The 72,089-nt window shown below is 46.6% G+C and overlaps 1 protein-coding gene across 2 annotated transcripts; it reads left to right on the top strand.

The window, feature by feature from the left end:
* Window positions 1-16,086: 16,086 nt before the first annotated feature.
* On the top strand, window positions 16,087-62,566 carry LOC142294285 (uncharacterized). 2 transcript variants are annotated; one of them, XM_075337869.1, is made up of 2 exons: window positions 16,087-16,181; window positions 58,433-62,566. In XM_075337869.1, exon 2 carries the CDS (start codon window positions 58,747-58,749, stop codon window positions 59,812-59,814), a length of 1,068 nt encoding a protein of 355 aa, XP_075193984.1. In that variant the 5' UTR covers window positions 16,087-16,181; window positions 58,433-58,746; the 3' UTR covers window positions 59,815-62,566. The 2 variants fall into 2 exon arrangements, with proteins under 2 accessions (XP_075193984.1, XP_075193985.1); XM_075337870.1 differs by lacking the exon at window positions 16,087-16,181 and adding an exon at window positions 16,204-16,292.
* Window positions 62,567-72,089: the final 9,523 nt, after the last annotated feature.

Below are 72,089 nucleotides of genomic sequence, written 5' to 3'. Positions count from 1 at the left end.
ATTTAAGAGGTGGGGTGCCCGGGGCACCTTTTGGAGGGAGGCCCATTTTTCAATGTGTGGCAATATGTAACACAAAATGAAACGAACGCACATTTATTTACAAAAATCATTTACGCAGAGTAATCCAGGTAAAATCATTCAATTTTTACAATCCAGGCACTTCTCTTGATTTTCGTGCTGCAAAATCACTAATGATGTCACTAAAGTCCAATTCACACAGTATATCTGACTCGATGCTCATGATAGCCAAATTTACAAGTCGTTCCTGCTTCATGGATGTCCTTAATCGGTTTTTAATTAATTTGAGTTTTGAGAAGGAACGCTTACCACTGCAGATTGTTACCATCAAAATTAGATATAGCCTTACAACTATATCAATATTTGGGAAAGTGTCCTGAACACCCTTTTCCATGATAAGCTTGTACATGAAAATTTCAGTGCTGATATCTTTTGGCTCCTCGTCTGTGAATAAAATACAAAATACAGGTCACAGTTCACAACACTTCTATGCAGAGATACGAAGCAGTGAACTTGAAGGTAGCTGAACAAACTCTCATCTGATCTAATCCGAGTGAGCGATATAGCTGAATAGGTAGCGCCTAGAACAGTCACGGCAAACCTTTCACAGGCTGAGTGCCCAAACTGTAGCCCTAAACCCAATTTTTTTTTCCAAAGTGCCAACCAATCCTATGATATAAATAATTTATTTTAACCTTGCCTTTGCAGTTTTCTCTTCTCTTCAGCAAGGGGCATCACCCTCTTGCATGCTTACCACACATTGAAGCTGAGCCTCTCCCACTGCCCTTTCCAGACACAGCAGTTGGATTGATCCTTCTGGAAAAAATTGCAGCATATTAGACATAGAGATTATAGCATGAAATGCCATCAGATTTCACCCTGTAATCCACATCTACATTTCAACAGTCTGAACATCTTGAAATCCCATAAAGACGTACGAGTTGCTACCCTCCCCTTTCATTGTATATTTATGTCCCCCTTCTTGGGCCACTTCTTGGTAAACATGACCCCCATCCTGATATATATTTCCTACATTCTGGTATATTTGTCCCCATCCTGGTAAATGTACCTCATCCTGGTAAATGTTCCCCCATCCCGGCATGTACCCCATTCCTGGTAAATGTCCTCCATCCTGGTAAATGTACCCCATTCTGGCATGTTCCCTCATGCTGGTAAATGACCCCATCCTGGTAAATGTCCTCCATCCTGGTAAATGTCCCCCATCCTGGCATGTTCCCCTATGCTGGTAAATGTACCCCATCCTAGCATGTTCTCCTATCCTGGTAAATATCCCCCTTCCTGGTAAATGTACCCCATCCTGGTAAATGTCCCCCTTGTTGGTAAATGTACCCCATCCTGGCATGTTACCCCATCCTGGTAAATGTGCCCCCATCCTGGAAAATGTACCACAATCCTTGCATGTTTTCCCCATGCTACCATGTTTCCCCCATCCTTGTATGTTTCCCCCATCCTTGCATGTTTTCCCCCATCCTGCCATGTTTTCCCCCATCCTTGCATGTTTTCCCCCATCCTTCCATGTTTCCCCCATCCTTCCATGTTTCCCCCATCCTTCCATGTTTCCCCCATCCTTCCATGTTTCCCCCATTCTTCCATGTTTTCCCCCATACTACCATGTTTCCCCCCCTACCTTGACACAGCCGCACACAGTTTAAAAAAAAAAAAAACACCAAAAAAACCCGCATCTTCCAGCACCCGCTCCACGCCGCTGGGTCGGGTCGTCAATTCCTGCACTACCACCAGTCATCATTACTCCAGCACCACTTACTGGTGCTCCCGCCGTCTCCTAGGCAACAGGCCTGCGGCCTAGGAGAGGAGGGGTGTCAGAGTGAGGAGAAATGTCTCCTCCGCTCCAACACAACTTTGAACTGCCGGCGTGATCACACTGGGAGTTCAAAGTGGCTGAATGAGGTGACAGCACGCGTGCCGACAGAAAGGACTCTGCGTGCCCTCTCTGGCAGGTGTGCCATAGGCTTGCCATCACTGGCCTAGAAGCTTCTGTTGGGATCGGAGAAGGCTGCCGCATGCCATAAGCTAAGCATTAGGTACAGGTACTAAGGAAGTCTGGCTAGCCAGGTCAGAAGATGCTGACGCAGGTGCCATGACTCTGCACCAGCCACTGAGATGTAGGACCGTAGCCATGTCCCTACACGTTCAATAGTTTCTCTTTTGTTAAACGTTCCTTATCATTAGAAACGGTTCACAGCAAAGAGAAGTGTATTTTTCATGTTTTGAGATATTTTTCCCTAAATTGGTGGGAGCCCCCCGCTTGGTGCGTGACCCAGGGCCTGGGCCCCTTGGGCTTCCCCTTAAAGCTGTACCTGGGCCTGTTGCTATACTACATGTAGGGACACCTGGATGTCATGGTCTGCGCTCTTCTGTCCGTCCGCTGCCCTGAAGTGACAAGCCTGTTGCTATATCATGTGTAGGGACACCTGGCAGTCATGGTCAGTACTCTTATCTCCGCCTGCTACCCTGGAGTGACAGGCCTATCTCTATAGCCCATGTATGGACACCTGGCCGTCAAGTCATGGTCCGCGTTCTTCTCTCCGCTCGCTGCCCCCCGAGTGACAGGCCTGTCGCTATACCACATGTAGGCACACCTAGAAGTCATGGTCAGCATTCTTTTGTCCGCCCGCTGCCCTACAGTGACAGACTTTTCCATATACAACATGTAGGGACACACCGGGCGGTCATGTAAAGCACTTATATCTCCGTCTGCTACCCTGGAGTGACAGGCCTGTCCTTATACCACATGTAGGGACACCTGGCAGTCATGGTCAGTGCTTTTCTCTCCGCCTGCCACCTTGGAGTGAAAGGCCATGCGGACCATGACTTGACGGCCAGGTGTCCATACATGGGCTATAGAGACAGGCCTGTCACTCCAGGGTAGCAGGCGGAGATAAGAGTACTGACCATGACTGCCAGGTGTCCCTACACATGATATATTGTCACTTCAGGGCAGCGGACGGACAGAAGAGCGCAGACCATGACATCCAGGTGTCCCTACATGTTGGGCCACCTGGTAATCATGGTCAGTGCTCTTTTCTCCGCCCGCCACTTTGAAATGAAAGGTCTGTTGCTATACGACATGTAGGGACACGTACCAGTCATGGTCAGTCTTTTTTACTCCGCTCGCTGCCCTAGAGGGACAGAATTGTCCTTATACCACATGTAGGGACACCTGGTAGTCATATTAGTACTCTTTTATTTGCTTGCTACCCTGGTGTGACAAGCTTGTCCCTATACAACAAGTAGGGACAGCTGGCAGTCATGGTCAGCGCTCTTTTCTCTGTCCACCGCCCTGGTGTGAAATGCTTGACCCTATACCACATGTGGGGACAACTGGCAGTCATGATCAGTGCTTTTCTGTCCCCCTGCTGCCCTGGAGTGATAGGCCTGTCCCTATACTACATGTAAAATGATTGATTGCTCTCAGTGAGAGAAACAAAATTATAATCTGTGGTTATGATACTTTTTAATGGCTAACTAAAATAAAGTAAATAATGTTACAGAGCAAGCTCTCGAGACTCCTACTACATGTAAGGACACTCGGCAGTGATGGTCAGCGCTCTTATCTCGGCCTGCCGGCCTGGTGTGACAGGATTGTGCCTATACCACATGTAAGGACACTTGGCAGTCATGGTCAGCGCTCTTCTCCCGCCACCAGTGGCATAATTAGAGTCTGATGGGCCCCAGTGCAAAGTTTGATCTGGGGCCCCCCTTCCCATTTGGGCCATTGTAGCATTTGAAATCCTGTAAACACATACGAATTGTCCCCCCCATCCCCTTAATTGTGTCATAATTACCCCCCCGTCCTGTACTAATCTCCCCCAATTCTGGGCCACTTCCTGGTAAATATGTCCCCTATCCTGATGTATGACCTGATCATGTCTATATGCTGTTATATTTGTCCCCATCATGGCTCCAGCCTCGTATATATGCCCACCTCATGGCCAATCCTTGTATATATGCCCCCATCATGGCCCCATCCTGGTATATAAAGCTTCATCAAGTCCCCATCCTGGTATATATGGCCTCATCATGTCCAATTCTGGTATTATTATTATTATTTATTGTTAATGCACCATTTATTCCATGGCACTTTACATGTGAAAGGCGTATACATAATAGAGACAAGTACAATAATCATAAACAATACAAGGCACAGACTGGTATAGGAGTAGAGAGGTCCCTACCCACCACGAGGGCTGAAAGTCTACAAGGGATGGGTAAGGATACAGTAGGTGAGGGTAGAGCTGGTTGTGCGGCGCTGTATCAGACAGAGGGTTACGGCAGGTTGTAGGCTTGTCGGAAGAGGTGGGTCTTCAGGTTCGTTTTGAAGCTTGTCAAGGTAGGCGAGAGTCTAATATGTTGTGGCAGGGCATTCCAAAGTATGGGGGGAGGCACGTGAGAAATCTTGGATACAATGGTGGAAAGAGGAGATGAGAGGGGAGTAGACAATGAGATCTTGTGAAGATCGAAGGTTAGGTACAGCTAAGTACCGTGAGACTAGGTCACAGATGTAAGGAGGAGAAAGGTTGTGGATGGCTTTGTATGTCATAGTTAGAGTTTTGAACGGGAGTCGTTGGGCAATGAGAAGCCAGTGAAGTGATTAGCAGAGAGGCGAGGTCAGGGAATAGCGGGGGGACAGGTAGATTAGTCGGGCAGCATAGTTTATAATAGATTGTAGTGGTGCGAGACTGTTAGAAGGAAGGCCACAGAGCAGGAGGTTGCAATAATCCAGACGGGAGATAATAGGGGCATGTATTAGGGTTTTTGCAGCTTCTTGGGAAAGGAGTGTACGGATCCGGGGAAATATTTTTGAGTTGGAGGTGGCAGGAGGTGGAGAGGGCTTGGATGGTGACATGATGTGGCCATATATGATGTTGGCTTGACGTCAACAGGTTTTCTTCGAGAATGGTTCTGTATTTTGGCTCCATCCATCTTCCCATCAATTTTAACCATTTTCCCTGTCCCTGCTGAAGAAAAGCAGGCCCAAACCATGATGATGTCACCACCATGTTTGACAGTGGGGATGGTGTGTTCAGGGTGATGAGCTGTGTTGCTTTTATGACAAACATATCGTTTGGCATTGTGCCCAAATAGTTTGATTTTAGATTCATCTGACCAGAGCACCTTCTTCCACATGTTTGGTGTGTCTCATATCATTGAGAAATGGCTTTCACCTTGCCACTCTTCCATAAAGGCCAGATTTGTGCAGTGTACGACTGATTGTTGTCCTATGGAAAGACTCTCCCACTTCAGTTGTAGATCTCTGCAGTTCATCTAGAGTGATCATGGGCCTCTTGGCTGCATCTCTGATCAGTCTTCTCCTTGTTTGAGATGAAAGTTTTGAGGGACCGCCGGGTCTTGGTAGATTTGCAGTGGTATGATACTCCTTTCATTTCAATATGATCACTTACACAGTTTAAAGTTTAAAGTTTTGGAAATCTTTTTGTAACCAAATCCGGCTTTAAACTTCTCTACAACAGTATCACAGACCTGCCTGTTGTGTTCATTGGTCTTCCTGATGCTCTCTGAGCTTTAAACAGAACACTGAGACTATCACAGAGCAGGTGAATTTATACGGAGACTTATTACACACTGGTGGCTTATATTTATCATCATCATCAGTCATTTAGGACAACATTGGATCATTCAGAGATCCTCAATGAACTTCTGGAGTGAGTTTGCTGCACTGAAAGTAAAGGGGACGAATAATATTGCACGCCCCACTTTTCAGTTATTTATTTTTCTAAAAAGTTTAAAATAAGCAATAAATTTCGTTCAACTTCACAATTGTGTCCCACTTGTTGTTGATTCTTCACCATAACATTAAAATATTTATCTTTATGTTTCAAGCCTGAAATGTGGGAAAAGGTTGAAAAATTCAAGAGGGCCAAATACATTCGCAAGGCACTGTACCTTACGGTTCTTTCCGGCCCAATTTGGCCTAATTCATTATCTGCACACTTAGTGATCCACACGCCGGCAATATCTAAGCAGACAATGTGATGAAAATATATAGTGTTGGAAAAGCACTCACGCGGATCAAAGAGGGGAGGGGCTTGTACTCATCCTGATCACTTAAATCAAAGCTGAGCCCAGTTGTAGGATAGCATAGGCAACAGGTGGTCATAAAGAAAAGTGAGAAGGGGGGTTCATGGAGCAGTCAGTTCACACATACCAGATGAAGAGAAACAGGGTACACAAAGAAAGGCAGGTCATGGGAAAGATGGGTAGTTGTCACACATACCTGTGAAAAGAGCAGACACGATGATTAGATGATGGAGAGTAGAGATGATAAATGAATAAGTGCATAATATAGAATTCGGCCTAATTCATTATCTGCACTCTTATAGATCCACACTTAGTGATTCACATGCCGACATGGTATATAGCCCCATCCTAGTATATAGTTCCCATCCTGGTATATAGCCCCATCCTGGTATATGTCCCAACATGTCCCCATCCTGGCATATAGTCCCATCCTGATATATGTCCCAATCATGTCTCCATCCTGGTATATAGCTTCCTTATGTCTCAGTCCTGGTATAAATAGCCACATCATGTCCCCATCTTGGTAAATAGTCCCATCCTGGTATATAGCCCCATCTACGTATATGGCCACATCATGTCCCCATCCTGATAAATAGCCCCATCCTGGTATATATGGCCACATCATGTCCCCATCCTGGTATATGGCCAGATCATGTCCCCATCCTGGTATATAGCCTCATTCTGGTAAGTATGAACCCCCACCATGCCGCCCACAGTAGAAAAATAAAACAAAAAAACGAAATTATTACACTCACCTTCCCGCTGCTTCCCCAGTGTCCTCCGGCGCTGGTATGCTGGCAACTGACCATCATGTAAGCGGCGCAGTACATGATGTCAGTATCATGCGCGCCCACTTACAGTGTTGTCAGCTGTGCCGGCATATCCTCTGCTCCTCATGCCCAGGATTATGGTCATTGGGAGCAGTGACTATTCACAGCCTTAATCGGCGGCCGGTATATCGCAGTGCAGGGACCCAGGAGGACCCTGTGCTGTGATGTATTTCATCTGGAAGTGTGCCCTAGGACACACATCCAGTTGAAACAGGTGCTGGCGTCGGCGGGCCCCTGCAACCCCAGGCCTGGTCACAGTCACAATCCCTGCCACTGCGCTTGTTACACCCCTGCCTGCCACCCTGGTGTGACAGGCCTGTCTTTATACCACATGTAGGGACACCTGGCAGTCATGGTCATCGCTTTTCTCTCCTCCTGCTGCCTTGGAGTGATAGGCTTGTTGCTGTACTACATGTATGGCCACCTGGTAATCATGGTCAGCGCTCTTTTCTCTGCCCGCCACCTTGAAGTGACAGGTCTGTTGCTATAACCACATGTAGGGACACCTGGCCATCATGGTTCACATTCTTCTCTCCGCTCACTGCCCTCAAGAGACGGGCCTGTTGCTATGCGACATGTAGGGACACGTAGCAGTCTGGTCAGCCTTTTTTCTCCATCCGCTGCCCTAAAGGGACAGAATTGTCCCTATACCACATGCACGGACACCTGGTAGTCATGTTTAGTGCTCTTTTCTTTGCCAGGTACCCTGGTGTGACAGGCTTGTCCCTATACAACAAGTAGGGACAGCTGGCAGTCATGGTCAGCACTCTTTTCTCTGTCCGTCGCCGGTGTGAAATGCTTTACCCTATACCACATGTGGGGACAACTGGCAGTCATGATCAGTGCTTTTCTGTCCACCTGCTGCCCTGGAGTGATAGGCCTGTCCCTAAACTATATGTAAAATGATTGATTGCTCTCAGTGAGAGAAACAAAATTATAATCTTGTAGTTATGATACTTTTTAATGGTTAACTAAAATAAAGTAAATGATGTTACAGAGCAAGCTTTCGAGACTCCTACTACATGTAAGGACACTTGGCAGTGATGGTCAGCGCTCTTATTTAGGCCTGCCGGCGTGGTGTGACAGGATTGTGCCTATACCACATGTAAGGACACTTGGCAGTCATGGTTAGCGCTCTTCTCCCGCCACCAGTGGCATAACTAGAGTCTGATGGGCCCCAGTGCAAAGTTTGATCTGGGGCCCCCCTTCCCATTTGGGCCATTGTAGCATTTGAAATTCTGTAATCACATACGAGTTGCCCCCCATCCCCTTAATTGTGTCATAATTACCCCCCCCCGTCCTGTACTAATCTCCCCCCATCCTGGGCCACTTCCTGGTAAATATGTCCCCCATCCTGGTGTATGACCTGATCATGTCTATATGCTATTATATATGTCCCCATCATGGCTCCAACCTTGTATATATGTCCACCTCGTGGCCAATCCTTGTACAGCCATATGAAAAAGTTTGGGCACCCCTATTAATGTTAACCTTTTTTCTTTATAACAATTTGGGTTTTTGCAACAGCTATTTCAGTTTCATATATCTAATAACTGATGGACTCAGTAATATTTCTGGATTGAAATGAGGTTTATTGTACTAACAGAAAATGTGCAATCCGCATTTAATCAAAATTTAACTGGTGCAAAAGTATGGGCACCCTTATCAATTTCTTGATTTGAACACTCCTATTTTTTACTGACTTACTAAGCACTAAATTGGTTTTGTAACCTCATTAAGCTTTGAACTTCATAGGCAGGTGTATCCAATCATGAGAAAAGGTATTTAAGGTGGCCACTTGCAAGTTGTTCTCCTATTTGAATCTCCTATGAAGAGTGGCATCATGGGCTCATCAAAATAACTCTCAAATGATCTGAAAACAAAGATTATTCAACATAGTTGTTCAGGGGAAGGATACAAAAAGTTGTCTCAGAGATTTAAACTGTCAGTTTCCACTGTGAGGAACATAGTAAGGAAATGGAAGAACACAGGTACAGTTCTTGTTAAGCCCAGAAGTGGCAGGCCAAGAAAAATATCATAAAGGCAGAGAAGAAGAATGGTGAGAACAGTCAAGGACAATCCACAGACCACCTCCAAAGACCTGCAGCTTTATCTTGCTGCAGATGGTGTCAATGTGCATCGGTCAACAATACAGCGCACGTTGCACAAGGAGAAGCTGTATGGGAGAGTGATGTGAAAGAAGCCGTTTCTGCAAGCACGCCACAAACAGAGTCGCCTGAGGTATGCAAAAGCACATTTGGACAAGCCAGTTACATTTTGGAAGAAAGTCCTGTGGACTGATGAAACAAAGATTGAGTTGTTTGGTCATACAAAAAGGTGTTATGCATGGAGGCAAAAATACACGGCATTCCAAGACAAGCACTTGCTACCCACAGTAAAATTTGGTGGAGGTTTGCTTTGGGGCTGTGTGGCCAATGCCGGCACCGGGAATCTTGTTAAAGTTGAGGGTCGCATGGATTCAACTCAGAATCAGCAGATTCTTGACAATGATGTGCAAGAATCAGTGACGAAGTTGAAGTTACGCAGGGGATGGATATTTCAGCAAGACAATGATCCAAAACACCGCTCCAAATCTACTCAGGCATTCATGCAGAGGAACAATTACAATGTTCTGGAATGGCCATCCCAGTCCCCAGACCTGAATATCATTGAACATCTGTGGGATGATTTGAAGCATGCTGTCCATGCTCGGCAACCATCAAACTTAACTGAACTGGAATTGTTTTGTAAACAGGAATGGTCAAATATACCTTCATCCAGGATCCAGAAACTCATTAAAAGCTACAGGAAGCAACTAGAGGCTGTTATTTTTGCAAAAGGAGGATCTACAAAATATTAATGTCACTTTTATGTTGAGGTGCCCATACTTTTGCACCGGTCAAATTTTGTTTAAATGCGGATTGCACATTTTCTGTTAGCTGTTGCAAAAACCCAAATTGTTATAAAGAAAAAAGGTTAACATTAATAGGGGTGCCCAAACTTTTTCATATAACTGTATATATGCCCCCATCATTATTATTATTATTTATTATTATAGCGCCATTTATTCCATGGCGCTTTACAAGTGAAAGAGGGTATACGTACAACAATCATCAACAGTACAAAACAGACTGGTATAGGAGGAGAGAGGACCCTGTCCGCGAGGGCTCACAGTCTACAAGGAATGGGTGGTGGTACAATAGGTGAGGACAGAGCTGGTTGCGCAGTGGTCTTCTGGACTGAGGGCTATTGTAGGCTTGTTGGAAGAGGTGGGTCTTGAGGTTCCTCTTGAAGCTTTCCATGGTAGGGGAGAGTCTGATGTGCTGAGGTAGAGCATTCCAGAGTATGGGGGATGCATGGGAGAAATCTTGTACGCGATTGTGGGAAGAGGAGATAAGAGAGGAGCAGAGAAGGAGATCTTGTGAGGATCTGAGGTTGCGTGCAGGTAGCATGGCCCCATTCTGGTGTATGGCCCCATCCAGGTATATATGGACCCATCATATCCCCATCCTGGTGTATATAGCTTCATCAAGTCCCCATCCTGGTATATATGGCCTCATCATGTCCAATTCTGGTATTATTATTATTATTATTTATTGTTAAAGTTGTTTATTGTTTTCATGGCATTTTACATGTGAAAGGGGTATACATGATAGAGACAAGTACAATAATCATAAACAATACAAGGCAAAGACTGGTATAGGAGGAGAGAGGTCCCTGCCCACGAAGGCTCAAAGTCTACAAGGGATGGGTAAGGATACAGTAGGTGAGGGTAGAGCTGGTTGTGCGGCGCTGTATCAGACAGAGGGTTACGGCAGGTTGTAGGCTTGTCAGAAGAGGTGGGTCTTCAGGTTCGTTTTGAAGCTTGTCAAGGTAGGCGAGAGTCTAATATGTTGTGGCAGGGCGTTCCAGAGTATGGGGGGAGGCACGCGAGAAATCTTGTACGCGATGGTGGGAAGAGGAGATGAGAGGGGAGTAGACAAGGAGATCTTGTGAGGATCGAAGGTTAGGTGCAGGTAAGTACTGTGAGACTAGGTCACATCATCATGTCTCCATCCTGGTATATAGCTTACTTACGTCTCAATCCTGGTATAAATAGCCACATCATGTCCCCATCTTGGTAAATAGCCCCATCCTGGTATATATGGCCACATCATGTCCCCATTCTGGTATATAGCACCATCCTGGTATACATGGCCAGATCATGTCCCCATCCTGGTATATAGCCTCATTCTGGTAAGTATGAACCCCCACCACGCTGCCCACAGTAGAAAAATAAAAAAACCCAAACGAAATGATTAGACTCACCTTCCCGCTGCTTCCTCGGTGTCCTCCGGCGCTGGTATGCTGGTAACTGACCAGCATGTATGCGGCGCAGTGCTTGACGTCCGTGTCTTGAACGCCCACTTACAGTGTTGTCAGCTGTCCTGGCATATTCTCTGCTCCTCATGCCCAAAATTATGGTCGTGGAGAGCAGTGAATATTCACAGCCTTAATCGGCAGCCGGTATATCGCAGTGCAGGGACCTGAGAGGACCCTGTGCTGCAATGTATTTCAACTGGAAGCGTGCCCTTGGACACACATCAAGCTGAAACAGGTGGAGTCGGCGGGCCCCCTGAACCCCTGGGCCTGGTCGCAGTCACAATCCCTGCCACTGCGGTTGTTACACCCCTGCCTGCCATCCTTATGTGACAGGCTTGTTGCTATACCACTTCTAGGGACACCTGGCCATCATGGTCAGTGTTCTTCTCTCCGTCCACTGCCCTGAAGTTATAGATCTGTTGCTATACCACTTGTAGGGACACCTGGCCATCATTGTCAGTGTTCTTCTCTCCGCCCACTGCCCTGAAGTGACAGGTCTGTTGCTATACCACATGTAGGGACACCTGGCCTTCAAGGTCAGTGTTATTCTTTCCGCCCGCTGCCCTGAAGTGATAGATCTGTTGCTATACCATATGTAGGGACACCTGGCCCTCATGGTCAGTGTTCTCCTCTCCGCCCGCTGCCCTAAAGTGATAGGTCTGTTGCTATACCACATGTAGGGACACCTGGCCATCATGGTCAGTGTTCTCCTCTCCGCTCGCTGCCCTGAAGTGACAGGCCTGTTGCTATACCACATGTAGGGACACCTGGCCATCATGGTCAGTGTTCTCCTCTCCGCTCGCTGCCCTGAAGTGACAGGCCTGTTGCTATACCACATGTAGGGACACCTGGCCATCATGGTCAGAGTTCTCCTCTCCGCTCGCTGCCCTGAAGTGGTAGGTCTGTTGCTATACCACATGTAGGGACACCTGGCCATCATGGTCAGTGTTCTCCTCTCCGCTCGCTGCCCTGAAGTGACAGGCCTGTTGCTATACCACATGTAGGGACACCTGGCCATCATGGTCAGTGTTCTCCTCTCCGCTCGCTGCCCTGAAGTGACAGGCCTGTTGCTATACCACATGTAGGGACACCTGGCCATCATGGTCAGAGTTCTCCTCTCCGCTCGCTGCCCTGAAGTGGTAGGTCTGTTGCTATACCACATGTAGGGACACCTGGCCATCATGGTCAGAGTTCTCCTCTCCGCTCGCTGCCCTGAAGTGACAGGCCTGTTGCTATACTATACCATATGTAGGGGCACCTGGCCATCATGGTCAGTGTTCTCCTCTCTGCTCGCTGCCCTGAAGTGACAGGCCTGTTGCTATACTATACCATATGTAGGGGCACCTGGCCATCATGGTCAGTGTTCTCCTCTCCGCTCGCTGCCCTGAAGTGGTAGGTCTGTTGCTATACCACATGTAGGGACACCTGGCCATCATGGTCAGTGTTCTCCTCTCTGCTCGCTGCCCTGAAGTGACAGGCCTGTTGCTATACTATACCATATGTAGGGGCACCTGGCCATCATGGTCAGTGTTCTCCTCTCCGCTCGCTGCCCTGAAGTGGTAGGTATGTTGCTATACCACATGTAAGGACACCTGGCCATCATGGTCAGAGTTCTCCTCTCCGCTCGCTGCCCTGAAGTGGTAGGTCTGTTGCTATACCACATGTAGGGACACCTGGCCATCATGGTCAGAGTTCTCCTCTCCGCTCGCTGCCCTGAAGTGGTAGGTCTGTTGCTATACCACATGTAGGGACACCTGGCCATCATGGTCAGAGTTCTCCTCTCCGCTCGCTGCCCTGAAGTGGTAGGTCTGTTGCTATACCACATGTAGGGACACCTGGCCATCATGGTCAGTGTTCTCCTCTCCGCTCGCTGCCCTGAAGTAACAGGCCTGTTGCTATACCACATGTAGGGACACCTGGCCATCATGGTCAGTGTTCTCCTCTCCGCTCGCTGCCCTGAAGTGATAGGTCTGTTGCTATACCACATGTAGGGACACCTGGCCATCATGGTCAGTGTTCTCCTCTCCGCTCGCTGCCCTGAAGTGACAGGCCTGTTGCTATACCACATGTAGGGACACCTGGCCATCATGGTCAGTGTTCTCCTCTCCGCTCGCTGCCCTGAAGTGACAGGCCTGTTGCTATACCACATGTAGGGACACCTGGCCATCATGGTCAGAGTTCTCCTCTCCGCTCGCTGCCCTGAAGTGGTAGGTCTGTTGCTATACCACATGTAGGGACACCTGGCCATCATGGTCAGTGTTCTCCTCTCCGCTCGCCGCCCTGAAGTGACAGGCCTGTTGCTATACCACATGTAGGGACACCTGGCCATCATGGTCAGAGTTCTCCTCTCCGCTCGCTGCCCTGAAGTGACAGGCCTGTTGCTATACCACATGTAGGGACACCTGGCCATCATGGTCAGAGTTCTCCTCTCCGCTCGCTGCCCTGAAGTGGTAGGTCTGTTGCTATACCACATGTAGGGACACCTGGCCATCATGGTCAGTGTTCTCCTCTCCGCTCGCTGCCCTGAAGTGGTAGGTCTGTTGCTATACCACATGTAGGGACACCTGGCCATCATGGTCAGTGTTCTCCTCTCCGCTCGCTGCCCTGAAGTGATAGGTCTGTTGCTATACCACATGTAGGGACACCTGGCCATCATGGTCAGTGTTCTCCTCTCCGCTCGCTGCCCTGAAGTGATAGGTCTGTTGCTATACCACATGTAGGGACACCTGGCCATCATGGTCAGTGTTCTCCTCTCCGCTCGCTGCCCTGAAGTGACAGGCCTGTTGCTATACCACATGTAGGGACACCTGGCCATCATGGTCAGTGTTCTCCTCTCCGCTCGCTGCCCTGAAGTGACAGGCCTGTTGCTATACCACATGTAGGGACACCTGGCCATCATGGTCAGAGTTCTCCTCTCCGCTCGCTGCCCTGAAGTGGTAGGTCTGTTGCTATACCACATGTAGGGACACCTGGCCATCATGGTCAGTGTTCTCCTCTCCGCTCGCCGCCCTGAAGTGACAGGCCTGTTGCTATACCACATGTAGGGACACCTGGCCATCATGGTCAGAGTTCTCCTCTCCGCTCGCTGCCCTGAAGTGACAGGCCTGTTGCTATACCACATGTAGGGACACCTGGCCATCATGGTCAGTGTTCTCCTCTCCGCTCGCTGCCCTGAAGTGATAGGTCTGTTGCTATACCACATGTAGGGACACCTGGCAGTCATGGTCAGTGTTCTCCTCTCCGCTCGCTGCCCTGAAGTGATAGGTCTGTTGCTATACCACATGTAGGGACACCTGGCAGTCATGGTCAGTGTTCTCCTCTCCGCTCGCTGCCCTGAAGTGATAGGTCTGTTGCTATACCACATGTAGGGACACCTGGCCGTCATGGTCAGTGTTCTCCTCTCCGCTCGCTGCCCTGAAGTGATAGGTCTGTTGCTATACCACATGTAGGGACACCTGGCAGTCATGGTCAGTGTTCTCCTCTCCGCTCGCTGCCCTGAAGTGGTAGGTCTGTTGCTATACCACATGTAGGGACACCTGGCCATCATGGTCAGTGTTCTCCTCTCCGCTCGCTGCCCTGAAGTGGTAGGTCTGTTGCTATACCACATGTAGGGACACCTGGCCATCATGGTCAGTGTTCTCCTCTCCGCTCGCTGCCCTGAAGTGATAGGTCTGTTGCTATACCACATGTAGGGACACCTGGCAGTCATGGTCAGTGTTCTCCTCTCCGCTCGCTGCCCTGAAGTGATAGGTCTGTTGCTATACCACATGTAGGGACACCTGGCAGTCATGGTCAGTGTTCTCCTCTCCGCTCGCTGCCCTGAAGTGATAGGTCTGTTGCTATACCACATGTAGGGACACCTGGCCGTCATGGTCAGTGTTCTCCTCTCCGCTCGCTGCCCTGAAGTGATAGGTCTGTTGCTATACCACATGTAGGGACACCTGGCAGTCATGGTCAGTGTTCTCCTCTCCGCTCGCTGCCCTGAAGTGATAGGTCTGTTGCTATACCACATGTAGGGACACCTGGCCGTCATGGTCAGTGTTCTCCTCTCCGCTCGCTGCCCTGAAGTGACAGGTCTGTTGCTATACCACATGTAGGGACACCTGGCCATCATGGTCAGTGTTCTCCTCTCCGCTCGCTGCCCTGAAGTGATAGGTCTGTTGCTATACCACATGTAGGGACACCTGGCAGTCATGGTCAGTGTTCTCCTCTCCGCTCGCTGCCCTGAAGTGGTAGGTCTGTTGCTATACCACATGTAGGGACACCTGGCCATCATGGTCAGAGTTCTCCTCTCCGCTCGCTGCCCTGAAGTGATAGGTCTGTTGCTATACCACATGTAGGGACACCTGGCAGTCATGGTCAGTGTTCTCCTCTCCGCTCGCTGCCCTGAAGTGATAGGTCTGTTGCTATACCACATGTAGGGACACCTGGCAGTCATGGTCTGCGCTCGTAGTCAACGATCACGTGCGATTGCAATATAACTGCATCTATTATAGTTACACATTTGCTTTGGAGGTGTACGCAGGGAAGAGTTGCCATAGAGTGGTATCCATTACCCATAGGGTACCACAGATTCATTCTTTCACAACGTGCCTCTGTGAACTAGAGCTAGAGAATGTAATATTTCACACATGAAAAACGGCAGCCTATCTCTGCCTCTGATCCGTGAGCTAGGAGTATGGAGACATAAGCACGTGACAGTCTGTATAGACTCACACACTGTGACAAATGTATGTGTTAAAAGAGAATTCTCATGACCTGCTCAGCTTCCCGTACACTTTTCTGTCACGTGACTCTTCCTCAGAGCCTGCCTGCTGGGGCGCGCCTGCCTGCGGTGGCTCCGAGTGTGCTCGTTTCTTCTGTCCAGCGCTGCCGAATCATTTGATAAGGGTCAGTCCTTTTCTGTATCACTGATGTAGGAATAGGAGGGGTTCTGAGTGGGAGATGTGCACAGAGCGCATGGCGGGCAGCGGTTCAGCTGGTGGGGACAGGCCTGTGCTGGTATGTGCTTCACTTCCTCCTTAGCCGCCATGTTACAGTATGCCTGTGCAGTAGATGTTTAACCCCGCTTGTACCCATCCTCTTGTAGGGCAGTATCTGGCTGCAATCAGTACTGTTATTAATCTTTGGTCACACAGGTTACAGGGGCCCCACAGTTGTTACAGGGAACCTGTCACCACATTTTTCCCTATTAAGGGTACTTTCACACATCCGGATTTTGGCTCTGCGGCACAATACGGCGTTCTGCAGAAAAACCGCAACCGGCTTTTGTAACGCCGATTGCGTTTTTTTTTTGCATTGACTTACATTAGTGCCGCATTGTGCCGTAGGGGCTTGCGTTCGGTCCGGTTTTTGCCGCATGCGGCAGATTTAGCCGATGCGGCGGCCGGATCGAACGTACCCTGCAACGTTTTTTGCTCCGGCAAAAAACACCGCATCGCGCCGCATCCGGCCGCTGCGGCGCATTTTTCAATGCATCCCTATGGAGGCCGGATGCGGCGCGATGCGGAAAAAACCGCATCCGGTCGCCGCATGCGGTATTTTCCACTGCGCATGCTCAGTAGCATGCCGCAACCGGAAAAAACCGGACCGGCCGCATGTAAAAACTGATGCAAAGGATGCGGTGTTTTCACCGCATCCGTTGCATAGTTTTCACAGCCGGATTGAGCCGCAGGGCTCAAACCGGATGTGTGAAAGTAGCCTTAAACTAAAAGAATGCCCTTCTGCAGCTCCTGGGCTGCATTCTATGAAGGTGTTTTCAAATCTCGCACCTGTATGTTGGATCGCGCAGGCGCAGTTAGCTCTGCCATATCGAGGGCAGAGCAGAAAACAGCTGCCCTAGCTCGCGCCGGTGAGCTAAATGCGCAAGCGCGAGATTATGGGCGGGTACGAGCATAGCGCTGGTGAGGTCGGTGCTGTGCATGACCTCACCAGCGCTATGCTCGTACCCGGCCATAATCCATAATCTCGCGCCTGTGCATTTAGGTCACCGGCACGAGCTAGGGCAGCTATGTTTTCTGCTATGCCCTCGATATAGCAGAGCGAACTGCGCCTGCGCGAGCCGACCTAACTGCACAGGCGTGAGATTTGAAAATGCGACGAGGATGACGGAGGGCGTCATCCCGTCAATCAAGAAAGGAGGACGCTGATCAGCGGCAGGAGGGAGGAAAGGAGCAGAAAATGAGCCCGCCCATCTGGCGAACCATGGTAATTAGCATACCTAATGGCCAAGTTTTATAAAGGTATTTTTAGGATCTGGAAGGGGAGTCAGGGCACAAGGTGCACCTTCATAGAATGCAGCCCAGGAGCTGCAGAAGGGGATTCTTTTAGTTTAATAGGGAAAAATGTGGTGACAGGTTCCCTTTTAAGGGGGTGGTCTTTTAACCAGTTAGGGTTCATGGAGTGTAAAGGGAACAAGTCAGGTGCAATATGCAACCAGAACCATGAGCAGTTCTGGGTGTATATTACTAATCCCTGCATCTAGTAGCATAGATAAAGAGATCTTTACAAAAAGTATTTCTAAAGATCCTTTGTTATGATAATGAGCACGGGGACTATCACAAGGGCGTTATTACCTCTGACTAGTTCACCCTCTTAGCATGTTGGCACACACACAGGGGAGTACTAACATGCTATCCATTGCCCAACGTCATTGGAGGTGATATGTGTACCTGTGTCCGTTGTCCCTGCCTCAGACGCCGGGTTTAGGATCAGTATGCATGGAGCAGAAGTCCCCGGCACTTCCAGTCATGTGCATTATACCTCTCTGAAGCCAGGACATGTACACCCGGCTTCATAGTATGCTAAGAGGATGGACTAGTCAGGGAAATAATGCCCCTTCAATGAGTCCCTTTGCCATTAGATCTTTTTTATCTATGCTACTGTACACAGGGAAGATTAGGCAGGGATTAGCAATATACACCCAGAACTGCTCGTGGTTCTTGGTGTATATTGCACCTGACAGGTTCCCTTTTAAAGGGGTTGTTCACAACCTCTAATAATTTCCCATGCTTGCTCCAATTAAATTTAAAAAGAAATCTACTACTCTCCTCCTGTGGCAGCGTGATTCCAGCAGTGTCGGCATTCTCGTTCCCGGTGCTCGCTTCAGGTTGACGTGTCACGGGAGCCCCGCATACAGTCACCACCGTCTTCACTGTCCCCACCTTCGGACGTATGAGTAACTATCGGGAAGTTAGAGCTGCAGCTGGCAGCTCCTTTCCTCTTGATTGCTTATTTGTCTGAAGGCGTGGAGAGGGCAGCCAGTGGTGATTGGGGGGTCGCATGACACAACAACCTAACAGGGCTTTGAAAGATACTGATGGAACAGCATCAGAGAATGTGTTTTTATTTTAATTGGAGCAAACCCTAAAATTAATAAGGGGGTGCCCGAGTAGTAGACAACCCCTTTAAAGAACGTCCATGAATCCAATGAAGGAAGCCAGAGTCTTCACAAAGATGGCACCAAGATACCTAGGCACCAACTCTGACGTCCTTTTAGTGAAGTTTGCTGCAATACTGATAAATGCGCAGGCACCAGGATTAAAGTCTATGACAGCAACAGAGTGAGGAAGGCCAGGCAAGCAGACAGGGGCCGGGAATAGTTTTCAAAACCTGACCCCCATATTCCCTTCCTGCACTTGTCAAAGAAATAGCAGGGCATTTCTGTAATTTTACTTGCAAATATTACTGTAATAAAACATCCAATCTCAGAACTGAAGGTATGCCTGGATTCAGCAGACTAGCACCAGTATAGCACTGGCTTTACTTTATATATGAAATCCTGCTGGTTGATTCTCTTTAAATTGGCAGTTCTCACATTTAACCAAACACATTTCCATTGTCAAATATTTGGCCTAACATAACTATAATGAAACCAAAGGCTGTAAGTGGCTCCTGGAAATAACATGAATGGCACAAAAACCAGTAGGGTGGTTTGCTAAATGTACCGTTGAAAGTAAAAATAGGCTAGGATCTGCACGTAACATTCAGTACTTCTACATTATAGTGTTCCAGTGACTGATGGGTGTGGTTGTATGAGGTTGTAATAGTAGTGGGCAGAGCCACCTTGTGTCTGCAGTCAGACAGCAAATTAAGGCTAGTTTCACACTTGCGTTGAACGGCATCCGTCACATTGCGTTGTGTAACGCATGTGACGGATGCCTTGCAAAAAGTGTGATAATAAAGGCCACGGATTCCAGTGAAATAACGCATTGCGTTAAGTTTTCTTTGGGCCGAGAGAAAGAGCGCCCGACATCCCCGCACACAGCCCGACATCCCCGCACACAGCCCGACATCCCCGCACACAGCCCGACATCCCCGCACACAGCCCGACATCCCCGCACACATCCCGACATCCCCGCACACATCCCGACATCCCCGCACACATCCCGACATCCCCGCACACAGCCCGACATCCCCGCACACAGCCCGACATCCCCGCACACAGCCCGACATCCCCGCACACAGCCCGACATCCCCGCACACAGCCCGACATCCCCGCACACAGCCCGACATCCCCGCACACATCCCATCATCACTGCACACACACACACACCGGCATTACCTTAGTGACGTCCCCGCTGACAGTGCCATTCACTTCAGTTGCTGCGTGGAGCTCACAGGAGCGGCGGTGTTATACTGCCGCTCCTGTCAGCTTCATGTAGCAGAGCTGGATGTGTTGCAGGACCTCTGGATTACGTCGGTATTTGGGGATTTTAATAAAGTGGTAAAAGAGGGGGTTTTTTTGTCTTTTATTCCAAATAAAGGATTTTTTCGGGTGTGTGTGTTTATTTTCTTTAACTTACAGGTTAATCATGGAGGGTATCTCGGGGAGATGCCTGACATGACTAATGTAGGATTTAGTGGCAGCTATGGGCTGCCATTAACTCCTTATTACCCCGATTTGCCAACGCACCAGGGCAAATCGGGAAGAGCCGGGTACAGTCCCAGAACTGTCGCATCTAATGGATGCGACTATTCTGGGCAGCTGCTGGCTGATATTGTTAGGCTGGGGGGCTCCCCATAATGTGGGGCTCCCCATCCTGAGAATACCAGCCTTCAGCCGTATGACTTTATCTGGCTGGTATTAAAATTGGGGGGGACCGCACGCCGTTTTTTTAAATTATTTATTTATTGTACTGCACGATATAAACACGCCCATCGGCGGCTGTGATTGGTTGCAGTGAGACAGCTGTCAGTCAGCGTGGGGGCGGGTCTGGCTGCAACCAATCATAGGCGCCGGTGGGCGGGGAAAGCAGGGAATACGAGATTGAATAATGGGCGGCTGGCTTTTTCAAAAGAGGAAAAGCCGCCGGAGCAGTGTGACAGCTGTGCAGCGTCGCGCCCGTGATCGGTGAGTATGAGAGAGGAGGGGAGAGAGGAGGGAGAGGGGGGACAGAGACCAGGAGTGATTTTAAACGATTTCGATCGTTCTGCTGGACATGCTGAGCATGTGCAGTAGAACGTGAAGAAATCCGTCAGCGGATTCCGCCGCTTAGCGCCTAGCGGCGGAAACCGCCACCATAGACAATCATTAGACACCGTGGCGGATTCCAACGGAATCCGTCATGGTGCGCTATTTTAACGCTCCAAAAAACGTTACATGCTGCTTTCAATCCGCTAGACGCAGCGTCAAAATAACGCCGCTGCGTCGTCCAGCAGATGCAACGCAGACACTTGCGTTACAGTGCGTCGTCCATACAACTTTATGGAGAATAGCGCTATTCTCCATAGTGACGGAATGCGCTGAATGCAAGTGTGAAACTAGCCTAAGACAAAAAAAACTGATGGCACTCCCATATACTGGGTACCTACCCTAACGCCTCTCTCTGGGCTAAAAACCTCCATGTGTATGGGCAAGCAGGAACCCGCTACTAGAGAATAAAATCACATGTGGCTAATAGGGAAGGGGTGCACAGTCAGAAAGAATGACCCCATAAGCTTCACAAAAAAATGACAGCACTCCTAACATGTAGTCTGAACAGGTGCATAGCTGAACATGACGTATGATAACAAAAAAAAGACAGTTGCACTCGGAAATGCTAAAGTATACAAACCATGAATGTAAGAATATAGACATATATTACTGCTTACGGAAATATAGGAAAAATTGAGATATTTAGCAAAAATGGCCATTTCTATTTTGCCCAATAGCCGCATCAAGGCATATCTCGTTTACTACATACCTACTCTAACGCCTCTCTCTGGGTTACAAATCTCTATGTGTATGGGCAAGCAGGAACCAGCTACTAGGGAAGAAAATCACCTGTGGCTAATGGGCGATAGGTGCGCAGTAATATATGTCTATATTCTTACATTCATGGTTTGCATACTTAAAGGGGTGGTTCACCCATTTTTTTATTTTCTGTAGGAGTTCTACTTACCTTTCTAGGCGTTTTCTCCATTGTCTTCTGTTTCCAGTTCTGGCACTGAGCGGCGCTATCCTGCACGCTCAGTGCCGGTCACATGACCCCCTGGAGCTGTGGCCGCCAGCATCCTCTGACTTCCCGGCATTTCCGGGCTCTCAAACAAGACGGGTACGTCAGAGGAGGCTGGCACCACTCAGATTGAGTGACAGGGCTGTGGGCGGTAACTACCGCACATCACAGCCCAGCATCGAGGAGAGGAGCCGGAGGACGTCAGTGTGGAGCCGGCAAAGCGTCCTGCAGATGGTGAGGCACGGGGCGCCAGTGTGCAGTACAGGGGGGGGGGGTTCTTCAGCTGAATCCCCCCCTGCACGTAAGTATGTGATCACACTGTCCACCCGCCCGCTCTGCTGCGATGTCAGGAGAGCGACCGGTGTTGGGCAGTGTGATCATCTGCTCCTCCCAGCAGCAAGACACTGACAGGCATGTCACCGCTGTGCTCTGCCATTTGTCCTGCTGCATGGGACCAACTGTCTGCACTCTGTCACCTGCACCACAAGTCACAGAGTGGAGACAGTCACAAGTCACAGAGTGGAGACAGTTGGTGACAGAGCACCTCTGCCCCCCCCGTTCTTTCCCCACTCTCTTCTCTCCCTCCCCTCTTCCCCCTCTTCTCTGCCCCCCTCTTATCCCTCTCTCCTCTCCCCTCTCTTTTCCCTCGCTCTCTTCCCCCCCCTCGCTCTCTTTTCCTCCCCCCCTCGCTCTCTTTTCCTCCCCCTCGCTCTCTTTTCCTCCCCCCCTCGCTCTCTTTTCCTCCGCCCCTCGCTCTCTTTTCCTCCGCCCCTCGCTCTCTTTTCCTCCCCCCCGCGCTCTCTTTTCCTCCCCCCCGCGCTCTCTTTTCCTCCCCCCCGCGCTCTCTTTTCCTCCCCCCCGCGCTCTCTTTTCCTCCCCCCCGCGCTCTCTTTTCCTCCCCCCCGCGCTCTCTTTTCCTCCCCCCCGCGCTCTCTTTTCCTCCCCCCGCGCTCTCTTTTCCTCCCCCCCGTGCTCTCTTTTCCTCCCCCCGCGCTCTCTTTTACTCCCCCCGCGCTCTCTTTTCCTCCCCCCGCTCTCTTTTCCTCCCCCCGCGCTCTCTTTTCCTCCCCCCGCGCTCTCTTTTCCTCCCCCCGCGCTCTCTTTTCCTCCCCCCGCGCTCTCTTTTCCTCCCCCCGCGCTCTCTTTTCCTCCCCCCGCTCTCTTTTCCTCCCCCCCCGCGCGCTCTTTTCCTCCCCCCCCGCGCGCTCTTTTCCTCCCCCCGCGCGCTCTTTTCCTCCCCCCGCGCTCTCTTTTCCTCCCCCCGCGCTCTCTTTTCCTCCCCCCGCGCTCTCTTTTCCTCCCCCCGCGCTCTCTTTTCCTCCCCCCGCGCTCTCTTTTCCTCCCCCCGCGCTCTCTTTTCCTCCCCCCCGCGCTCTCTTTTCCTCCCCCCCCGCGCTCTTTTCCTCCCCCCCGCGCTCTCTTTTCCTCCCCCCCGCACTCTCTTTTCCTCCCCCCGCGCTCTCTCTTCCTCCCCCCGCGCTCTCTTTTCCTCCCCCTTGTTCTCTTTTCCTCCCCCCACGCTCTCTCTCTTTTCCCTCGCTCTCTCCTGGCATGGTCAGTACAGAAATCTCTCCATCGTGGAGGGGTGAGAGGGAGTAATAAACATGGAGTCCCTACTGTGTCTGTGTATTTATTTCTAATAAAGTATTTTTCTCTGTGTGGTCTTTCTTTTTTTTTTTAAACCCTTTATTGGAGATTCTTAATGGCCAGGTCAAACTTGGCCTGACATTAAGAATCTCGGGCTTTATACCAGCTGGTAAAACATAGCTGGTATTAACCCCTTATTACCCAGCGTGCCACCTGCCGCCAGGGCCACTGGAAGAGTTGGATACAGCGCCAGAAGATGGCGCTTCTATGAAAGCGCCATTTTCTGGGGCGGCTGTGGACTGCAATTCGCAGCGGGGGGCCCAGAAAGTTTGGGCACCCTTCACTGCGGAATCCAATCCCCAGCTGCCTGCAATACATTGTAAATATGCAATACACTATGTAATATACAGTAGATTACATATATATGTTGTGTGTGTATATATATATATATATATATATATATATATATACAAGAAGGTGGCCCGATTCTACGCATCGGGTATTCTAGAATTTATTGTGTAGTTAATGTATGATTTTTGTTATATATATATATATATATATATATATATATATATATATATATATATATATATATATATATATATATATATATATATATATATATATATATATGTTGTTGTGTGTAGTTACCAAGTGTTTGTGTAGGGCGCTGTAAATGTTCTGGGTGTGGGGGGGGTGAGAGCGGTGTTGTTTGTGTGTTGTGTGTGTTGCGTTGTTTGTGGAGCGCTGTGTGTCTGCAGTGTGGTGCTGTGTGTTGCGCTGTGTGTGTTGCGCAGTTTATGTGGGTGTGGGGTGCGTGTGTGTGTTTTGGGGGGAGGTATGTTTTGTGCAATGTGTGTGTGTTACGCGGTATGTGCGTAAATTTGTGTGTGCCGCGGTGTTTGTGTGTTGTGTGTGTGTGTGTGTGCGGCGTTGTCTGTGTGTGGGTGTCTGTGTAGGGGGGTGTTTGGGGTTCCCAGTGTGTGTGTGGTGTGTTGTGTGTGGCGGTGTGTGTGTGTTTTGGGGGGAGGTGTGCACCCCCCATCGTGCTCCATCCCCCATGCTGCGCACCCCCCATCATGTTTCATCCCCCCATTCTGGGCACCCCCCCATCGTGCTCAATCCCCCATGCTGCGCACCCCCCATCGTGCTCCATCCCCCATGCTGTGCACCCCCCATCGTGTTTCATCCCCCCATTCTGGGCACCCCCCATCATGGTCCACACCCCATGCTTCACCCCCATCGTGCTGCATCCCCCATGCTTCACCCCCATCGTGCTGCATCCCCCATGCTTCAACCCCATCATGCTGCAGCCCCCATGCTTCACCCCCCATCGTGCTGCATCCCCCATGCTTCATCCCCCATCGTGCTTCACCCCCCATCGTGCTCCATCCCCCATGCTGCAAACCCCTCAGAGAGGAGTATAATATGATTATAATAGGAGGAGTATAATGGGAGGAGTTGTCCTGGGGGGGAGGTGTACAGGTGCCCAACGTGTGCGGGGGGCGTGGCCTAGAGGCATAGTGTGGGGGCGTGGCCTAGTGGCATAGTGTGGGGGCGTGGCCTAGCGGGATTGTGCGGGGGCGTGGCCTAGCGGCATCGTGTGAGGGGGTGTGACCTAGCGGCATCGTGTGAGGGGGCGTGACCTAGCGGCATCGTGTGAGGGGGCGTGGCCTAGCGGCACAGTGTGAGGGGCGTGGCCTAGCGTCAGTGTGAGGGGCGTGGCCTAGCGGCACAGTGTGAGGGGCGTGGCCTAGCGGCACAGTGTGAGGGGGCGTGGCCTAGCGGCACAGTGTGAGGGGGCGTGGCCTAGCGACATAGTGTGAGGGGGTGTATCCTAGTGGCACACCGTGAAGGGGGCGGGGCCTAGCTGTATAGTGCGGGGACGTGGCCTAGCGGCACCGGCTGCGGGGGCGTGGCCTAGCGGCACCGCCTGCGGGGGCGTGACCTGGCCAAACGGCCAATCCATGCAAGGGGTGGGGCCAGGCTGAGCCCAGCGGCCAATCCGTGGGGGGGGGGGGGGGGCCAGGCCGAGCCCAGCAGCCAATCCAACGGTTGTCACTGTAAGGACACAATTTTGGAGCAAGACAGGCAGACCGAATAAGGCAATTATATATATAGATATATATATATATATATATATATATATATATATATATATACACATAACATATATATGTAATCTACTGTATATTACATAGTGTATTACATATTTACAATTTATTACAGTTTTTAGTGTTCTAAAGTTGTATTCCAATAAATATATTTTATGTTCTATCTAAATATCTTGATTATTGTATCATAAAACTGATTCAATGTCTGATGCTCACATTGCACTACAATATTTTTTCACTTAAATATAAGCAATATACTAAATGTTATTATTTAGTATGTTTATGTTGAAAACTGTTTTTTGCCACTTACATAGTGTATTACATAGTGTTATATATAACACTATGTAAGTGGCAAAAACAGTTTTCAACAAAAACATAGTAAATAACATTTGTGCAGTCTATGAATTTGTTGTAAGAAATAGAATTGCTTCCATCAGATCCTCCTTCGCAGATGACCTCAAATCTGACCTGATAATTTTAAGGCTAGAGAACAACCTTTCTACAGTAACTTGGGTTGGAGAGAAAGCCGTAACCACATGGGCAACATCTCTAACAATTTCCAGGTATAAAGGAATTACCTCATGCACAGTCAGTTTTGATGAATAGTTGAATTTTTCGATTTCTTTGAGAGCAAGCGAAAAATTTTACTGAAATCTGGTCAATCTGCTGCTATAGGAGACGGAGTGAAATCTTTTTCCTTGCGGCATCACTTTGCCTGCTCCATGTCATCGAAATACTTGCCAAAGTTAAACTCCTCATCTGATGAGGATGAAGATATGGCAGCAGTAGCACTGTCAGGATCCAAGTCCTCTTGCGCCTGGCAGTCTTGTAGCCGCTCATCCTAACTGCTACCTCACTCAAAGCTTCTTTTCCTTTAGTAAGCTGTTGATCATCAAGCAGTATACGATGACTTGGGTCCACATAAACAGCTGCCAGAAGAATTTTATTTTCCAATAGCTGTGTCTCTCCGTTTCATTGAAGCAGAAATGACATCTGGGATTAAACCTCCACTTTGAGACAGGCAAAATAGCAAGTTCTTCCACTCCCTTATGAAAATGCCAGGAGTTAAATCCTCAGCTTGTAATTTTTTAGTCACGGTAAATGGGTAATTAAGCAATTCCTTCAATTCAGCCACCTGTGTCCATTGACCTTCATTTAAGGTTACTTGAGGGTTCACCATATCTATAAGAAAGGATTTTAGTTCAAGCAATCACTCAGTCATTAAATAAGTGCTGCGTCACCGAGTGGCTTGATCAACAATTGCCCCTTTCCCAGCACGTCTCTTCAAGATGGAATAAATTTTAGGGGTTCTGGCGGCAATAACCAATTTCCTCACTTTTCCAGTCAGATTTCCAGCATGTCCGCCCAGTTTCACACATCCGGGTTTTCACGGTTTGGCGGATACGGCGCATGCCAGTACAGTACGATACATTGGCAGCGCCGCAACTTCCGGGTCACATGACAGCATGTGACTGGTATTTGTCGCGCTGCCACTGTACTGTATACACTGTACTGGAGTGCGCCGCATCCGCCAAAACCAGCGAAAAGCCGGATGTGTGAAACTGGGATCCCTCTTGCAGACTATCTTATTCCCAGCTACAGCGCATGTGATGAATATGAAAGTGTTTTGAAGCAGCTTCAACTAGATCATCTAATCCTAAAGTATCATTTTGCTGTTCTTCTGTTGTAATATCTGTTTGTTCCCCAGTTACATGAACAGCACTGTGGCTCCATCTCAAACATATTGAATCCTAAATTTTCTTCTAGCTGTTGTTCATTACTCTCATTCATCAGTTTAACCCCTTCACGACCGGCCGATTTTTCGCTTTCCATTTTTTTTTCGCCATTCTTTTTCTAAGAGACGTAACTTTTTTATTTTTCAGTCAATATGGTCATGTGAGGGCTCATTTTTTGCGGAACGAGCTGTACTTTTCAATGAAACCATAGGTTTTACCATATAGTGTACTGGAAAATGGCAAAAAAAATTCCAAATGCAGAAAAATAGCAAAAAAAGTGCGATAGCACTATTGTTTTTGAGATATTTTATTCACTGTGTTCACTGTATGGTAAAACTGATGTGTGGGTGTGATGCCTCAGGTCAGTGCGAGTTTGTAGACACCAAACATGTATAGGTTTACTATTATATAAGGGGTTAAAAAAAATTCGGAAGTTTGTCTGAAAAAAGTGGCGCACGTTTTACGCCATTTTCCGTGACCCATAGCGTTCTAATTTTTCGGGATATATGACTCAGTGACGGCTTATTTTTTGCGACTCGAGCTGACGTTTTTAACGGTACAATTTTTGCGCAGATGCTACGTTTTGATCGCTTGTTATTGCATTTTGCGTAAAAGTTGTGGCGACAAAAAAAGGTCATTTTGGCGTTTGGAATTTTTTTGCCGCTACGCTGTTTACTGCTCAGATTAATTGATTTTATATTTTGATAGATCGGGCGATTCTGAGCGCGGCGATACCAAATGTGTGTATATTTTTTATTTTTTTAACCCTTTAATTTTCAATGGGGCAAAAGGGGGGTGATTCGAACTTTTATGTTTTTTTGGTTTTTTTTTTATTTTTTAAAACTTTTTTTTTTACTTTTTTTTTATTTTTTTTTATTTTACTAGTCCCCCTAGGGGGCTATTGCGATCAGCAGTCCGATCGCTCTGCTGATCACAGCTACACAGCTGTAAACGGCAGATACGTGCACTTTCTGCTTCCCTGGCCTCCGTGGAAAGCGAAAGTGAAAGTAGTTCATGTCTAGCACAGGAGTCATCACATGACCCTGTGCTACCATGACAACCATCGAAAGTCACGTGATCATGTCACGTGACTTCCGGTATCGGGCGGTAAGTAAAACTTTACCGCGATCGCGTTTATAATGGCGCTGTCACATATTGACAGCGCCATTACAGGGGTTAAACGGCACGAGCAGATAACGATTCTGCTCGTGCCTAGCAGGCACACATCTCAGCTGTGAAAATCAGCTGAGATGTGCGCCGATCGCAGCATGCTGCTGCCAGGAGACCGCGGGCAGTAACGTTATGACCGCTAGCACTTAATTTTACGGCCCGCGGTCGTTAAGGGGTTAATTGTACTTATGTTTGAAGCATTGTCCTTACAATAGCAAGAACCTGTTCTTTTTTGAGTTTGTAATCTTGCAGAACGTTTTCCACTAAGGTCTGGAGAAACTGGCTGATGTGATGAGCTTTACTTTCTTTTACTGCCAGTGTCTTGATAATTTCTTTCTTGTCACAAAAATATCGAACATTGATGGCAAAATAATTCAGTGAAATGCAGTGACTCTGGCATCCCAGCAAAGGAAATGGGCTTCAAGATAGGACATTCAGACACAGCGTTTTGTGAGGATCACAAAGAATGAGCATGTCAGTTTGTGGTGTTTTTCTAATCTGCTTTTGCTATTGAAAGCATTATTTATGAGCTCAAAAACCTTTCAGGTGATGCGGTTTTTTAAAAAGCTGATCTGCTTTTGCAGCTGACAAACGTATCCTCAAAAAATGCAGCAAATTCGCTGTGTGAATGCAGCCTTAGATCAGGAGTAGAACAGCCATTTATAGGACATTTCATAACTTTCCCAAATTCCTATGAAAAAATATTCAGCACAATCTGCATTGCACTACTGTCCCCAATTTATTATATATTTTAGGAGTCGGTGCATTTTATACCAACTCCACCAAAATGAGCTCCGACTCCACGACTCCGACTCCACAGCCCTGGCAAAAACTGCAAGGAAAAAAGAAGCATCGTACTCACAGCAATTCAAAATTCTCAATGACTTTGCTTGCATAAGGATAGACATGCAGTTTTAGGGTACGCTCACACGAGCGTATGACTTGGATGAGTGCAATGCTAGAAAATCTCGCATTACACTTTGACCAATGTTATTCGATGAGGGAGAGCAGATGGTCAGCTTTTTTCTCATCCAGACTCCGGATGACCGAAAAGTTGCAGCATGCTGTGATTGTCAGCGAAAGATGTGGGATTTACACCCATACAATTCTATGGGTGTGAGTGAAATATCGGACTGCACTCGGATGTCTTTATAGTGCAGTGCGATAATCGCATCAGCTGACAATGTAGGAGAAGAGGAGATTAATCCCTCCCTCTCCTCTGCAGCTCCTGCCCTCTCTACAGCTGTGATCTGATCACAGTGGCATGACACTCAGCTCACGCTGGCAGCACAGCAGGAGCCAAGAGTCATTAGCATATTCATTGCATCCAATGCACTCGCATCCGATGCCATACGATTGTGTGATTCCAGCCTTAGGCAATAAACTGCACCAAAAAAACACGGCAAAAACGCACTGTGCGCAAAAGGCTTAACTCAATCAAGATTGGTATAAGTAAGCAATCAAATAACAAGTAAAACCATCAGCAAGTTGAAGCTGGCATGCTACTGTCCTAATTATAACTAGCCCTTATAGTTCACTTTAGGTGCTTTTCACGATACTGACAATATGGTTAAATATCAAAATGAATTAGCGCACAAAATCCTAAGTACAGTAAATGTAGAGAAATGCCAGCAATTGGAGGAACGGACACTAGAGGGCCGTTCCTGTATTTCCTCTACATATGGAACAATTAGCAGCAATAATAGAGGAAATTATAATACATAACTTTTAATCTTTAAATCTTAAAAAAATTGTGCAGTGATGCAATCATAAAAAAATTATGCAAACCAAGAAAACAACATTCAAGTCCAAAAAGGACCAACCACGAACGAACCTATGTCAAAAACACCACTCTTATTGAAGATGGTGTATATAATTATTTATCAAAAGGTTCGAAAGATTCAATAATGTCACGTTAGTGCCATATAGTTATAACATGCATTGATCTGAATAATAGGCAAAAAAATCCCAGTCTTATGAATTTAAAGCTAGGTGCGTTCTAGTGAGAACAGAAACCTCTATTGATAACGTATTGATACAATATATAAAGTTAGTGTTTCTTCAATGAAACAAGACATATGTCCATATATATTGTCCTAATTCTGTTGACCATAATCCATGAAACAAACCAAAATCACAGTGGTGTTATTTGGAACAAAAATATGGGTATGGTCATAACGACAATATATATATGACTTAATTTTGCCTATTGATAATGCATACAAATCAATGCTGTGGTACAATGTGCAATCACATAATAAAGGGTTGGTCTCACCCATATCCTAGAAAATATAACTCCGGCACTCAATAAGAAAAAAAATGTGAAAAGTCCAGAATGCAAATATGCTTAAAGGAGTTGTCCGACATTAGCTTACCAAAAAATGTTGAGTTTATCTGTGCTGTATTGTCATATAAAACAACCCTACATTGTTATTTTTTTTTTTCTAACTTTTGTTCCTCTTGAATTATCCCTTTATTCTCTGCAGCTCCTTGTTTACATTCAGCTCCAGCAAACTGACCTCTTCTTGTGCTAAACCTCACAGTCAGAGCTGGCACCGCCCGGCCTCGGTGTCCAGCCACGCCCCCCGCCAGCCCCGCCCTCTGCACACACATTCCCTGTCAGTATTCTGCCCCAGCACCTGACCTGTTATCACTCTAGCAATGGAAAAAACAGCCCCACATCGGGCTCTGCACACACTCAAACACACACACACACACACACACACACACACACACACACACACACACACACACACACACACACACATATATATGTATACATACATACTTACATACATACATACATACATACATACATACACGCACACACATACATCGGGCTCTGCGCCCCACATCACATCAGGCTCTGCAACCCTCCCCCCACCCACACACACACACACACACGGTGTTTTTTCACGGATGGTTCCGTGTGTCATCTGTGTGCCTTCGTTTTTTGCAGTCCGCAAAAAAAAACGGAAGCAGCAAGAAAGATAAATAGATGAGTAGATATAAAGATGAACAGATAGATATAGAGACAGAGATAGAGGGATGAATGAATGAATAGAGGGATATATAGACAGATAATGGATAGATGAATAGATAGATAGATGAGGAAGACATATATAATGTCCTACCCCCCTGCATATTCTAAGCTGGCACCCTTTAGTGACTTTCATGTGGCACTAAAGGGTGCTTAGCCTTGTATTTAGCCAAAAAAATAAATACAAAAAAAAAAGACGTGGGGTCCCCCCTTTTGTAGCCAGGTAGGGTAAAGCAGACAGCTGCAGCCTGCATACCACAGCTGGCAGCTTCACCTTGGCTGATAATCCAAAACAGAGGGCACCCCACACTGTTATTTTAAATTAAATAATTTAAAACAAAAAACATGGGGTCCCCCCCAAATTGGATCACCAGCCGAGGTAAAGCGGACAGCTGTGGTCTGGTATTCTCAGACTAGGGAGGTCCACTGTTATTGGACACTCCCCAGCCTAAAAATAGCAGGCTACAGCCGCCCCAGAAGTGGCGCATCCATTAGATGTGCCAATCCTGGCGCTTTGCCCCAACTCATCCCATGCCCTGGTGTGGTGGCAAACAGGGTAATACATGGGGTTGATGCCAGATGTGTAATGTAACCTGGCATCAAGCCCTGGGGTTAGTGATGTCACGCGTCTATCAGATACCCGACATCACCAACCCAGTCAGTAATAAAAAAATAGACAATAAAAAAAGTTTTATTTGAAAAAACACTCCCCAAAACATTCCCTCTTTCACCAATTTATTGAAAAGAATAATCAAATCCGGATCTGAAGTAATCCAATAAGGGGGACATATGACTATCCATACCATAGTCAATGTCCCAGTCAATGAAGAACAGAATGTTCCCCATTGGCAGGGAGAGCAGTGCAGTGACCTGAGCTAACATCAATAGCCCAGGTCACTGCAGGGGATGCTGAGCGCTGCTGTCAGGAGGTTAGATGAGATCATTACTTGCAGTGACGATCTCCTCTTCACTCCTGTCAGCGATGTCACTGACTTCTATGCCTGCCGCGTTCTCAGCAGTATCGCCGGTGACGTCCCCTCTCGTGACGTGAGAACGCAGCGGGCATAGGCAGCAGTGACCGCGCTGACAGGAGTGAAGAGGAGATCGTCACCGCAGGTAATGATCTCATCTGCCTCCTGGCAGCAGCGCTCGTCATCTCCGCGGCTGCCAGCACTGCAGGGTGAGAATCTGCATGCGGGCAGACACACACTGCAATGAAGCCAGCTGCGGGGCTGGAGCGGGACACAGACTGCACGGGCACTCCTGCTATCCTGAGCAGATTTGCATGTCAACATGGTCCTGCCCATGTTGACATGAAATGACCGGAAGCAGCAAAATCGCGGCAGGAGCGGTCACATGACCACTCTGAGCCGGGGGAGAGGGGCTGACAGCGGAGCAGGTAAGTGGTCACTATCTACTTACCTGCCCCAATGTAGCCCAATAGGGTAATAATAAAAAAAGTCAACATAAGCCGAATAACCACTTTAACAGAATAATTTTATTGAGAAAAATTGATGCAAGGAAATGGACAGTCAGATGGTGACGTTTCGGCTATGGTAGCCTTTGTCAAACATACTGTCAGCAGGGGGCCTATTGAAATGAAACCTTGTAAATGATAGATCTTAACTGTAAATCGATCATACAGTTAGGTCCAGAAATATTTGGACAGTGACACAATTTTCGCGAGTTGGGCTCTGCATGCCACCACATTGGATTTGAAATGAAACCTCTACAACAGAATTCAAGTGCAGATTGTAACGTTTAATTTGAAGGTTTGAACAAAAATATCTGATAGAAATTGTAGGAATTGTACACATTTCTTTACTTACAAACACTCCACATTTTAGGAGGTCAAAAGTAATTGGACAAATAAACCAAACCCAAACAAAATATTTTTATTTTCAATATTTTGTTGCGAATCCTTTGGAGGCAATCACTGCCTTAAGTCTGGAACCCATGGACATCACCAAACGCTGGGTTTCCTCCTTCTTAATGCTTTGCCAGGCCTTTACAGCCGCAGCCTTCAGGTCTTGCTTGTTTGTGGGTCTTTCCGTCTTAAGTCTGGATTTGAGCAAGTGAAATGCATGCTCAATTGGGTTAAGATCTGGTGATTGACTTGGCCATTGCAGAATGTTCCACTTTTTTGCACTCATGAACTCCTGGGTAGCTTTGGCTGTATGCTTGGGGTCATTGTCCATCTGTACTATGAAGCGCCGTCTGATCAACTTTGCGGCATTTGGCTGAATCTGGGCTGAAAGTATATCCCGGTACACTTCAGAATTCATCCGGCTACTCTTGTCTGCTATGTCATCAATAAACACAAGTGACCCAGTGCCATTGAAAGCCATGCATGCCCATGCCATCACTTTGCCTCCACCATGTTTTACAGAGGATGTGGTGTGCCTTGGATCATGTGCCGTTCCCTTTCTTCTCCAAACTTTTTTCTTCCCATCATTCTGGTACAGGTTGATCTTTGTCTCATCTGTCCATAGAATACTTTTCCAGAACTGAGCTGGCTTCATGAGGTGTTTTTCAGCAAATTTAACTCTGGCCTGTCTATTTTTGGAATTGATGAATGGTTTGCATCTAGATGTGAACCCTTTGTATTTACTTTCATGGAGTCTTCTCTTTACTGTTGACTTAGAGACAGATACACCTACTTCACTGTGAGTGTTCTGGACTTCAGTTGATGTTGTGAACGGGTTCTTCTTCACCAAAGAAAGTATGCGGCGATCATCCACCACTGTTGTCATCCGTGGACGCCCAGGCCTTTTTGAGTTCCCAAGCTCACCAGTCAATTCCTTTTTTCTCAGAATGTACCCAACTGTTGATTTTGCTACTCCAAGCATGTCTGCTATCTCTCTGATGGATTTTTTCTTTTTTTTCAGCCTCAGGATGTTTTGCTTCACCTCAATTGAGAGTTCCTTAAGGCTACTTTACACACTGCGATATCGGTCCCGATATCGCTAGTGTGGGTACCCGCCCCCATCTGTTGCGCGACACGGGCAAATCGCTGCCCGTGTCGCACAACAGCCGTCACACATACATACCTGTCCGGCGACGTCGCTGTGACGGGCGAACCGCCTCCTTTCTAAGGGGGCGGTCCGTGCGGCGTCACAGCGACGTCACTGAACCGCCGCCCAATAGCAGCGGAGGGGCGGAGATGAGCGGGACGTAACATCCCGCCCACCTCCTTCCTTCCTCATAGCGGCCGGGAGGCAGGTAAGGGGAGCTTCCTCGTTCCTGCGGCGTCACACGCAGCGATGTGTGCTGCCGCAGGAACGAGGAACTACCTCGTTACTGCTGCAGGAGCGAGATTTGAGAATGGACCCCCATGTCGCCGATTAGCGATTTTGCATGTTTTTGCAACGATGCAAAATCGCTTATCGGTGTCACACGCAACGGCATCGCTAATGCGGCCGGATGTGCGTCACGAATTCCGTGACCCCAACGAGTCCGCATTAGCGATGTCGCAGCGTGTAAAGCCCGCTTTAGACCGCATGTTGTCTGGTCACAGCAACAGCTTCCAAATGCAAAACCACACACCTGTGATCAACCCCAGACCTTTTAACTACTTCATTGATTACAGGTTAACGAGGGAGGCACCTTCAGAGTTAATTGCAGCCCTTAGAGTCCCTTGTCCAATTACTTTTGGTCCCTTGAAAAAGAGGAGGCTATGCATTACAGAGCTATGATTCCTAAACCCTTTCTCCGATTTGGATGTGAAAACTCTCATATTGCAGCTGGGAGTGTGCACTTTCAGCCCATATTATATATATAATTGTATTTCTGAACATGTTTTTGTAAACAGCTAAAATAACAAAACTTGTGTCACTGTCCAAATATTTCTGGCCCTGACTGTATGTATAAGAGACCGTATATCCAAGAATCGATGCGCTCACTTTAACAAAAACTGGTCCTAAATAGATACGTGTCCTAGAATACTGTGTTTCTGCACAGCGCTTCTACGAGGGAAAGTAAGCTGTAAGGCTGCTTTCACACTACGTTTTTTTAACATCCGTCATGAACGTTTTTTTAACGCAAAAACGGAACCAGTGCAAATGCGTTTTCATTTCAATGCATTTGCAATGGACTCGCGTCAACATGCATTCACCTGCGTTTGCGTGCGTTATAGTGAAGATCCAGCGACTTGCAGTTTAACTTTTTTCAAAAACGCTACATGTAGCGTTTTTGAGTTGCGCCCAAATACTGCAAATTACTGGATCCTGACTATACTGCACGCAAACGTATGTGAACGATGGCATGCTGTTAGACAGGATCCTGCTTGTTATACTGAGCATGTCCAGAAACCAGCCTCGCGTGATCAGTCTCTCTCCACCTCCCTCTCCCGCTCCCTCTCCCTCTCCCTCCACTCTCCCTCGCCTGAGAGCGGAGGACGCTCGTAACCAAGGTAAACATCGGGTAACCGCGGTCTTAGTTACCTGATGTTTATCTTGGTTACGTGTGCAGGGAGCCCGGCTCCTAGCAGCTGCAGACGCTCGTAACCAATGTAAATATCGGGTATCAAAGCAAGTTACCCGATGTTTACCTTGGTTACGAGCCTCCACAGCTGTCAGATGTCGCTCCCAGTCTTTCACGTTCAGTTCCACTGACTCCCGATCACATAACTGCAATGCCCGCCCATAAACTTAAAGTGACAGGATCCTGCAAAATAACACATGCGTTTGCATGCGTTTTTCTTAGCAAAAACAGGATCCACTTTTGCGTTAAAAAAAACGTTCATGACGGATGTTAAAAAAACGTAGTGTGAAAGCAGTGGTGGGGAGCAAGTCTGCCAGTATGAAAGAGAGTCAAGCAAGTAGAATCCTTATGGTTTTACACAGCAACCTGAAGACTGCTGAACAGGCAAATAAGTAGTTAAAGTTGTGTCGGATGCAGACTGTACTCCTGGGCAAAAAGGTGCAAAACAGCCTGGAAAGAGCCCTGCAGTGTGCTATAAGGAACTAGGGGTACAAGCTAAATGCACTGGGTATCAAAAGCACTAAAGTCTGACACATGGAAGCACAGGAGGATCAGGACTGCCAGGCCTCCTTTCTCTTGGTCTCACCCATATGTCCAGGTCAGTTTTCGGATGGGGTCAGAGGCATGGATGGATCAGATGACTGTCCGCAGCTGGGCGTGGAGCTCTTTCCCAGGAATGGACTAACTGACTCCTCAAACCCCATTGACTCCAACCCTTACAAGGGCAGTACCAAACTGACCCTGAGTTAAATGGCCCTAATCAATCTTCACCAAAAAGCCTCCCGACGCGTTTCCTCCGTCAAGATTCATCAGGGGAGATGCTTTATTCAGGTATAGAGCTATTAATACAAGCAAGGAGACCCACTCTACATGGTCTGATTCTAGGACAAGCTGCTGCAGTGCAAGTCCAACTTTAAATAGACCATTAATCACATTATTAGCATAATTGCTCCATCCAGACAAACGTGGGGATGAGTACCGCCTATTGTATGCAAAACCGCCTATAACGTTAATCACAAAGGGTGTTTTGACTCACCTGCTATCTAAAAAATGATACTGATAATTGCTTTATGCACACATGGGGTAGCCCTGGGCGCCGCCATCTTGCCCCGCCCCCTGGAGCGCATAATCCTACCCATAATGCCGCTCAGCAGCATATGTCACAGTGCTGAATTAAGCAATTGGCGCTGGTTGCTTTGCTGCGCTATTGGCGTAAATAATGTAACTAGGTGCATTGTTTCATTGTAGGAATGCCTTCAGAGCGTGCACTGCAAGTATTAAAGCAGGTTACATGGAACATGTTTACAAACAGGTCCTCATATCAAATGAGATTAGATAAAATGTAAATTAGAGCAGGTTACATGGAATATGCTTACAAACAGGTCCTCATATAGAATAAGAATAGATGAGATGTAACTTAGCTAATATAAGGAATAAGCTCTTAAAAAGGCAGTACAGATCCCACATTTCAGAATGAGTTAACTTAAAGTGATAGTTCGCACTAAGCGGAAGTGGAATATAGAGTGTGACCATCAAAATAGAGGTGAGCTCACCTGAAGGTTTTTCAGTAAACTCACATAAGGTTTTTTGGCCAGAAAATCAACGGGTCACACAAAGTATCATCAACACCAAAAGGTGCATTACAGATGATGAAAGTTAGAAGAGAAACGAAAGTGTCATCAAAAGTATCATCAAATCAAAGAAAACAGCTATAACTCAGCTGTTCATTTAAGCCTAGATAGAGGCTAAGATTCCTAGATAGAGGCTAAGATTGCTAGATAGAGGCTACCCTGCTAACATTTTTAAAAAAGCTTATGGAGAGGTGATGAACAAGAACAGGACGGAACTCCTCAATCCGGTAAGAAGCCAAAACTCCACCAAAAACGAACCATTCAGATTCATTACCACCTTCGATAATGGAGTCCAGAAAGTAAGGGAGATTTTGCGAAAATATTGGGGGGTGCTGCATATGGATGAAGATCTCAAAAGAGGCCTCTGTGACCAACCAAATATTACATGCAGGAGAGGTCGCTCTTTAAGAGATCGGTTAGTCCATAGCCACTTTAGAGCACCATCGCATGAAACCTGGCTGAAATCTAACATCAGAGGATGCTTTAAATGTGGTAACTGCACTGCCTGCCCCTATATTACCAAAAGTAAGACTTTCCTCAGCCATGTCACGGGGAAAGAATATGACATCAGAGAATTTATAAATTGCAAAACTGAAGGTGTAATTTATAAGATGACATGTTCCTGTGACAAAGAATATATCGGCAAAACAAAAAGGGAATTGCGCCGCAGAATTGGGGACCATGTAGGAGATGTACTACATAAGAGACACCCCAATTGCCAGACACATCAACACAGTACATGGAGGTGATACCCATGCTATGCAGTTTCAGGGCATTGATGTTGTCAAGATGGAAGGAATCAAAATGGATTTTCACCCTGGATACAGCAGCACCTAAGGGCTTAAATGAACAGCTGAGTTATAGCTGTTTTCTTTGATTTGATAATACTTTTGATGACACTTTCGTTCCTCTTCTAAAGCCTGCTTTACACCTTTCAATTAAAGGGGTGGTTCACCCATTTTTTTATTTTCTGTAGGAGTTCTACTTACAATTCTAGGTATTTTCTCCATTGGCTTGTATTTCCATTTCTGGCACTGAGCGGCGCTATGCTGCACGCTCAGTGCCTGTCACATGACCCCCTGGAGCTGTGGCCGCCGGCATCCTCCGACGTTCCGGCATTTCCGGGCTCTCAAACAAGACGGGTACGTCACAGGATGCCGGCGCCACTCAGATTGAGTGACAGGGCTGTGGGCGGTGACTACCGCACGTCACAGCTCAGCATCGAGGGGAGGATCCGGAGGACGTCAGTGTGGAGCCGGTTAGAGCCCTGCAGATGGTGAGGCACGGGGCGCCAGTGTGCAGTTTCGGTGGGGGGGTCTTCAGCTGAATCCCCCCCTGCACGTAAGTATGTGATCACACTGTCCACCCGCCCGCTCTGCTGCGATGTCAAGAGAGCGGCCGGTGTCGGGCAGTGTGATCATCTGCTCCTCCCAGCAGCAAGACACTGACAGGCATGTCACCGCTGTGCTCTGCCATCTGTCCTGCTGCATGGGACCAACTGTCTGCACTCTGTCACCTGCACCACAAGTCACAGAGTGGAGACAGTTTGTGACAGAGCACCTCTGCCCCCCCTCTTCTTTCCCCACTCTCTTCTCCCCCCCTCTCTCTTCTCCCCCCTCTCTCTCTTCTCCCCCCTCTCTCTCTTCTCCCCCCCTCTCTCTCTTCTCCCCCCCTCTCTCTCTTCTGCCCCCCCTCTCTCTCTCCCCCCTCTCTCTCTTCTCCCCCCCTCTCTCTCTTCTCCCCCCCTCTCTCTCTTCTCCCCCCTCTCTCTCTTCTCCCCCCTCTCTCTCTTCTCCCCCCTCGCTCTCTTCTCCCCCCTCGCTCTCTTCTCCCCCCTCGCTCTCTTCTCCCCCTCTCTCCCTCTCTCTTCTCCCCCCCTCGCTCTCTTCTCCCCCCCCTCTCTCTCTTCTCCCCCCTCTCTCTCTTCTCCCCCCCCTTCTCTCTCTTCTCCCCCCTCTCTCTCTTCTCCCCCCCCTCTCTCTCTCTTCTCCCCCCCTCTCTCTCTCTTCTCCCCCCCCCTCTCTCTCTCTTCTCCCCCCCCCTCGCTCTCTTCTCCCTCGCTCTCTTCTCCCCCCTCTCTCTTCTCCCCCCCTCGCTCTCTTCTCCCCCCCCCTCCTCTCTCTCCCCCCCTCGCTCTCTTCTCCCCCCCCTCGCTCTCTTCTCCCCCCCCTCTCTCTTCTCCCCCCCCTCTCTCTTCTCCCCCCCTCTCTCTCTTCTCCCCCCCTCTCTCTCTTCCCCCCCCCTCTCTCTCTTCTCCCCCCTCTCTCTTCTCCCCCCTCTCTTTTCCCCCCCTCGCTCTCTTCTCCCCCCCTCTCTCTTCTCCCCCCCTCTCTCTTCTCCCCCCCTCTCTCTCTTCTCCCCCCCTCTCTCTCTTCTCCCCCCCTCTCTCTCTTCTCCCCCCCTCTCTCTCTTCTCCCCCCTCTCTCTCTTCTCCCCCCCTCTCTCTCTTCTCCCCCCTCTCTCTCTCTTCTCCCCCCCTCTCTCTCTTCTCCCCCCTCGCTCTCTTCTCCCCCCCTCGCTCTCTTCTCCCCCCCTCGCTCTCTTCTCCCCCCCTTGCTCTCTTCTCCCCCCCTCTCTCTCTTCTCCCCCCCCCCTCTCTCTCTGACATGTAGCACACTATGTGTCAGAGCAGAACATGTCACCAACTTGCTCTGCTCTGTCACCTGCGGTGCTGCATGTCACGTTTTTGCTGCGATTTGGTGCCTTTTTTGCTGCGTTTTTGCTCACTGCGTTTTTAATCAGTGCACAATGCCATTAAAGATTGTTGATGAAAAAAAAAAAAAGGTCTGATGTCATTTCCTTATTCAAAATGTTCATTGTATGCAGGAGAGCAGACAGCTGCAGAACTAGTGTATGCAGGAGAGCAGACAGCTGCAGAACTAGTGTATGCAGGAGAGCAGACAGCAGCTGCAGAACTACAAGGCTCAGCATCCTCCATCCAGGACTGTATGCAGTTTTTTACCCAAAAAGAAAAAAAAAATGACATGGGCTTCGCCATATTTTTATATGCTAGCCGGGTACAGCAGGCAGGTACGGGCTGCCCCCAACCCCCAGCTGCCTATTTGTACCCGGCTGGGAACCAAAAATATAGAGAAGCCCTTTTTTTTTTTAATTATTTCATGAATTTCATGAAATAATTTAAAAAAAAAAAAGACGTGAGCTTTGCCTAATTTTAGTGTCCAGCCGGGTACAACTAGGCAGCTGGGGATTGGAATCCACAGTGAAGGGTGCCCAAGCTTTCTGGGCACCCCCACTGCGAATTGCAGTCCGCAGCCACCCCAGAAAATGGCGCTTTCATAGAAGCGCCATCTTCTGGAGCTGTATCCAACTCTTCCAGCTGCCCTGATGCCGGGTGGCTAGCTGGGTAATAATGGAGTTAGGGCTAGCTGTATATTATCAGCTAGCCCTAAGCCCGAAATTCATGGTGTCACGCCAATATTAGACATGGCCACCATGAATTTCTAGTAATGATAAAAAAAAAAAAAACACAACACACAGAAAAATATTTTTATTAGAAATAAAACACAACACAATTAGTGACTCCATCTTTATTGAAATAACCCCCCCTCCGCAGTAATCCTGGGTCAGGGTCCCGCGCCGTCCAATCCGGATCCAATATCATCTGATCGGTTTTGCTGGAAGGCAAAGCGATCAGATGATGTGTCAGGTTAAACTACGTGAATCACATGACACATCAGCTGATTGTATAAAAGCCGATTATACAATCAGCTGATGCATCAGTAGAAAAAAATAAAAAATAAATAAATACTCACGTCTGTGCTGATTACCGGTAGCTCCTGCAGCGGAGTCTGATCCTGTCCCATCACTGCAGGAGCTGCCGGTAATCAGCTGATGAAGTCCCCTGACGGCAGGATCAGCTGATAGCCGGCCGGGCGTGAAAAAGCCGGCGACACCACGAGAATCGATCAGCTGATGCGTCAGGTGACTGCATCAGGTGATCCACCGCCAGTCCTGCAAGCTTCGTACGTGCCCCGGGGAGACTGCACACAGCCGAAGCGGCGGTACCGAGACAGGGGCTGGAGCAGGCATGGCATCGGGACCCTGCAGACAGGTGAGTATGACATACACACACACACATACACACTCACACACACACTGTATATACACACACACACTGTATATACGCACACACACTGTATATACGCACACACACTGTATATACACACATACACTGTATATACGCGCACACACACTTTCTTCCCCTGGCTGTGTAGAGCTGCTGCTGTCTCTGTATGATTGATCTCAGTGCATCCACAGGGAAGAGGCAGGGAGGAGGGTTTGGGTGGGAGCAGAGTGGGTGTATTAGACACAATGGGTGTGTTAGATAAGCCAGACACCGCCCTAGAGCCACAAAGAATTCTGGGACTTGTAGGAACTGAACACAGGAAGTCAGAGGAGAGATTAACCCCATCAGAGCTGGAGCCAGCAATGACCGTGTGCTGCTAGTGCACAATAAAAGGTAATTTTGCTGAAAAAAACATAATAGATGTGTTGAGGGGCACATATTAGCAAGATTTATCAGAAAAAAAAAAATCAGTTTTGGTAACTGGACAACTTCTTTAAGCATACTATATCGTATGCGATGTGACACGCCCCCATCGTATGTGCGACACATTCAATTTGTTGACCGTGTCGCACAAACTATTATTTGCCGTCACACGTACTTACCCTTCCATACGACCTCGATGTGTTCAGCGAACATCCACTTTCTGGAGTGGGAGGGACGTCCGGCGTCACAGCGACGTCATACGGCAGCCGGCCAATAGAAGCGGAGGGGCGGAGATGAGCGGGACGTAAACATCCCGCCCACCTCCTTCCTTCCGCATTGCCGGCGGGAGCCGCGGGACGCAGGTAAGATCTGTTCATCATTCCCGGGGTGTCACACACTGCGATGTGTGCTGCCTCGGGAACATTGAACAATCCGACTTTCAATTTTTAGGTTTTGAACGACGTGTATGCGATGAACAGTTTTACGTTCAATCGCAATCGCACGTACCTGTCACACACTACAACACCACTAACGATGCCGGATGTGCGTCACTTACAACGTGACCCCGCCGACACATCGTTAGATTTGTTGTAGCGTGTAAAGCCCGCTGAACTTTCATCATCTGTAATGCACCTTTTGGTGTCGATGATACTTGGTGTGACCTGTTGATTTTCTGGCCAAAAAACCTTATGTCAGTTTACTGAAAAACCTTCAGTGAGCTCACCTCTATTTTGATATATACACTCTATATTCCACTTCCGCTTAGTACGAACTATCACTTTAAGTTAACTCATTCTAAAATATGGGATCTGTACTGCCTTTTTAAGAGCTTATTCCTTATATTAGCTAAGTTACATCTTATCTAATCTCATTTGATATGAGGACCTGTTTGTAAACATGTTCCATGTAACCTGCTTTAATACTTGCAGTACACGCTCTGAAGGCATTCCTACAATGAAACAATGCACCTAGTTACACTGTTTACGCCAATAGCGCAGCAAAGCAACTAACAACGCCAAATGCTTAATTCAGCACTGTGACATATGCTGCTGAGCAGCGTTATGGGTAGGATTACGCGCCCCAGGGGGTGGGGCAAGATGGCGGTGCCCAGGGCTACCCCATGTGTGCATACATCAATTATCAGTGTCATTTTATAGATAGCAGGTGAGTCAAATCCCCACGTTTGTCTGGATGGAGCAATTATGCTAATAATGTGATTAATGGTCTATTTAAAGTTGGACTTGCACTGGGGCAGCTTGAGTAAAGCATCTCTCCTGATCAATCTTGGCAGAGGAAACGCGTCGGGAGGCTTTTTGGTGAAGATTGATTAGGGCCATTTAACTCAGGGTCAGTTTGGTACTGCCCTTGTAAGGGTTGGAGTCAATGGGGTTTGAGGAGTCAGTTAGTCCATTCCTGGGAAAGAGCTCCACGCCTGGCTACGGACAGTCATCTGATCCATCCATGCCTCTGACCCCATCTGAAAACTGACCTTAACATATGGGTGAGACCAACCCTTTATTGTCAATTGTGTGATTGCACATTGTACCACAGCATTGATTTGTATGCATTATCAATAGGCAAAATTAAGTCATATATATTGTCGTTATGACCATACCCATATTTTTGTTCCAAATTACACCACTGTGATTTTGGTTTGTTTCATGGATATGGTCAACAGAATTAAGACAATATATATGGACATATGTCTTGTTTCATTGAAGAAACTCTAAGGCTATGTGCGCACGTTGCGTTCTCTGCAGTGCAGAAAAGAACGCACCCTCTGGCAGACTGGAGAAATGTAAACACTGCGTTTATAAAATAAAATGCATCAACAGCGCATGCATTTTGGATGCTTTTTCCATGCGTTTTGCATGCGTTTTGGATGCATTTTTGTCAGTGCGTTCCCCCGGCAATTCAGCTCTGCTACATGCCCGCTGACAGCAGACATAGACAGAGTCGGGCGATGAGAATGAACTTTGGTGAACTGCACCCGATTTCGTTGTCATACCACGGCTCTGTCTGTGCCGTGTCCTGATTATCATCTTCACCGCACACATCCCGACATCTCCGCACACATCCCGACATCTCCGCACACATCCCGACATCTCCGCACACATCCCGACATCTCTGCACACATCCCGACATCTCCGCACCTCCCGACCCCGCACACCTCCCGACATCCCCGCACACCTCCCGACATCCCGCACACCTCCCGACATCCCCGCACACCTCCCGACATCCCCGCACACCTCCCGACATCCCGCACACCTCCCGACATCCCCGCACACCTCCCGACATCCCCGCACACATCCCGACATCCCCGCACACATCCCGACATCCCCGCACACATCCCGACATTACCGCACACATCCCCGCCGACATTACCTACACATCCCCGCAAACACATCCCAACATTACCGCCTATATCCCCGCACACATCCCGACATTACCGCCGAAATCACCACACACACCCCGACATTACCGCCGGCTGACAGCCAACATAGACAGAGTCGCGCGATGAGAATGAACTCGGGTGAACTTCACTTCATTGTCATCCCGCGGCTCAGTCTGTGTGTGGCGTCCTGATTAGCGGTCACCCGTGAAGGACTCACCGGTGACCGCTAATCCCCTGAGTGACTGAAGTGAGTAGCGCGATTAGCGGTGCCGTCACTCAGGTTACCCGCGGCCAGCTGAGCCCTCCAACCGAGACCGCAACTCACCTGTGACTTCATCGCTGATTGCGTGGCTCTCTTCAGTTACTGCGTGGAGCTCACAGGAGCGGCGGTGTTCTACTGACGCTGTTGTCAGCTTTATGTAGCAGAGCTGGATGCGTCGAGGGACCTCTGTGGATTACGTCGGACCTGGAGGGGTATTTGAGGATTTTAATAAAGTGGTGAAAGGGGGTGGGGTTTTTTTGTCTTTTGTTCCAAATAAAGGATTTTTTTGGATGTGTGTGTGTTTATTTTCTTTAACTTACAGGTTAATCATGGAAGGTATCTCGGGGAGACGCCTGCCATAATTAACCCCTTATTACCCCGATTGCCACCGCACCAGGGCAATTCGGGATGAGCCGGGTAAAGTCCCGGGACTGTCGCATCAAATGCATGCGGCAATTCCGGGTGGCTCCTGGCTGATATTGTTAGGCTGGGGGGGCCTCCCCATAACGTGGCGCTCCCCATCCCGAGAATACCAGCCTTCAGCCGTGTGGCTTTATCTTGGCTGGTATCAAAATTAAGGGGGACCGCACGTCGTTTTTTTTTAATTATTTATTCATTTTAGTGCACGATATAGATTCGCCCACCTGCGGCTGTGATTGGTTGCAGTGATACAGCTGTCACTCAGCGTGGGGGCATGTCTGACTGCAACCAATCATAGGCGCCGGTGTGCGGGGAAAGCAGAGAATACGAGATTGAATAATGAGCGTCCGGCATTTTCAAAAGAGGAAAAGCCGCCGGAGCAGTGTGAACGCCGTGCAGTGCCGCGCCGGTAATCGGGGAACGGTGAGTATGAGAGAGGGGGAGAGACTGACCGACGGACAGAGAGAGGGACAGACAGACAGACAGAGAGACCGACTGACAGAGACAGACAGACAGAGCGACCAACTGACAGAGAAAGAGACCGACAGACAGAGGGAGATTCACCGACATCCACAGACAGAAATTGACCGACATTGACAGAGACTGAAAAGACCGCGTTTTGCTTCTCAAAAAAGCATGCGGAATGCAACAAAAATGCAGTCCAAGTGCATTTTGGTTGCGTTCTGACCCACATTATTGATTTCAATGGGTGGAGAACACAGCTACAACGCACAAAAGAAGTGACATGCTGCTTTTTTTTCCCGCACCGATTTTTGGCATCCAAAACGCTGCGTTTAGAAACGCAGCGTGTGCATTGATTTTTCGGCTTTCTCATAGACTTTCCTGGGAAAGCTGAACGCATGCAATTTGGCACTGAAACACTACAGTTCTAAACGCAGCGTTTCTGCGGAAAAAAACGCAACGTGCGCACATAGCCTAACTTTATATATTGTATCAATACGTTATCAATAGAGGTTTCTGTTCTCACTAGAACGCACCTAGCTATAAATTCTTAAGACTGGGATTTTTTTGCCTATTATTCAGATCAATGCATGTTATAACTATATGGCACTAACATGACATTATTGAATCTTTCGAACCTTTTGATAAATAATTATTTACACTATCTTCAATAAGAGTGGTGTTTTTGACATAGGTTCGTTCATGGTTGGTCCTTTTTGGACTTGAATGTTGTTTTCTTGGTTTGCACAATTTTTTTTCTGATTGCATCACTGCACAGTTTTTTAAGATTTAAAGATTTAGGCTATGTTCACACACTGCGTTTTTTACCTGCGTTTTGGGTCCGTTTTTGCTGCAGAAATTTCTTGAGAAATTCTTGTAACCTTTCTGCAGACATTCCCCAGCAAAACCTATGGCAAAAAAAAATAGCTGTGCACACACTGCGTTTTTTTCTTAAGAAAATTCTTTCTGTAGATTTTCTTAAGAAAAAGAATGAGCATGTCACTTCTTTTCTGCAGCTAACTGCGTTTTTTGCCATAGATAATTGGCACAATAACGCAGGGAGCAACCAGCGGTAAAAACGCACCGAAAACGCACCGAAAACGCGGCAAAAACGCAGGTGCGTTTTTGATGCGTTTTTTAACGCAGGTGCACTAATCCTTCACTCTTAAGAAATTTCTTAAGAAATTTCTTAAGAAAAATCATTTTTCTAGTGTGAACATAGCCAAAGTTATGTATTATAATTTCCTCTATTATTGCTGCCAATTGTACAGTAAATGTACTGCCAGGCCTCTTCTTCCCTTTATCTTCACTCTGTCACAGCCTCCCACCATCACTTTGACAAAGTATACTGCAAAATGTGATACTCTCAGTCTAACTTAAGTGACGTTTGTCCAGGTGACCTGTGTTTCATAGCATGTTTTCATTAAGCAACAACCTTGATAAAGGTGTCACAACCGAAACGTCGGTGTTGCTACTGTCAGGGTTCACACGTTTTTTTGCGGTTTGTCAATAAAAAAAACACTTGCATCAAAAATTATTCCTCTCCCTGTCATTTGAGTGCTTGGGTCTGTCTCTTTCTGTCTGTCTCTTTCACGGTCTATCTCTGTCTGTGTGTTTGTGTCTTTCCCTGTCTGTCTCTATATCTCTTTGTCTCTCTGTCTGTCTCTTTTCCTGTCTATCTCTGTCTCTATCCGTGTTTGTCTGTCTATCTCTCTGCATGTCTGTCTTTGTATCAGTCTCTCTCTCTCTCTGTGTCTGTCTGTCTCTGTGTGTGTGTCTGTCTCTTCTCTGTGTGTCTGTCTCTGTGTGTCTGTCTGTCTCTTCTCTGTGTGTCTGTCTGTCTCCCAGCCTGTCTGCCTATTTCTCTCTCTCTTTCTGTCTCTCTTTCTTTCTCTCTCTTTCTTTCTCTGTCTGTCTCTTTCTGTCCGTCTGTCTCTTTCCCTGTCTATCTCTTTCCCTCAGTGGTTAGCATTGCAGTCTTGCAGCGCTGGAGTCCTGGGTTCAAATCCCACCAAGGACAACATCTGCAAGGAGTTTGTATGTTCTCCCTGTGTTTGTGTGGGTTTTCTCCGGGTACTCCGGTTCCCTCCCACACTCCAAAAACGTACTGATAGCGACCTTAGATTGACAACACTGTCCCCATTGGGACTCACAATGTATGAAAAGCACTGTGGAATTAATAGCGCTATATAAATGAATAAATATTATTATTCCCTGTCTGTCTCTTTCCTTGTCTCTCTGTCTCTTTCCCTGTCTCTCTGATTCGTTCACTGTCTGTCTCTTTCTCTGTCTGTCTGTGCCGGTCTGCCTCTGTATATCTCTTCCCCTGTGTGTCTCTCTCTGTCTCTCTCTCTATCTCTCTCTATCTGTTTCTTCACCGATATATTACCTCACACAGAAGCTTCTTATACTATGAATGTCCTTTGTTGCTTATAGCAACCAATCGCAGCTCCTATTAATGACCTGTAGCTCCCAGCTCTCCATTGACTTTAATGGACAGAGGTTTTTTGCAGAGTAACTGTAAAGCACAGGGTTACATTTTCCCATCAGACATAGTCTATGACGTTCCCTGAGTCCCATGAGGCGTCTGTGCAGAATATCTTGATTGTAAATGCAACGGTGCAAATTCCTTTAGCGGACATACACATATACACACACACACACTCAGCTTTATATATTAGATAAAGGATTTTCTCCCTTTTACCAACATTTTGAATCTCTGGATTTTGGTCCCCATACACTTATATGGGGACCGGATTGAAAAAAAAAAAGAGAGAACAGGTACCTGCTGGTCCCGGTTATCTGCGAGTCCGCTCACCTCTATCTGAGAGGCTTCTGTCAGTATCTCACGTTTTTACAACTGGAATGCGCACAATAGCTACCTTCGTTATTAGAAACTGTGTGCGCGCTGATAGCCCATTGCCGCCCGTTTTCCTGGTCACTAGCAACGTAGTAGAACAGATTTTACCTGCACCTGTCCTCCAGACGCGCCTGTGATTGGTGCTGACCTCTTAATATAACCCAACACTTGCTTGGATGCATTACCACTCATGCGTACTTTTACCATAATGGACAGAGATTACACATAATGCCATACCTGGCCACATACAAGTAATTGATTTGTTTGATGTTTATGATTTACAGTGCCTACAAGTAGTATTCAACCCCCTGCAGATTTAGCAGGTTTACACATTCGGAATTAACTTGGCATTGTGACATTTGGACTGTAGATCAGCCTGGAAGTGTGAAATGCACTGCAGCAAAAAAGAATGTTATTTCTTTTTTTATTTTTTTTTTTAAATTGTGAAAAGTTTATTTAGAGGGTCATTTATTATTCAACCCCTCAAACCACAAGAATTCTGTTTGGTTCCCCTAAAGTATTAAGAAGTATTTCAGGCACAAAGAACAATGAGATTCACATGTTTGGATTAATTATCTCTTTTTCCAGCCTTTTCTGACTAATTAAGACCCTCCCCAAACTTGTGAACAGCACTCATACTTGGTCAACATGGGAAAGACAAAGGAGCATTCCAAGGCCATCAGCGACAAGATCGTGGAGGGTCACAAGGCTGGCAAGGGGTACAAAACCCTTTCCAATGAGTTGGGCCTACCTGTCTCCACTGTTGGGAGCATCATCCAGAAGTGGAAGGCTTATGGAACTACTGTTAGCCTTCCACGGCCTGGACAGCCTTTGAAAGTTTCCACCCGTGCCGAGGCCAGGCTTGTCCAAAGAGTCAAGGCTAACCCAAGGACAACAAGGAAGGAGCTCCGGGAAGATCTCATGGCAGTGGGGACATTGGTTTCAGTCAATACCATAAGTAACGTACTCCACCGCAATGGTCTCCGTTCCAGACGAGCCCGTAAGGTACCTTTACTTTCAAAGCGTCATGTCAAGGCTCGTCTACAGTTTGCTCATGATCACTTGGAGGACTCTGAGACAGACTGGTTCAAGGTTCTCTGGTCTGATGAGACCAAGATCGAGATCTTTGGTGCCAACCACACACGTGACGTTTGGAGACTGGATAGCACTGCATACGACCCCAAGAATACCATCCCTACAGTCAAGCATGGTGGTGGCAGCATCATGCTGTGGGGCTGTTTCTCAGCCAAGGGGCCTGGCCATCTGGTCCGCATCCATGGGAAGATGGATAGCACGGCCTACCTGGAGATTTTGGCCAAGAACCTCCGCTCCTCCATCAAGGATCTTAAGATGGGTCGTCATTTCATCTTCCAACAAGACAACGACCCAAAGCACACAGCCAAGAAAACCAAGGCCTGGTTCAAGAGGGAAAAAATCAAGGTGTTGCAGTGGCCTAGTGAGTCTCCTGACCTTAACCCAATTGAAAACTTGTGGAAGGAGCTCAAGATTAAAGTCCACATGAGACACCCAAAGAACCTAGATAACTTGGAGAAGATCTGCATGGAGGAGTGGGCCAAGATAACTCCAGAGACCTGTGCCGGCCTGATCAGGTCTTATAATAGATGATTATTAGCTGTAATTGCAAACAAGGGTTATTCCATAAAATATTAAGCCTAGGGGTTGAATAATAATTGACCCACACTTTTATGTTGAAAATTTATTAAAATTTAACTGAGCAACATAACTTGTTGGTTTGTAAGATTTATGCATCTGTTAATAAATCCTGCTCTTGTTTGAAGTTTGCAGGCTCTAACTTATTTGCATCTTATCAAACCTGCTAAATCTGCAGGGGGTTGAATACTACTTGTAGGCACTGTATATATGGCCATTAGGGCTCACAGAATTTGCCTTCCCCTGATAAAGCTGCTGTAGCAGCGATACACGTATTTTCTGTATCCACCTCACTTGCCACTATTGAAACCTGCACTAATGACCTGGTTTGTGGCAATACCTTTATGCACAACCTAATGATATACCGCTTTGTTTTCTTGCATTCTCTATTTCCAATTCTATTGTACCTGATGTATTATGTGATAGACCTGCTGTGATTTTGCTGGCTAGTTTCTGTATGTCTATTTTTATTATAATGCTCAATACACAGGGTGATTATGTAAGGGATTTATCTATTGGGCTGATTTAACTCTGTAGGTGGATGCTATTTTTCTTTAGGCAACTTTGTATACATTTTTGTGTTTTTAATACTGTTTCCCCGAAAGTAAGACACTGTCTTATATTATTTTTTGCCCTCAAAAATACGCAAGGGCTTATTTTTGGGGAAGCACGGGTTGGGGATAGGTTTACTCGCCAAAAAGGCAGAAACCCTCTAGGAGATTTGCACTTACCAGACCCAGGACATCTGCGTCACTCCCATGTCCTCCTGCGATCCGCAGCGGCCCTCTCCTCCACTCTCACACACCACTTACACACAAACACACCCGATCGAAGAAACATCATACATATCTGGTGATAACTTACTGCTTCTGGCTGTAGGGGGACCTGCGGTGGGTTGCATCGAGGTCCTGCTACTTTTCGGTCGGAAGCTGTACGGTATCCCCGGATATTTGAGTGAGTTTGTGTAAGCAAAGGGATCCTGGACTGTGTGTGTGTGTGTGTGTGTGTGTGTGTGTGTGCGTGTGTGTGTGTGTGTGTGTGTGCGCGCGTGTGCGCGCGGAACGGTGAGGGACGTGACAGCGATGCAGATCACTGTGGGAGATCCCATTCACTGTTGTCAGCTGTATATGTTCGGGGTCTGGTGAGTGTGATTGTGGGGCCTCTGTTCTCTCTTTTGGGGCTATCTTCCCTCTTTGGGGGGGGGGACACTTCATTATTGAACAGCCACTAGGGCTTATTTTCAAAGTAGGGCTTATATTTAAGCCATACTCTAAAAAGGCCGCAAATTCCTGTTATGGCTTATTTTCAGGGTAGGGCTTATTTTCATGAATTATAACCAATAAGCTTTCTGCCAACTAATAGTGGTATGCTTCGTGATATGTTAAGCCCTTTTTTTCTTGTTCTCCCATGCATCTTGTCTAGCATTATATATAATACTAGAAGGTGGTCCGATTCCAATGCATCGGGTATTCTAGAATTTATTGTGTAGTTACTGTATGATTTTTGTTATATATATAATATATATAATGTCTGTAGTTGCCAAGTATTTGTGTAGTGCGCTGTAACTGTTCTGGGTGTTGTCTGGGTGGGGGTGTGTGAGAGTGGTGTTGTTTGTGTGTTGCGTTGTTTGTAGAGCGCTGTGTGTCTGCAGCGTTGTGTGTGTGTGGTGCTGTGTGTTGCGTTGTGTGTGCTGTGTTGTTTGTGGAGCGCTGTGTGTCTGCAGCATTGTGTGTGTGTGTGTGGTGCTGTATGTGTTGCACGGTTTGTGTGGGTGTGTGTGTGTTTTGGGGGGAGGTATGTATTGTGCAGTGTGTGTGTGTGTGTGTGTGTGTGTGTGTGTGTTGGAGGAGTAGTCCTGGAGGGAGAGGAGTATAATAGTAGAAATAGTCCTGGGGGGAGAGGAGGATAATAGGAGGAATAGTCCTGGGGGGAGAGGAGGATAATAGGAGGAATAGTCCTGGGGGGAGAGGAGGATAATAGTAGTAGTCGTCCTGGGGGGGGAGAGGAGGATAATAGGAGGAGTAGTCCTGGAGGTGAGGAGTATAATAGGGGGAGTAGTCCTGGGGGGAGAGGAGTATAATAGGAGGAGTAGTCCAGGGGAGAGAGGAAGATAATAGGAGGAGTAGTCCTGGGGGAGAGGAGTATAATAGGAGTAGTAGTCTTGGGGGAGAGCAGGATAATAGGAGCAGGAGTCCTGGGGGTAGAGGAGTATAATAGGAGGAGTAGTCCTGGGGGAGAGCAGGATAATAGGAGGAGGAGTCCTGGGGGGAGAGGACAATAATAGGAGGAGTAGTTCTGGGGGTGAGGAGGATAATAGGAGGAATAGTCCTGGGGGAGGGGAGGATAATAGGAGGAGTAGTCCTGGAGGTGAGGAGTATAATAGGAGGAGTAGTCCTGGGGGGAGAGGAGGATAATAGGAGGAGTAGTCCTGGGGGTGAGGAGTAGTCCTGGGGGGAGAGGAGGATAATAGGAGGAGTAGTCCTGGGGAGAAAGGAGGATAATAGGAGGAGTAGTCCTGGGGGTGAGAGGAGTATAATAGACCTAGTCCTGGGGGGAGAGGAGTATAATAGGAGGAGTAGTCCTGGGGGGAGAGCAGGATAATAGGAGGAATAGCCCTGGGGGGAGAGGAGGATAATAGGAGGAGTAGTCCTGGGGGGAGAGGAGGATAATAGGAGGAGTAGTCCTGGAGGTGAGGAGTATAATAGGGGGAGTAGTCCTGGGGGTCAGGAGTCTAATAGGAGGAGTAGTCCTGGGGGGAGAGGAGTCTAATAGGAGGAGTATTCCTGGGGGGAGAGGAGGATAATAGGAGGATTAGTCCTGGGGGGAGAGGAGTCTAATAGGAGGAGTATTCCTGGGGGGGGGGGAATAATAGGAGTAGTCCTGGGGGGAGAGGAGGATAATAGGAGGAGTAGTCCTGTGGGGAGAGCAGGATAATAGGAGGAGTAGTCCTGGGGGTGAGGAGTCTAATAGGAGGAGTAGTCCTGGGGGGAGAGGAGTCTAATAGGAGGAGTATTCCTGGGGGGGAGAAGAATAATAGGAGGAGGAGTCCTGGGGGGAGAGGAGGATAATAGGAGGAGTAGTCCTGTGGGGAGAGCAGGATAATAGGAGTAGTCCTGGGGAGAAAGGTGGATAATAGGAGGAGTAGTCCTGAGGTGAGAGGAGAGGGGGCAACTATGCAAAGCGGTTTCCATAGTTACCTGATGTGTATCATTGTTATCAGTGTACGTGTGTCGGGAGTCGGGGTATGCTAGTAAGCATGGTACACATCAGGTAAGTATTCAAAGAGACAGTGCTGGGTCACTTGTTGGTCTCCTGCTGTGCAGCACGCATCAGCGTGTGACAGCGGGAGACCAACGATGTGAATGGGCAGGGAGCCGGCATACGCTGGTAACCATGCTACACAATATTACCCGATGTGTACCATAGTTACCAGCGTACCCCACCCCCCGCACGCACGGGAGCCCACACCAGCGATGCGAGGGTATGTGTCGGCTAGGTTTCCGGCGTACACTGGTGTGGGCTCCCGGGGGTACAGCACTCACCTGGGAGTCGGGGCTCCGTGTCAGTTCGGGGAATGCGTGCGGGGGGCGGGGCCTGAGCGAGCGTGCAATGCGTGAGGGGGGCGGGGCGTGGCCGAGTTGCCAATGCGTGCAGGGGGCCGGGGCGAGAGGCCAATCCATGTGGGGGGTGGAGCCTGGGCGAGCGGCCAATCCGTGCGGGGGGGCGGAGCCGAGGCGAGCGGCCAATGAGACGCTTATCACGGTAATGACAGAATTTTGGAGCCAGACAGACAGACAGAATAAGGCAATTATATATATAGATACAGTGGGGAAAATGAGTACTATGTTTGATACAATGCAGATTTTGCAAATTTTCCCACCAACAAAGAATTGAGAGGTCTGTACTTTTTATCATCGGAACACTCGGTCTAGGGCTCCATGCAAGAGCTCGCCTAGTGGGATAAGGATGGTTCTGAGAAAGGTCAGGAGTCAGTCTAGAACTATACAAGAGGATCTGATCAATGACTTGAAGATAGCTGGGACCATGGCCTCAAAGATCACCGCTAGTAACACACTATGCCTTTCATGGATTAAAATCCTGCAGGGCACACAAGGTCCCCCTGCTCACAACAGCACATGTCCAGGCTCGTTTGAAGTTCGCCAATGACCATATGGATGATCCAGGGAATGCATGGGAGAAGGTCATGTGGTCAGATGAGACCGAAATAGAACTTTTTGTTATCAACTCCACTCACCGTGTTTGGAGGAAGAAGAAGGATGAGTACAACCCCAAGAACACTGTCCCAACTGTATGGGAGTGGAAACCTCATACTTTAGGGGTGTTTTTAGCAAAGGGGATAGGACGACTGCATTGTATTAAAGGGAGGATTGACAGGGTCATGTATTTGGAGTGGCTCCATAAGAAGCTCCATAAGAAGCATTTCAAGGTCCTGGAATGGCGTAGCCAATATCCAAACCTGAGCCCAATAGAAAATATTTGGAGGAAGCTGAAACTCAATGTTGCCCAGCGACAGCCCCGAAACTTGAAAGATCTGGAGAAGATCTGTAGGGAGAAGTGGGCCAAAATCCCCTGCCGTAGTGTGTGCAAACCTGGTCGAGAACTACAGGAAACATCTGACCTCTAATTGCAAACAAAGAATTCTGTACCAAATATTCTCTGCTGTGCATCTCCAAACTCCCTTTGTGAAATTCTCAAATAGTATTGTACATGTGCAGTATTGCCACTTTCAGGAGAAATTGTGTGACATATTATGGGGCATTTTTTACCTATTGCCCTTGTGAAAGTTAGAAATCTGGAGTTAATACATTTTAGTGGCACAAATGTAATAATTTTTTCTTCACCAGCCAATAGTATAACATTTTGTGAAACATCTGTGGTGTCAGTATGCTCACTGCAACCCTGGATAAATTCATTGAAAGGTGTACTTTGTAAAATGAGGTCACTTAAGTGAGGCATCTGCTTTTCTGGCATGTGAGATACTCTGCCAATGTGACATGGCACCCCCAAACCATTCCAACTAAATCTGAACTCCACACACCTAGATAAATTCCTTGAGGTGACTAGTTTCTAAAATGGCATTACATGACCTCTGCTAAAGATTCCAACCAATTTTGCGTGTCAGAAGTAAAAAAAAAAAAAAAAGAATCTCCTTCCAATCTGAGTCCTGCCTTATGCCCAAACTGTAGTTTTCGACCACATATAGAGTATTGGGGTGCTTAGGAAGAATTGGTCAACAAATTGTATGGTGTATTTTTTTTCCTGTTGCTCTTGTGAAAATATAAAAATTGGAGTTAAAGTAACATTTTTGGGGGGAAAATATTTTTTCTTTTTTTTCTTTCCACATTGCTTTAGTTCCTGTGAGGTACCTAAAGGGTTAATAAACATCTTGGGTAGGCTTTTGAGCAGTGTGAGGAGTGCAGTTTTTAGAATAGTGTCATTTAGGGTACTTTCTGTCACCTAGGCATCTCAAAGTCTCTTCAAATGTGATGTGCCTAAAAAAATGGTTTCTCTAATTTTGTTGGAAATTTGAAAAATTGCTGATAAAATATGAACCCTTCTAACTTCCTAACAAAAATAAATTATGGTTCAAAAATTGCGCTGTTGTAAATTAGACATGTGGGAAATGTTATTTATTAAAGGGGTTATCCGGCTTATTTTCTTTTTGTTTTTTCTTTTTTTTTTCATTTCACTATTGGGTTACATAGGGGCAGGTAAGTAGTTAGCAACTACCTACCTGCGCTGCTGTCAGACTCTCTCCCCCGACTCAGAGTGGTCATGTGACCGCTCCTTCCGGGATTTTGCTGTTTCCTGTGATGTCACGTCGACAGGGGAAGGAGCTTGTAGATGGGCATCACAGCCAACGTCATGTTGTCACCCTGCTGGGCGGGTCCAGTGTGTCACAGATACACCGCCCCCCTGCACCCTCCCATACATTCCGTAGTGCAGTGGTCTCAAAAATGCTGCCTGTAGGCCGCATGCAGCCCCTGATGCTTTTTGCGGCGCGCAGGTCCGTGGGTGGGGGCCGCGCAGTCAGTGCTTTATATCAGATGATAGATTTCCGGGCGCTGCGCAGATGCAAACTCTATATAGAGCTACTGCAGTGATCAGCCATTGGCCATTCAGATGCCAGCAACTGATCATTGGAGAAGCTGTACAGAGAGCTCGTCCCTGCGCAGTGCCTGGAAATCTGTCATCGGATATAAACCTCTGTCAGCATCGGCCCCTGTAGTAATGTTCCCCTATCGTCCCCTCTAGTAATGTGCCCATGTTCTCCCCTCTAGTAATGTCATCATTCTGGTCCCCTTCTTGTCCCCTATTATGCTATTGTTCACACACACTCACACTCTCTCTCTATCTATCCATCCATACATACATACATACCTACATACACATATGTGTGTGTATATGTATATATGTGTATATATATATATATATGTGGTCAGCGGCGCTGCTGCTGGCACAGACAGGAATATGATCGATGAGCCAGGAAGGGTGAGTATAAACATTCATTTTTTTGTGTGCCACAAGATACAGGCCCAATATCCGGATGGGCGGTATATAGCAGGATTTGAGCACATATCAGGATGTGGGCTTATACAGTACCTGGATGTGGGCACATACCAGGATGAGGGACATATATATACAAGGATGGGGATCAAATTACCAGGATGGGGTACCTTAGTAGGGAATTTGGGGACATAACCCCCATAACCATGTCAGCAGCAGATCCTCGACCCATAAGTGTGTCATGACCACATTTTTTGCTTAAAATTTTATTTTCCTATTTTAATACCAGGGTGCGTCATATGGTCAGGTGCGTCTTATAGTCCGAAAAATCCGGTATCTCATAAAGTGACACAGGTCATAATTGTAAAACTTAGCCTGGCCATTGAGGTCAAAATTGGCTCTGTCATTAGAGGGAGGGGTAACGTCATCTGCATCCTGAGATCATGATTATGTGGTTATAATGTTGGCCATGGCAATACACGGACAAATAATGGTCTAATGCAGGCTTCACACGGTATGATCTATTGTGCGTTTGCACGAGCAATCGTACCCGCCCCCGTCGTTTGTGCTTCACGGGCAAATCGCTGCCCGTGTCGCACAAAGTCGTTAAACCTCCGTCACACTAACTTACCTACCTGCTGAGCAACCTCGCTGTGGGCAGCGAACATCCTCTTCCTGAAGGGGGAGGGACGTTCGGCGTCACAGCGACGTCACACAGCCGCCGTCTAATAGAAGCAGAGATGAGCGGGACAAACATCCCGCCCACCTCCTTCCTTCCGCATAGCCGGCGGGTGCCGCGGGACGCAGGTATGCTGTGTTCATCGTTCCCGGGGTGTCACACGAAGCAACATGTGCTGACCCGGGAACGATGAACAACCTGCGCAAATAAGATTAAACAATTTTTTAAACATGAGCGACGAGTACACGATCTACGATTTATAACCGATTTGGAGTCGCACGTAGGTGTCACACGAGACGACATCGTGAACGGTGCCGGATGTGCATCACGAAAACCGTGACCCCCGACGACACATCGCACGATAGATCGTCTCGTGTGACGCCTGCATAAGAGTCTGCTGGCTATAGTGGCTTGTTCAGAAGTTAGCTACATTTAGCTGGTAAAAATAACATTTTTCTTTCCTGTCATGTCACTTTGCATTAATTCCTGAAAAGCAATGATGAATATGCTGAGAGGTGCTGTTTTTAAAGTAACACTTTTAGGGGTCTTCCAAATAAATCGTTCCCCCAAAGTCACTTTAAAATGGAATAGGTCCATAAGAAGTGTTTTGTAAATTTTCTTGAAAAATTAGATATTCCTGCTACATTTTTAAATCTTCTAAAATCGTAACAGAAAATAGCATTTTACAAATAGTGCTGATTTAAAGCAGACATGAGGTAAATGTTATTTACTATTTTGTGTGGTGTGACTATCTGGATTAATGGGATAGTCAAAAGTTTGAAAATTGCTAAATTTTAGAAAAATTGTCAATTTTCTGATATTTTTATAAATACACCCAAAACATAGTCTAATTTTACATTATCGTAAAGTAAAAACAGTCTCAAAATCACTGGGTTATGTTAAAGCATTCCAGAGTTATTTCCACAAAGTGACGCTGTTCAGATTTGAAAAATTTGGCCTGTCACTTTGTGATTAATACGCTTACACTACATTACATGCATGGTTTCATAAATGAAAAAAACTTTTTGGGAGTGCTTCCTTAAAGCCCTGGAAGCTTCCAGTGGAAAAGTTATTTTTCATTTGTTTAGACCTTGTTTTGAACATGGATTATGGAATATAAGTGCTTAAATTATTTTTTTTTTCTCTTTGTTTACTTAGATTGAAGACACTGTGTATTGTAAAGAGGTCCTGTGATGTAGCATTTGAGCCAGCATGTTGGGGGAAGTTCCAGAATTTAAACGTTTAAACAAGTAAATTATTGACACAACATGTTGAAGAACAATCTAAATGTGGACCTTCATGATGAGCCCCAGACGTTACGTTCTGACTCCTTTAATAATGGGATTCCAATAGACATATCATCACGCATGACTTCTCTGTCTCTTCAGTCCAATCCGTTGCAAATAAGTCAATCCCCAACAGGTGGTTTTGTAACACAGGAACAGCACAAGAGTTAGTGTGAAGTGCCATCTATGCAAGCTTTCAGCATGAATCCTAACCTTCAAAATGAAAACTTAAATTGCAGCACAGTTTCTTTGGATGCAGCTGTGCTTTCACATACGTCAAGTCAGTCAAGATCAGCATCAAACACTTTTACTGAGACAATGTTCATGGAGAAAGTGATGCATGAGTCCGAGAACAAAAGTGATGAGCAATCTAATAAGGAGCCAGGACATGAAAATTCACCACCCATAGAAAACCCTAATATTTCCTTCGGTCCACCTAGAAATTCATTCACTGAGGCGCCTTATAGAACATCATCCCATAATGAGAATAATCCTTCTTGTACTTTAAGCATAACTTTCGATCCTCCATCTTTTTTCTCAGATACAAAGTTTTTCAGTTTTGTCATACTGCATGTCCAAGAAGATCAAAATGAAGCTGTGAGAGTATGTGAACTTCTAAACAACCTTGAAATTGGAGAAGGCACAACATTTTGTAAAGGATTTGAGACTGCAGGACTAAGTCCTCTCAAATGTCTTGAAGATTCAGTGGAAAATTCTGCCTACATTGTTCTTTTGCTCACTACTGGTTTTTTGTGCAAGTGGGGAGAGTTTCAGACCAATACAGTTCTTATGAACTCCATTGAAGATGTAAGTAAATCAGGCACTATAATTCCTTTTATTCCAAAGTTGAAAACACTGATTGGTAAAATACCTTTGACTCTTAAATCATTAATTCCACTGAATGAGAATTCCCATCTCTTTGAGACTCAAGTGAGGAATACATTCAAACTGGATGTGATCAGGAGACAGCAAAAATGCTGGCAACGAGAACAGCATTTAAGAGCATTACAGAGGAATTTAGAAGAAGCTAAAGAAGCATCTCATGCTCATGCAATGCAACAACATCTGACAATGGATTTATCAGTATTGCTGTCCAATATGCTACAGCAACTAATCCCGGGACAAGTTATCAACATAAATAATGCCAGTAATATTCAGATAGGCAACCAAAATAGCATGAATGTTCAACAAACTAGAAATGTGCCACAGTCAGAATGCGATCAAGATTTTCACAGTGAATTTAAAGCTAGCTAAATATTAAAAAAAAATAATGGCATGTAAACACATTTTTTAGTTATTTTGTACTTCTATCAATTTTGACTTGTTTGTAAACCACTAACAATTTTATTTCAGTTGAATGCTGTTATGGAGACACTGGGTAACATCCTGTGTTTTCATAGGTGCCACAAACAGGCTTTTTGGAAAGAGTTTCCTTAATAAAGGGGTTATCTAGCCTTTTAAATAAATAGTAAAAATAATTGACACCCCTTTCAATTAGCTGCTTGAGGAGGCTGCATCGTTCATGCAAGTTCTGCGACTTCTTCAATGCTTACAGAAGCTTCAATCTGCCTGATACTTTGCTGCAATACAAATACAGTGCAGATTTCTAGATATTTAGTTTTATTCCATTTAAGTAATTAACTTTGAAAGGCTCGAAATATCTTCAAAAAGGTTATCCGGGATTAGTTATTGTTTTTACTATGTGCCCAAGAACTAACCGCCAGTTAGTTGCTAACTACCTGCCTGTTGTGCCTGGCACAGATGTCTTCCAGCACAGAACGATTGCGGACCACTCCTGCTGATGATTCAGTGGCTTCTGCTGACGTCGCATTAACAGAGCAGTGACTTGGGTTGACTTAGCATGACTGCTGATATCATGCCAATTGATAGCCGGCTCCCCACTGCCTAGCTTAGGGGAGCCAGCTCTCAATCGATATCGGCAATCACGCCCGTTGATATAGCAGCCCAGAAGAGGAAGAGCTGGCTTTGTTAAGATAGAGCAGCTGAATCACCAGCAGAAGTAGTCAGCGATTGCCTGGAGTCTGCACCAAGTAGATCGAGCAGGTAGTTCGCAAATAACTGCCTATTTGTTCTTTGGCCCGTAGTAAAGAAAAAAAAAGTCTTGGACAACCTTTTTAATTTTTCAGCTAGAGCTGCTGGATAAAGGAACATGTTCAGAGGAATTTACCTGTGTTTTGTGGTTTCTCCATCGCTTTTCAGAAGTGAAAGAAGTGAGTTTGGCTTGGCAGTAGCATGCTTTTAAATGGCATAGCTTTCTGTCAAAAAAATCTAAAGTTTATTTTGAGGCAAGGCTCCCAACACGTTTTTTCATTTTGCATTTTACTGCACTGTAGGTTAAAATGCCAGTAATTCCTGCTATTGAGTTGCATGTAACATAGTTCACCTTGTGTTCTGCAGATATCATGTAATGAATGGTTAAAATTGGAAAATCTTGCTGCAAAAAATTATTTATATAGCCATAACCGGTTTCCTCTGGGATTTTAATGAGTTTAGTCACATTCTTATCCATAGATTGTTACAGAGAAACATGATCACAGTATGTAATTCTGGTATGTCTATGCTTAACTTGCAGAACCTGTGCTTTTGGTAGTGTGCATTATTTGAAACTATGCCCAGATTGATTTTGGCAAAAATTAGACTTAATTGACTTGATTGTGTTCTAGATTTAACAAAGAATAAATAGATATACTCAAATTCTTGTTTATTGGTGAATCAAATGCAACTTTTTCAATTAAATGTCCCCTGCATTAATGTCCCCATTGTTTAGTAATATCCCCTGCTGTAATGTCCCCATTGTATAGTTATATCCCCTACTGTAATGTCCCCATTGCTTAGTAATGTCCCCATTGTTTAGTAATGTCATCCTGCTAGTTCCCTTCTTGTCCCCTATTATGCCGTTGTTTACACACATTTAATTTTCACCTCTCCGTGCCCACGGTGCCTCCAGCTGCTTCTTGCAGTCCACAGGCACACAGACCCCTCTGTGATAGCGTCTGGTGTACGGACTGCAGTAAAGCGCTGACAGCAGCAGCGGCGGCCCTGTCTATTGGACGCGATTGTGGCGGGGTCTATGTGCCTGCGGTCCACAAGAAGCACTCCTCCATGATCACGTCCAGTATACGGGGCTGCTGCTGCTGCTGTCAGCGCTTTACTGCAGTTGAATTCTTTGTGGCGCCGTAAAGCATTCAACTGCAGTAAAGACATGACGACATCCTGCAGCGGCCACTCAGTGCAGCGGATGCTATCATGGAGAGGTCCGTGCGCCTGTGGACTGCAAGAAACAACTAGAGGCACCGCGGGAACGGAGGAGAGGTGAGAATATCTTTTATTGCGTGTAAACAGTGGCAGTAAAGCCATGTCGGCACCATGCACCGCCGTATAAGACGACCCCCGATTTTTGAGACAACTTTCAGGGGTTAAAAAGTCATCTTATATGCCGGAAAATATGGTACTTAAAAACATAACTGCTATACATGCAAGACAGTACTGAAAAATGTATCCAATAGACAAATAATGTATGTACATGTATAATGTTTTGCTTACCCAATTTTCTTTTGGTTTTGAATTGCTTTCTTACCATGTTTTTATATCAATTTGATGCATTAATATTGATTAAATTGTATAGACTTGGGTCTGCCTTGTATATATTTTTATAAGTGGTCAGTCTTTCAACTGTGTTTTAGATATAGTGTTGATATGATAGGTATATTGATAATTGTTGTTTATTTCAAAGTTAAAATAAAACATTTGGTACAAAAAGCATATACAGTAAATAATAATATAAGAAAATTACACATTTACTTTTGGATAGATATCACTCTCAGTAGCTCAGTAGGTTTAAAGTACAGTGTAACACAATAGACTGATTTTAAATTATTCGCTCATATGGTCACACATAGAGACTTCAGTTTATGCTTTAGTTTTAAACTAATCATCATAATTTTACATACATCCCATTGGAGGAGGAGGCACATAAGTTGATTTTTTTCCCACAATAAATTTTTTTAAAGATTTAAACAACTTAGTCATTGCATAATATATAACGATTAGGGGTGATCGAATACCCTATTATTAGCCTCGCCGCTATTCGAGTATTCGCGAATATGCAACCCCCAATGTAAGTCTGTGGGAAACCAGAATAATTTTACGTCGGACCTGTCGGTGACCTGTGGTGACTGAGGAAAAGGCTGAAATGGATGGGAAAAGGCTGAAACAGTATGGGCACAGCCTGTACCGTGTTTTTCCAAAAATAAGACCTTCCCCAGAAATAAGCCCTAGCAGGGATTTTCAGCATTTTCGGAGAAAGGCTTAAATATAAGCCCTCCCCCGAAAATAAGCCCTACTCGTGGATCAATAATGAAGTGTCCGTGCAGCTAAAAAAGATACAGGTACTGCAGGACACCTCATTATACACAGCGGCACCCGGCAATTACACTCACCCGACACTGAACGGCAGGACCTGTAGCTATCGCACACCTGCACACATCAGCTCTCACTCACGCGCACACACACACACACACACACACACACAAAATCAGATCTCACACACACACCAGATCTCACACACAAACATCGGATCGCACACACAGATCGCACACATAATCAGATCGCACACACAAACATCGGATAACACGCAAACATCAAATCACACACACAAACATCGGATCGCACACACATCGGATCGCATACACACTCACCTCATCCAGCGACACCGATCTCTTCTCGCCGGCAGAATCCTGAGAGGCAGTGCAGTGGAGTGCGCAACGAACAGGACCAGCGGCGGGACACGTGACTTGCTTCATTCCCTGCGGCCGTAAGTGCTGGATGTGATTGTGTGTGTGTGTGTGTGATCTGCTGTGTGTCTGCAATCGGCTGTGTGGGTGTCTGCGATCGGCTGTGTGTATCTGTGATCGGCTGTGTGTGCCTGTGATCGGCTGTGTGTGCCTGCGATCGGATGTGTGTATCTGTGATCGGATGTGTGTGATCTGCTGTGTATATCTGTGATCTGCTGTGTGTGTGTGTGATATGCTGTGTGTGTGTGTGATCTGCTGTGTGTGTGTGATCTGTGTGTGTGGGATCTGCTGTGTGTGCCTGCGTACGGCTGTGTGTATCTGTGATTTGCTGTGTGTGCCTGCGATTTGCTGTCTGTGCCTGCGATTTGATGTGTGTGCCTGCGATTTGCTGTGTGTGCCTGCGATTTGCTGTGTGTGCCTGCGATGTGCTGTGTGTGCCTGCGATTTGATGTGTGTGCCTGCGATTTGCTGTGTGTGATCTCCTGTGTATATCTGCGACCTGCTGTGTGTGTGTGTGTGTGTGTGTTTGTGTGTGTGATCTGCTGTGTGTGATCTGCTATGTGTGTCAGCTAGCAGCAGGGTAGGACGGCGTGCAGCACCAACCGGAGATCAGAGGAGGACCTGGGAACCACGCAGACGTCCTGGTCTGGTGAGTATGAGTCTCCTGGGAAGTGGGGGGGTCTGCTTTTTTGGGGGGTAAACTTACCCCCAACCGTGTTTCTCCAAGAATAAGACCTCCTCCAAAAATAAGCCCTAGTGCTTTTTTGTGGTTGGCAAAAAAAATACAAGACAGTGTCTTATTTTTGGAAAAACACGGTAGAAGGTGCCTGACAGCATTTCTGGTGTCTTTGAATAACGTGGTCAGAGCAGCATGCGGCGTTTACGTAGTCGCCAGAACAGCTTTCAAACCAATGTAAAAGAGGGGAAATTGCTAAGAAACAGTTTCTAGTGCCTAATAACTGTAATAAAACGTCAAAGCAAGCCGCGACCTCCAAAAAAACCTCACTTTAACATATGTTCACAGGTTTCTTTTTTCATATTTTTCCTTCTTTTTCGATTAGAAAGAGCTGTAACATACATTATATTGGTGTCTGTCTCACACCTCCTTTTTTGGGACATATTTGACAGCACTTTAAAAGGTCAGCTACAATGTGCCTGTTGGGATGTTGACCTTGCCCCCTCCTCCTCCACCGGCTCCAGTGGCCATCTAAGGGCCACTGACTGTCCTCAAATCTCAGACTTCTTAGGGTTCTCAGGTGGGCCCTGTAACATACATTAGGGAGGGATGGCAATTTATAGTTTTCTGCGTCCCCTATATCATTAGTGTGAAAGTTGGAATATGCACTCCATAATACTTTACAGTGCTATTGCCAATGTGGCCATTTTGGTGTTGGCCTTGCACTCCTCCTCCTCCTCCTCCACCAACACTACCAGCTCCAACACCACCGGCCCTCTATTCAAATTCAGAAATGTATGTTTTATGGACAAACGAACGCCACGCTGGGACATCGAAGCTCATGTCGTTGATGATTGCATCTGACCAAAAGCAGGTTGGGAGCAGGAGGCATCATCGCCTGCTTCCTAGACCGGAGTTTGAAGCATGCAGCACCGTGGAAGTGGCAGTTGTTTCACTCTGGAACTCAGGCTTTATTCCACTAGCTAACACCGAAGATTTCAAAAAATTCAATTTCCCCAGGGGGGAATGGTTCAAACACCATGTAGCACAGCATCAGAAGGTGCTCCCAACAGCTTTTTTTAAAAAATTGGTAGGATAAGCAACAGGGCATAACATGCCAAGGAGTTTAATACATTCATTTTCTCACACCGCCAAAAGGTCGCAGAAAGCCTCTGTTCCCACAAGCCGATACAGCAAAATCTCAAGGGCTATCAATCGTGCAATGTCTGCAGTTATAGTTTCTGCCCTTAGGTGCGTAACGCTGTCTTTTTGCTTCTTTTCAAAGGTCTGTGTTTTGGACAACGGAACAGAACGCTGGGACACCTGAAGCGGATGTGGTAGTTGATTGACTTTGGCCAACATCAGGTTGTGAGAAGGAGGCATCAGCGCCACCTTCTTGCACACCAGTTTGGGAAGCAGGCAGCCCAGGGGAAGTGGCAGTTGTTTCACTCTGGAACTCAGGCTTTAAGGCCGCTTTACACGCTGCGATATCGTGACCGATATCGCTAGCGTCGGTACCCGCCCCCATCGGTTGTGCGAAATGGGCAAATCGCTGCCCGTGGCGCACAATATCGCCCAGACCCGTCACACTACTTACCTGCCCTGCGACGTCGCTGTGACCGGCGAAACACCTCCTTTCTAAGGGGGCAGTTCGTTCAGCGTCACAGCTGCGTCACTGAACCGCCGGCCAATAGAAGCGGAGGGGCGAAGATGAGCGGGACAAACATCCCGTCCACCTCCTTCCTTCCGCATTGCGGGCGGGAGGCAGGTAAGGAGAGGTTCCTCGTTCCTGCGGTGTCACACGGAGCGATGTGTGCTGCCGCAGGAACTAGGAACAACTTTGTTACTGCTGCAGCAACGATATTAGAGAATGGATCCCCATGTCACCGATGATGAGCGATTTTGAACGTTTTTGCAACGATGCAAAATCGTTCAAAGGTGTCACACACAACGGCATCGCTAAAGCGACCGTATGTGCGTCACAAATTCCGTGACCCCAACGAGATCGCTTTAGCGATGTCGCAGCGTGTAACGCGGCCTTTACTCCACTAGCTAACACCGAGGATTTAAAAAAAAAAAATCAGTTTCCCCAGGGGATAATGGTTCAGACACTATGGAGCACTGAATCAGTAGGTACTCCCAACAGCTTTTTTTTAAAAAAAAATTGGTAGGATAAGCAACAGGGCATAACATGCCAAGGAGTTTAATACATTCAGTTCTCCTAGGGTGTAATGGTTCAGACACCATGTAGCAAAGGATCACAAGGTGCTCCCAACAGCTTTTTTTTAAAAAAATTGGATAATCAACAGGATATAACATGCCAAGGAGCTAAGAAATTCTGATTTTGCAGGGGGCCATGTGTAACACACCGGGGAGCACAGCATCAATAACACAAATAGAGACTAAAAAGGAGGAATTTGAATTTCAGCCTACCGTCATATCCATAGTACTCCTTAGTTCCTGATGCACGGAAACAACCAAGGGGTGGACTCCCGGAGCTAAGTAGCTTCAGACACCATAAGACAATAATCCAGCACCAGGAAAATAAAAGCTTCATCACAAATTAAAATTTAACTTTTATTGGATCCCATATTAAAATCCATAAACAGACATATTAAAAATCTAGGAAACCTGACATGTTTCGGATCTAACAAATGTGATCCTTACTCATAGGTGACCTGGACTAGTGTGAGAGACATATTATGTCTCTCACACTAGTCCAGGTCACCTATGAGTAAGGATCACATTTGTTAGATCCGAAACATGTCAGGTTTCCTAGATTTTTAATATGTCTGTTTATGGATTTTAATATGGGATCCAATAAAAGTTAAATTTTAATTTATGATGAAGCCTTTTTTCCATGGTGCTGGATTATTGTCTTATGGTGTCTACAAATAGAGACTGCCTGACCAATTGTTCTAGACAGTCTAGCCTCGACAGTGGTTGTGCCAGTGCATAATGTACAAAAGCTTGAAAAATATTGCCCTGGGTGATTGGGCCAAACAATTACATGAAGCCAGCAAATAGAAAAACAACGGCACATACCAACGAAGATCTAGATATAAACGTTCTTTATTCCATCCAACGGTGCAGGTAAAAAGCGGGAGGAGAGCTGGGTGCGGGTTATATATGGCAGCAGCATAACAAGTTACATTAGTCATGCGGTGCCATTAGATGATAGAAGACAAAATAGTTTTGAATGAGAAACAATGGAACTTTTTTGAACTTAAGAAATCCAAATTTTGGGGCTACACTTATTATTGGGTCTTGTTAACAGACGGCCTGAGATACTCTACAGCAATCCATCTATGGTTCATTTTGATCATGGTCAAACTGTCTGCATTTTCCGTGGATAACACCCCGCTGAGCTGAAAACATGCTCAGACAACACACTCGCAGCAGGGCAAGTTAGCACTTCCAAAGCGTATAATGCGAGGTCTGGCCAAGTGTTGAGCTTGGAAACCCAATAGTTAAAGGGAACAGTAGACTCTAAAAGCACGCTGGTACAGTCACCTACATACAGTCATATGAAAAAGTTTGGGAACCCCTATTAATGTTAAACTTTTTTCATTATAACAATTTGGGTTTTTGCAACAGCTATTTCAGTTTCATATATCTAATAACTGATGGACTGAGTAATATTTCTGAATTGAAATGAGGTTTATTGTACTAACAGAAAATGTGCAATCCGCATTTAAACTAAATTTAACCGGTGCAAAAGTATGGGTACCTTTATCAATTTCTTGATTTGAACACTAACTACTTTTTACTGACTTACTAAAGCACTAAATTAGTTTTGTAACCTCATTGAGCTTTGAACTTCATAGGCAGGTGTATCCAATCATGAGAAAAGGTATTTAAGTTGGCCACTTGCAAGTTGTTCTCCTATTTGAATCTCCTATGAAGAGTGGCATCATGGGCTCCTCAAAACAACTCTCAAATGATCTGAAAACAAAGATTATTCAACATAGTTGTTCAGGGGAAGGATACAAAAAGTTGTCTAAGAGATTGAAACAGTCAGTTTCCACTGTGAGGAACATAGTAAGGAAATGGAAGAACACAGGTACAGTTCTTGTTAGTGATGAGCGAGTATGCTTGTTACTACTCGGTACTCGCACGAGTATCACTGTACTCGGGCTACTCGGCGGGTACCGAGTAATTTCGCGATACTCGTGCTGTACTCGTGGTCTTCATCCCTGCATGTTGGCGCTCTTTTGAGAGCCAGCCCTCATGCAGGGATTGGCTGGCAGACCACTGCAATGCCACAGCCCTGTTAGTTGTGGAATTGCAGTGATTGGCGGGCCTGCACAGCGTGACCGAGCCTTTATACCGGCGGGCGTGCTGTGCTCTGCACACAGCCATCTCATATTCCCTGCTTTCCCCGCCCACAGGCGCCTATGATTGGTTGCAGTGAGACACGCCCCCACGCTGAGTGACAGGTGTCTCACTGTACCCAATCACAGCAGCCGGTGGGCGTGTATATACTGTGCAGTAAAATAAATAAATAATTAAAAAAACCGGCGTGCGGTCCCCCCAATTTTAATACCAGCCAGATAAAGCCATACGGCTGAAGGCTGGTATTCTCAGGATGGGGAGCTCCACGTTATGGGGAGCCCCCCAGCCTAACAATATCAGTCAGCAGCCGCCCAGAATTGCCGCATACATTATATGCGACAGTTCTGGGACTGTACCCGGCTCTTCCCGATTTACCCTAGTGCGTTGGCAAATCGGGGTAATAAGGAGTTAATGGCAGCCCATAGCTGCCACTAAATCCTAGATTAATCATGTCAGGCGTCTCCCCGAGATTCCTTCCATGATTAATCTGTAAATTACAGTTAAAAAACACACACACCCGAAAAATCCTTTATTAGAAATAAAAAACAATAACAAAGTCCCTCATCACCAATTTATTAACCCCGGCAAAGCCCTCAATGTCCGGCGTAATCCATATACCTCCAGCGTCGTGTCCAGCTCTGCTGCATGGAGGTGACAGGAGCAGCAGAATACACCGCCACTCCGGTCAGCTTCACACAGCAACTGAGGTGAGTAGCGCGATCAGCTGCTGTCAGTCAGGTAACTCACGGCCACCGCTGGATCCAGCGGTGGCCGCGATTAACCTCAGTGACAGCTCAGCTGATCGCTATACTCACCTCAGTTGCTGCGTGGAGCTGACCGGAGCGGCGGTGAGTAGCGCGATCAGCTGAGCTGTCACTGAGGTTATCCGCGGCCACCGCTGCATCCACCGCTGGATCCAGGTAACCTCAGTGACAGCTCAGCTGATCGCGCGTCTGTCTTCAGTTGCTGTGTGAAGCTGACAGGAGCGGCGGTGTATTCTGCAGCTCCTGTCACCTTCATGCAGCACAGCTGGATGCAACGCTGGAGGACTGTGGAGTACGCCGGACATGGAGGGTTTGTCGGGGTTAATAAATTAGTGATGAGGGACTTTGTTAGTGTTAGCTGTTGCAAAAACCCAAATTGTTATAAAGAAAAAAGGGTAACATTAATAGGGGTGCCCAAACTTTTTCATATGACTGTAGTCCCTCACCATCTTACTTAACTGTTCCATCCTTGTCATCGTTCCTCCAACCGTTATCTGATTCGCAGTTGATGGTTTGTGGAAAATGGACCAGTTTTGGCACATTAGTCCCCCGCCTGTGTTGCTTCTACTATGCATAGCCCTCTCTTGTAATCCTGTTGCGTGAGATGGCACCCTACCTCTGACGCCAGCATAATCTGAGGGTAATCGTTTCATCAACTGCTCCACTCAGGGGTGTGGAGTCGGTATAAAATGCACCGACTCCTAAAATATATAATAAATTGGGGACAGTAGTGCAATGCAGAGTTTGATGACATTTTTTCATAGGAATTTGGGAAACTTATGAAATGTCCTATAAATGGCTGTTCTATTCCTGATCTAAGGCTACATTCACACAGCGATTTTGCTGTGTTTTTTGAGGATATGTTTTTCAGCTGCAAAAGCAGATCAGCTTTTTAAAAAACCGCATCACCTGAAAGGTTTTTGAGCTCATAAATAATGTTTTCAATAGCAAAAGAAGATTAGAAAAACACCACACAAACTGACATGCTCATTCTTTGTGAGGATACTCACAAAACGCTGTCTGAATGTCCTATCTTGAAACCCATTGCCTTTGTTTGGATACCCAGAGTCACTGCATTTCACTGAATTATTTTGCCATCAATGTTCGATATGTTTGTGACAAGAAAGAAATTGTTAGTAAGACACTGGCAGTAAAAGAAAGTAAAGCTCATCACACCGGCCAGTTTCTCCAGGCCTTAGGGGAAAAAGTTCTGCAAGATTAGGAACGCAAAAAAGAACAGATTCTTGCCATTGTAACGAACAAAGCTTCAAACATAAGTACAATTAAACTGATAAATGAGAGTAATGAACAACAGCTAGAAGAAAATTTAGGATTCAGTATGTGTGAGATGGAGCCACAGTGCTGTTCATGTAACTGAGGAACAAACAGATATTACAACAGAAGAACAGCAAAATGATAATTTAGGATTAGATGATCTTGTTGAAGCTGCTTCAAAACACTTTCATATTCATCACATGCGCTGTGTTGTGCACACGCTGCAGCTGGCAATAAGAGATAGTCTGCAAGAGGGACCCCGATTTCACACATCCGTCTTTTCACTGGTTTGGCGGATGCGGCACACTCCAGTACAGTGTATACAGTACAGTGGCAGCGCGACAAACGATGGTCACATGCTTTCATGTGACCGGAGCATGTGACCCAGAAGTTGTGGCGCTGCCACTGTACTGTATCTTACTGTACTGGCGTGCGCCAAACCAGCGAAAAGCTGGATGTGTTAAACTGGGCGGCCATGCTGGAAATCTGATTGGAAAAGTGAGGAAGTTGGTTATTGCCGCCAGAACCCCAAAAATTGATTCCATCTCGAAGAGACGTGCTGGGAAAGGGCCAATTGTTGATCAAGCCACTCTGTGAGGCAGCACTTATTTAATGACTGAGCGATTGCTTGAACTAAAATCATTTCTTATAGATATGGTGAACCCTCAAGTAACTTAAATGAAGGTCCATGGACACAGGTGGCTGAATTGAAGGAATTGCTTAATCACCCATTTACCGTGACTACAAAATTACAAGCTGAGGATTTAATTCCTGGCAGTTTCTAAGGGAGTGGAAGAACTTGCTAGTTTGCCTGTCCCAAAGAGGAGGTTTAATCGCTGATGGCATTTCTGTTTCAATGAAATGGAGAGAAACACAGCTATTGGAAAATAAAATTCTTCTGGCAGCTGTTAATGTGGACCCAAGTCATCATATACTGCTTGATGATCAACAGCTTACTAAAAGAAAAGAAACTTTGAGTGAGGTAGCAGTTAGGATGATCGGCTACAGGACTGCCAGGCGTAAGAGGACTTGGGGCCTGACAGTGCTACTGTTGCCATATCTTCATCCTCATCAGATGAGGAGTTTAACTTTGACAAGTATTTGGATGACATAGAGCAGCAAAGTGTTGCCGCAAGGAAAAAAGATTTCACTCCGTCTCCTATAGCAGCAGATTGACCAGATTTCAGTAAAACTTTTCACTTGCTCTCAAAGAAATAGAAAAATTCAACCGTTCATCAAAACTGACTGTGCATGAGGCAATTCCTTTATACCTGGAAATTGTTAGAGATGTTGCCCATGTGGTTACAGCTTTGCCTCCAACCCAAGTTAGTGTAGAGAGGTTGTTCTCTAGCCTTAAAATTATTAGGTCAGATTTGAGGTCATTTATGAAGGAGGATCTGATGAAAGCAATTCTATTTCTTACAACAAATTCATAGACTGCACACATGTTATTTAGTATATTTTTGTTGAAAACTGTTTTTTGCCACTTACATAGTGTATTACATAGTGTTACACTGTATATAACACTATGTAATACACTGTGTAAGTGGCAAAAAACAGTTTTCAACAAAAACATACTAGAAAATAACATTTAGTATATTGCTTATATTTAAGTGAAAAATGTATTGTAGTGCAATGTGAACATCAGACATTTAATCATTTTTA

The sequence above is a fragment of the Anomaloglossus baeobatrachus genome, chromosome 1, assembly GCF_048569485.1.
Source record: "Anomaloglossus baeobatrachus isolate aAnoBae1 chromosome 1, aAnoBae1.hap1, whole genome shotgun sequence".
Lineage (NCBI taxonomy): Eukaryota > Metazoa > Chordata > Amphibia > Anura > Aromobatidae > Anomaloglossus > Anomaloglossus baeobatrachus.
The sequence above is the reverse complement of the archived record's forward strand: the minus strand, read 5'-3'. Positions and strand labels throughout refer to the sequence as shown.

Excerpts from the sequence above, each read along its gene's own strand:
- LOC142294285 (XM_075337869.1), top strand. The coding sequence starts at position 58,747 with ATGCAAGCTTTCAGCATGAATCCTAACCTTCAAAATGAAAACTTAAAT.